We start from the raw sequence: 57,016 nt of genomic DNA, 5'->3' as shown, positions 1-57,016 counted from the left end.
AGAATAAGTACAATTAAAGTCCTGGTTCTTAGACAAAAATATCAGACTATAGATAATGAAAATAACTTTTAACTCCGCTCTAAGATTAGAGCGATCCACAAGAGAAATGGGGGAATGAAGGAAGTGCTTTTTACAAGGGTATAGGGAAAGTACAGCCAAGAGGGCAGGTCTGAGATATCTGCAGTTATGCACCTGGGCCCCAGCCCGGAGCCAAGGGCGGATAGTTCCCAGAAATAGACAAGTCAGTTAAAGTTTCAAGAGTGCCCCTCAGCTGTTTCAAGGACTCCCACTTGACCGAAGTTCACCCCTGGCTTGATTTAAACTAACCAATTAAACTTGCTTCTCGCTTCTGTACCCGCGCTTATTTGAACTGACCAATTAAACTTGCTTCTCGCTTCTGTACCCGCGCTTTTTGCTATAAAAAGGACCCAGGAGCTCTACTCGGCGCGCCAGTCTTTCAAAAGACTGAGTCGCCCGGGTACCTGTGTGTTCAATAAACCTCTTGTTTTTGCATCCGAAGCCGTGGTCTCGCTGTTCCTTGGGAGGGTCTCCCTGAACTGACTGACTACCCACTGCGGGAGTCTTTCAAAATCATCCGTATCCCTGGCAGTTTGTAAGACTGTGTGCATGCTGAAAGCCATACCTGCAGGAATAATCAGAGAACCTCCAAGTTACTAGTTCCTGGCTGAATGTGGGACAAAACTTTAAACTCCTGAACTGTGGTATCAGCCTCTGAGCCATACACACATCCAAAATCAAGGTAAAAATCTAACAGGCTAAGAGTACTTTTGCACAATAAATGACCAATAAGTGTCTTATGCCAACCCAGGAACAATTCCTAAGTAGCTAGGCTGAAAATAAAAATAGGGGGGGAAAACAACAGGGAAACACAAGGCTGCACACTACAAAGAAAACAGGCTTAACATAATTGGTGCAACCAAGTCACTAAACAAATAAAAAAACAAACAACAACAACCCCTACGTGGAAGAAGCAGGGAATCTTTATTCATACTTCCTACAATACATTACAAAAAACGTCCATTCTAAAAGAAAACAGTATGAGACATGCAAAGGTACAGGGAAGTATCAGTCTTCATATAAAGGAAAAATAACAAGCAACAGAAACTGCCTATGAAGGGGTCCAGATGATTGTCTTTAACAGACAAAAACTTCAAAACAGATATTATAGATGTAGAGCTAGGGCTGGGGTCTGGAGCTCACAGACCCCTCAAGCCCATTCACAAACCCTTCACATGCAGGTCTATGAGCTAGGTAACTGGCTAAAAGGTCCTTGGAGCCTTGGCTGAAGTAGGAATAGTCTTTATTCAGCACACACACATCTAATACCTAGGCAGTCCAAAGAGAAATTCAGAAACTCAACTGCTACTGGCAAAGTCCAAAGGAAAAAACTTAGCAGCTGCCAGCAGAGTAAACATGCTCTATTTTTAGACTCAAGCTGTAGCAGCCAGCTTCTGCTTCCCAAACTGAAGAACACACAATAGCAGAAAACTAAAAAGATACATTGGTGCACATGTGCACTAACTCCACCCACACAACTTGTTTACAAAGAATTAAGAATGTGCTCCTCGATCCCCCAACCAGACCTGAGCCAAGGGAGCCTGACTACTTTATCCTATTTTCCCCACAATAGATATGGTCAAAGAAACTTAAAAAAAAATACTTAAGAAGTCAAGAATTGGCTGGCAAGCTAACTCAATGGGCTAGAGTGCAGCCTTATAACACCAAGGTCATGAGTTTGGATCCCCTTATAGGCCAGCCACTACATCCCACCCCCGCAAAAAAACAAAGGGAGTCAAGAATGGTCTGATGACAATGTTCAAATAGAGAATATCAATAAAGAGATAGAAACTATTAAACAGAACTTAGTCAAAATTCTGAAGTTGAAAAAAACAATAACCAGAATGAAAAAAATCACAAGAGAACTAAAGAGTAGGTCTTTGGTTACAGCACAGTGTTGTAACACCAAGGACAAGGATTCAGATCCTTGTACCAGCCAACCACTAAAAAAAAGAGTAGGTCTTAACAGGTAAAATGGAGAATTAGAAAACTTGAAGGTAGATCAATAGAGATTATGCAATCTGAAAAAGATTTAAAACATTTTAAAAAGAGATAAAAAGAAAATGAACTCAGAAACATGGGAAGCTATTAAGCATGCCAACATATGCAAAATGGGAGTGCTAGAAGAGAGAAGAGACAGAAAGATATAGAAAAAATAAAGAAATAATGGCTGAGAATGTCTATTAATTGTTAAAAACATTAATGTATATAACCAAAAAGCTCAAGGAATGCCAACTGGAACAAAACAAAGAGATCTACATACATACACATGTGGGAAAGCAAAATATTTCAGCCCCCAAATATATTTCTTTGACATATTTCAAGATGGCTAATTCAGAGAGACTGGAAAAGAATACTGGCTAGAAGTCTGCTTCTTTGTGGAAAGAAATTTACATCTGTAAATGCAAACAGTCTAGCTTCCTCTGAGGTACCCTTCCTTTTGCTACTGTCTATTCTTTCTAAGGACAGCTATGAGATTACCTGAAGTATTTTCATTGGCATACAAGATGTCTCCACTTAATGTTAACTTCTGACTTCCTTCTTCCACTTGTGACAATACCTGCTCCCAGAACTACAAAGAAACTGGGTCTCAGGCCATTGTTCTGGGGCTTGTAACTCCCCCACCTTCTGTCTCTCGTGAGCAAGGGTATATAAGCTTCATACCCCCCCCCCTTGGAAATTGGAACATTTGGGACATTTCTCTCTTGTGATTCATCTGTGCTTTGTCTTCTCCCAGCACATCACATGATGCAATTTTTTATGCCTTTTTGTCAGTGATTTTTATTAATGAACATTTAGGGGTGAAGACGCTCTCCTTTGGTTCCTACACACATCATAGTCAAAATGTTGAGAGACAAAGACAAAGAAAAAATCTTGAAAGCAGAAATAGAAAAATGACTCAAGGGAAAAACATACAAGGGAACCCCAATAAAATTAACAGCAGATTTCTCATTATAAACAACAGAGACCAGGAGGCAGTAGGATAAAATTATCAAAGGGCTAAAAATAAAAATGTGTTAACCAAAAATTCCCAGAAAAACTATCTTTTATTTATTTATTTATTTTTTAAAGATGACCAGTAAGGGGATCTTAACCCTTGACTTGGTGTTGTGAGCACCACGCTCAGCCAGTGAGTGAACCGGCCATCCGTATATGGGATCTGAACCCGGGGCCTTGGTGTCCTCAGCACCGCACTCTCCCGAGTGAGCCACGGGCTGGCCCGAAAAACTATCTTTTAAAACTCTAGGCAAAATAAAGACATTTTAAGATAAACAAAAATAGGGAATTCCTCCCTAGCAGATCTGCTTTATGAGAATACAAAAAGTCCTTAAGGATGAAAGCAAGTGACATCAGAGTGTAATTGAAATCCGCACAAATAAATAAAGGGTTCCAGTAAAGGTAATTGTGTAAGTAATTTTTAAACATTAGTAGAGATAGACATTTCATAATGATAAAAGAATCAAGCCACCAAGAAGATATAACAATTATAAACATACATGTACCTAAACACAAAAGAAAAAACACACACATAGAAACTAAAACAGATAAAATTGAAGGGAGAAATATACAACTCAACAATAATAATTGGAGACTTCAAACCCCCTTTTCAATAATATATAGAACAACTAGGCAGAAGATTAATAAGGAAATAGAAGACCTGAATTACATGATAAATCAACTGGACCTAACACCTCTACTGAGCATTTTATCCAACAGCAGCTGAATACACATTTTTATTAAATATGCATGGAAAACTCTCCAAGATACACCATCTGCCAGGCCATAATAAAAGCCAGAGAAAATTTAAAAGTTTTAAAATAATACAAAATGTTTTAATGACCACAGTGGAATTAAATAAAAAAATGAAAAGCTGAAGAAAATTTGAGACATTCACAAATATGTGGAAATTAAACAACACACTCTTAAATAATCAATGCTTTTCAGATGAATGAAAGCAAAACCCAACATACCAAAACATATGGAATGCAGCTAAAGCATGCTCAGAGGGAATCATGTAGCTTTAAAAACCCATATTAAAAAAGAAAAAAAACTCAAGTTAATAACCTAATCTTCCATTTTGAAAAACTAGAAAAAAAGAAGCACAAACTAAACCTAAAGCAAGCAGAGGAAAAAAATAATAAAGACCAGAGAAGAAATAGATAAAATAAGAGATGGAAAAACAATAGAAAAAAATTAACAAAACCAAAAGTTGGTTCTTTAAAAATACTAATAAAATTGACAAGACTTTAGCTAAACTGGCCAAGGGGGTGGGAGGAAGACTTAAATTTCTTAAATCAGGAATAACAGAAAAGACATCACTACCATATTTACACAAAAAGGATTATAAGGGAATACTATAAACAATTGCATGCTAACAAATTAGATAAATTAAATGAAATGGAGAAATTTCTAGGAATACACAAAATATTAAAACTGACTCAAGGAAAAATGGAAAATATGACAAAGCCTATATAAAAGGTAGAGATCAAATTAGTAATTTAAAGATATTCACACAAAAAAGGCCCGGTCCAAATGGAATTACTGGTAAACTTTACTAAAAATTCAAAGAATTAATATCAATTCTTCACAAGTTGTTCTTTTTTTTTTTTTAATTTTATTTTGTCAATATACAATGTGGTTGATTATTGTGGCCCATTACCAAAACCTCCCTCCCTCCTCCCTCTCCTCCCTCCTCCCTCTCCCCCCTCACACCCAACAATGTCCTTTCTGTTTGCTTGTCGTATCAACTTCAAGGAATTGTAGTTGTTATGTCTTCTTCCCCCCCACCCCCGGTTTTTTTTGTGTGTGTGTGTGTGCTTCACAAGTTGTTCTAAAAAATAGAAGAGGAGTAGACATTTTCCAATCCATCCTATGAAGCCAGTATTGCCCTCCTATCAATCAGACAAAGGCAGCACAAGAAAAGAAACTACAGATCTATATTGCTTATGAATATAGATGCAAAAATTCTCAACAAATACTAGTAAAACAAATTCAGCAACATATACAAAAAATTATACACCATGACCAAGTGAAATTTATCCCAGGAATGCAAAGTTGGTTTAATATCTGAAAAGTGGTTAATGTAATACACAATAGCAATAGAATAAATGAATACAGAACCTGTATAATCATTTCAGTAAATTCAGAAAAAGCAGGAAACTTCCTCACCCTAGTAAGATACACCTACAAAAGTTTCACAGTCAACATCATACTTAATGGTGAACTATTGGATGCTTTCCCCCAAGATTAGGAACATGTAAGGATGTTTGCTCTAGCTGCTTCTATTTATCATTGTACTGGAGGTTCTGATCAAGGCAAGAAAAAGAAATAAAAGGCATCCAGATTTGAAAAGAAAGAAGTAAAACTAACTCTATTTGCAGGTGGTATAATCTTATACATATAAAACCCTAAGGAATGCACATACACATACAAATATTAGAAGTGATAAATGAGGGCTGGCCAGTTAGTTCACTCAGTAGAGTGTGGTGTTGATAAACCCAAAGTCAAGGGTTCAGATCCCTTTACTGGCCAGCTGCTAAAAACAAACAAACAAACAAAAAAATGATAAATGAGTTCAGCAAAGTCATAAAATACATGATTAATATTGAAAAGTAAATTAAATTTCTACACATTAGCAATGAACATCTTAAAAATTAAGTTAACAAAATAATTCCATTTATAACATCAAAAAATAACATGCCTAGGTAAAATTTTAACAAAAGAAGTCAAGACTTATATACTGAAAACTACCACACATTTTGGAAAAATATTAAATACCTAAATAAATGGACTGACATTTCATGTCATGAATCATAACGTGTAATGTTGTTAAGATAGCTATATCTACAAACTGACTTAAAGATTCAACATAATCTCTCTCTAAATCCTTACTGGCTTTTTTGCAGAAACTGACAAGCTGATCCTAAAGTCCATATGTAATGCAAGGGACCAGAATAGCCCAAACAATCTTGAAAAGGAAGAACAAAGTCAGAGGACTCATATATCACTATTTTTAAACTTACTACAAAGCTACAATAATCAAGAGAGTATGATACTGGTACGAGGCTAGACATAAGAGGGTACTTCAAAAAGTTCATGGAAACATTTGAATTATCTTTTAATTCTACTTTTCCATGAACTTTTCAAAGTACCCTCATATAAGTGAAAGGAATAGAAGTGAGAATCCAGAAACAAACACTCACAATGATGGTCAATTGATTTTTGACAATGATGACAAGACAATTCAATGGAGAAACAATAGTCTTTTCAAGAAATGGTGCTAGACAGCTGGATAATCACATGCAAAATTCGAAGTTGGGCCCCTCCTCATACCATATACAAAATTTAATGCAAAATGGATCAACATGTAAGAACAAAAACTATAAAACTCTTAGAAGAAAACAGGCATGAATCTTTATGACCTTGCTTTCTTAGATATAACACCAAAAGCAAAAGTCAAACACAAACAAAAATAAATTGGACTTCATCAAAATTTAAAACTTTTGTGCTTCAAAGGATAACATTGAGAAAGTGAAGACAACCCACAGAATGGTAGAAAATATTTGCAATCATTTGTCTGATAAAAGTCTAGTGTGTAGACATATAAAGAATTCTTAAAAATTAATAATAAAAATAACCCAATTTTTTAAATGGGCAGATGATCTGAATAGCATTTTTCTAAGGAAGACATGCAAATGGCCAATAAACACATGAAAAGATTCTGGACATCATTAGTCACCAGAAAAATACAAATCAAAACCACAATGAAATACCACTTCACATCACTAAGATGCTTACAATCAAAAAATCAGATAAAATAACAAGTGTTGGTGAGAATGTAAAGAAATTGGAACACTCATACACTGCTGGTGGGAATTTAAACTGGTGCAGCCACTTTGGGAAACAGTGTGGCTATTCTTCAAAATACTAAACATGGAGTAACCATAAGACCCAGCAATTCTACTCCTAGGTATATACCCAAGAGAACTGAAAATATATGCAGGTACTTCAAAAAGTTCATGGAAAGATTTGTATTATCTTTTAGTTCTATTTTTCCCCAAACTTTTGAAGTACCCGAATATGTTCACACAAAAACAAATACACAAATGTTTACAGCAGCACTATTCTTAATACGAAAAAGAAACAACCCAAATGTTCATCAACTGATGAAATAAAATGTGGTATACCCATACAAGGGAATATTCTTCAGCAATAAAAAGAAATGAAGTGCTGATACATGAAACAACATGGATGAACCTTAAAAATATTATGCTAAGTGAAAAAGGCCAGCCACAAAATGCTACATATTATATGATTTCATTTATATGAATTGTCCAGAATAGGCAAATCTGTAGGGTCAGAACACAGATTAGTAGTTGCTTAGGGCTGGGGGGATGCCAGGACAGGGAGGTAATAGCTAAAGGGCACAGGCTTTCTTTTTTGAGTTAAGATATTCTACAGTTGACTATGGTAGCTGGAGAGACTTGTTTTAGGGAGGATAAAAATGTTCCAAAATTAGGTGGTGGTAATGGTTACATATACTTGTGAATATACTAAAAAAATATCAAATTGTATACTCTAAGTGGGTGAGTTGAATAGCATGTAAATTATATATCAATAAAATTTTTAAAAATATTCAGAGCCATAATTTTTCAAATATTTTTTCTGTTCTGTGTCCCCTCCGAGATTCTAGTTACCTGTAAATTATGTCTCATAATGTTGTCCCACAGGTCACCAATGCTCTGTTGATTTTTTTTTTTCTGTCTTTTTTTCTCTTTCTTCCATTTGCAGAATTTCTTTTGTTATGTATTTAGGTCACTGGTCTTTTCTTCATCGGTATCTAAGCCTCAGTGAATTATACATATAAAATATTGCATTTTTCATTACTTGAAGTTCCACTTGGTTCTTCTTTTATTTCTTCAAGTTCTCTCTTCATTGTATTCATGTTTTTCTTTAAATATTTGAGCTTAAGTATAAAAATTGTTTGAAAATTTTTGTCTACTGATTCTATCATCTTTGTCATTTCTGCACGTTTTTTTGTTTGTTTGTTTTTGCAGCTGGCCAATAGAGGGATCCAAACCCTTGACTTCAGTGTTATAACACCATGCTCTAACCAAATGAGCTAACCAGCCAGCCCTGGATTGTTTTTCATTTATTGGTTTTTCTGCTGGTTATGGTTCACATTTCCTGTTTCTTCCTATGCCTGGTAATTTTTTACTGGATTAACACTGTAAATTCTACACTGAGGAGTGCTGAATTTTATTGTTTTCTTTAAAGGGTGTAAGATTGTTCTCTGAGGCAGTTAAGTTACTTTTGAATCATTTTGAGCCTTTCAAAATGAAAAAGAAGCTCTCGGTCCCATATTGAACTCGAGTTGGAAGAGGCGAATCCGGTCTCAAAATGGAGGGCCATGATCCAAAGGAACCAGAGCAGTTGAGAAAACTGTTTATTGGTGGACTGAGCTTTGAAACTACAGATGATAGTTTAAGAGAACATTTTGAGAAATGGGGCACACTCACAGACTGTGTGGTAATGAGAGACCCTCAGACAAAGCGTTCCAGGGGCTTTGGTTTTGTGACTTATTCTTGTGTTGAAAAGGTGGATGCAGCAATGTGTGCTCGATCTCACAAGGTTGATGGGCGTGTAGTGGAACCAAAGAGAGCTGTTTCTAGAGAGGATTTGGTAAAGCCTGGTGCCCATCTAACAGTGAAGAAAATTTTTGTTGGTGGTATTAAAGAAGATACAGAAGAATATAATTTGAGAGACTACTTTGAAAAATATGGCAAGATTGAAACCATAGAAGTTATGGAAGACAGGCAGAGTGGAAAAAAGAGGGGATTTGCTTTTGTAACTTTTGATGATCATGATACAGTTGATAAAATTGTTGTTCAGAAATACCACACTATTAATGGGCATAATTGTGAAGTGAAAAAAGCTTTCTAAACAAGAGATGCAGTCTGCTGGATCACAAAGAGGTCGTGGAGGTGGAGCTGGCAACTTTATGGGTCGTGGAGGAAATTTTGGAGGTGGTGGAGGTAATTTTGGCTGTGGTGGAAACTTTGGTGGAAGAGGAGGCTATGGTGGTGGAGGTGGTGGCAGCCGAGGTAGTTATGGAGGAGGTGATGGTGGATATAATGGATTTGGAGGTGAGGGTGGCAACTATGGAGGTGGTCCTGGTTATAGTAGTAGAGGGGGCTATGGTGGTGGTGGACCAGGATATGGAAAACAAGGTGGTGGATATGGTGGCGGTGGTGGAGGATATGACGGTTACAATGAAGGAGGAAATTTTGGCAGTGGTAACTATGGTGGTGGTGGGAACTATAATGATTTTGGAAATTATAGTGGACAACAGCAATCAAATTATGGACCCACGAAAGGGGGTAGTTTTGGTGGAAGAAGCTCGGGCAGTCCCTATGGTGGTGGTTATGGATCTGGTGGTGGAAGTGGTGGATATGGTAGCAGAAGGTTCTAAAAACAGCAGAAAAGGGCTACAGTTCTTAGCAGGAGAGAGAGCGAGGAGTTGTCAGGAAAGCTGCAGGTTACTTTGAGACAGTCGTCCCAAATGCATTAGAGGAACTGTAAAAATCTGCCACAGAAGGAACGATGATCCATAGTCAGAAAAGTTACTGCAGCTTAAACAGGAAACCCTTCTTGTTCAGGACTGTCATAGCCACAGTTTGCAAAAAGTGCAGCTATTGATTAATGCAATGTAGTGTCAATTAGATGTACATTTCTGAGGTCTTTTATCTGTTGTAGCTTTGTCTTTTTCTTTTTCTTTTCATTACATCAGGTATATTGCCCTGTAAATTGTGGTAGTGGTACCAGGAATAAAAAATTAAGGAATTTTTAACTTTTCAAAAAAAAAAAAAAATGAAAAAGAAAACTGTATAAGAAAACTGTTTCTCTACTCACACTATACTTCGGATACCAAATGTATGGGATTTTTTCCCCACACTGTGAGAAATGCCCTCACCCATTCAATGCCAAAAGATGGACATGGAGACACAAGGTACAGCAAAGCGAGACTTTAATAATGGCCTTGCAAGTCCGGGTGTCTGTGAATGGAACAGGAACCCCTGAAATGGTTACATAGAGCAATTTATTCCCTTGTGTGCAAGTCCCTCCCCCCAGTTCCTCACTGGCTGAGTACTATGGGGTGCACAATCTTCCTGAATGACACCTAAGATTTATTACCCCCTTGCAAGGAATTCCTTTGTCTGGGGGCTCAGGACAAGCCCACAAAAAAGGTCTGTGAAAGCCCAGTGAAGAGAGAAACACTAGGGAATGAGGAAAGTAAAAAGGGCTAGTAACTAATTACCATCTCAAGGAGAGACTTATCTGTTCAGCGACCCTCCAGGAAAATAAAGAAAACAAAAGGGGCTAGCAACTACTTACCATCTCAGTAAAACACCCTCAGATAACTCATTTCTGAAAATGAATCACTTAGATTATTTTCTTACAAAACCAACCAATTCTTTGACACCAGCTGGGTATCCTACAATTCAATTCATTTCTGACACTATCTACCTAGATTTAGTGCCAGATCCCACAAGTTAAGGGTTCAGTTGCACAAGACTGGCCCCACTTCAGACACCAGGTGCAAGTCCTAGACCACCCATACTTCTGACCAAACTGGTATAAATTAGGGGTTCCCATGACCCCCTCACAACTGAGAAAAACATTCACTCACATTTACTCGTTTATTACAAGTGATACTGTGGAGAATACTAACATTTATAAAGCAAATGTATTTCACAGGGCCTAGCTTCCAAAGCCTTGCAGTTTCAGGTATAGCCTAACTTTTTAAAATTACACATAGAAAAGTTAAGCTTGCAAAAGACAAAAAACTTTCCCCAGGCTAAAGTCTCTGTTGTAGATAAAGAATCGTAACACAGCAAAATTGCTGGCTCCAAGGGCAGATGTCCTTGGTGCAGCTAAACCTAATGACTGTTGCTATGACAATTATCTTACTGTTCTTTTGTAACCACCTATGTTCCTTTTCTGTAACTTGCCTGCCTAAGGAACAAATACAGACAGAAGACTGGAGTTCAGTGTTAATTTTCCAAGGAGGAATGCCTCTCTCTTGAGGGTTCCTAGAAATTAACCACTTTGGGGCTTCTCACTGCTCAGAGGAAATGGGCTTTGAATAATCCTTTGCATCTCCATCATCCTGGGGGAGAGGTGACAAATGGTGCCCTGTGTGAGGAATTCTGGCTCCATGGATTGGAGACCAACCTGCCAAGCCTTGGAAAGTAAAGGACGTCTGACATTTATATATGCACATCCTGGTAAGGGAATACTCATCTCAGTAAGGGAATGCCCATCCTGGTAAGGGGATCACAGGTGGTTCTCGATTAATGGCCCATGGCTGTGACAGGCCAAACTAGCTTCCAACCCGAAGGTTTTACTTCTTTTTCTTTCACTTTTAAAATATGGAAAATTCTTTAACAAAAAGGGAGACGCAACATATATTACCACTTCGGTTTCTCCTTAAAGCAGCTGGCTATGAAGTAACTAAATGGCAGGTTGTAAAACTGTTAGTGGCTATTAAACAAAACGTCCTTGGTATCACAAGGAAAAAGCTTTTACATAAAAATTTGGAAATGAATTGGTCACTGGTTAATTTATACAATGGGTATCATCAAGGCGTCCCATCTAACAGTTTGGAATCTATGTCAAGTCACTCTAAGACCTATTCTAGACCTTAACAAAAAACAAAGACATGTCCATGTCACCAGAAAAGGATGAAACTAGATCTTTGCCAGTAACTGAAAAAACTTTAAATTGGACAATCTAAAGTAAAAAAGGTTAATATTTCTTTGCAATGTAGGTTTTGTTTGAGCATGTTTTCCTTTCTTATCTGCACAATGCTTCTCTTCTCTCTTTAAAGCAGTGGTTCTTTTCTTATCTGCATATGCTTCTCTGCTTTGCCAAAGACTCTGAGGCTTTATGAGAAATGAAACCATGATGCCAACCAGACCTCCTTTTGGGTCTGCTGCTTTTCTCCTGAAAACCCCAAAAGTCAAATGGCTTCATCTATCTGTTTAATAGCTTAGCCCTTAAGCTCAGTAACCCATTTGAGATACAAAAACTAGACTAAAATCTATGTATTTTTGTTACCTTGCTTTCTCTAAAACAGGGTGAGGTCTCACATATAAGCTTTAACATTCTTTAGAAACAAAATTTAAACCTGACTGTCCTTTTACTAGTGGGTTTTCTATTTTATCTGTCTCATTATATTTTAAACAAAACCTATAAAATCCTTATTGTTTCTGTTTATGTCTACATATATATGTACATAAATGTATGTTATGTCTACATGTTCATGTCTATATGTGTTTGTATTGTCTGCATGGTACCAAATTAGCTTATAAATAATGCAAGCTAATTAAATAAATAAGTACACTTTTCAAGTTCATGTGACTTTAATTTTCTAAAATTGTTGATAAAATAGATGTGTTTTCAAAATTTGATTTAAGCCTTTTGCCTAAATTTGTTTTTGGTCAACATATTTTGTGGTATGTTTGATACTTGTTTAATTTGTTTGAGGACTAAATGCTGTAAGAAAACTGGCTTCTGGGCTTCTCCCAAAGCCCTGCACCTGTCTTATTGTTAGCTTGTGTTTGGCTTTAAGCCTCTAAATTCTGGGCACTAAACAGAGAGCCATGGTGAGATCATAATGTGTCCACAGAACATGGGCCATCAGCTACAGGACGAAACCCAATAGTCTCTTCCTTATCTCAGCTCTGCCTCCTGGCCATGCTGGGAGAAACAATATCTTTTAGACATGATCTTTGTGAATGCTGACTTCTGTCTTAAGCTCCACATGGCCTCTCTGGATTCCACATGGCCCTAAATGCCACATGGATACTTGGAACCCAGGTTGGCTAGTAAAAGGGGACCTATGTCCAATATCTCAAAGGTGCTAGTTAACATTAACTGATAAGGGTGTAGATTTTATTCACCAAGTTTTTGGCTGGGAAACTATATTTATTTGGTTAAAATAGCTGAGGCTCAAACTGGGCTTTGTGCAATCTGCTCTGACAAATGGACCCCCATTTACTAACCTGAATGTATAAAAATGTCCTTATCAGCACACATCTTTGCCTGGGTTTACTAATCGAACAGGATTACATTTGTCTTTGCTAGAGGTCTTTTAAGTTGTAAACCCTGCCAAAACCAAAAAAACCTTTCTATAATTTTTAGATAATTGAGGCCAATTTAACATTGATAGAGAGAAAACAAATATGTAAAAAAGAGGTGATTTTTTAAAAAAGACTATGGATATAAAGACATAGTTGTGGTTAGAAAGGCTGAAGGAAAGAAAATATTTTTATGTAAAAATGTCATCTGGTACAATGTATTCTTGTCCTAGAGTAAAATGACTGGCTATTTAGAAAGCAGGAATTAAAGGACAAAACCCAAAAAGTCTGAGTAAGTCGTGATCATGGTTTGTACGGGTTAATTTATAAAAGAAATTTTTTAAATTGGCTAAAATTGAAAGAAAATTATATATAAGTTTTTCTAAAAATTAAACATTAATATCAAAAGTATTCTGATACATATTTAGACTTTGTTCTCCTGTGTTGGAACAACCATATTTCCTAAAAGCACTTAACTGCTCTTAATAGAAAATTGTAAAAGGTTATCTTTTAGATAACTGGCCTAGGAAATTTATTTCATGTTTTATCATGATAATTTCTTGTGCTCTCTGCATTTGAAATCCTTTGTCACTTTGATTTTATTTTTGTATGATTTGTGATCTTATTTGACTAAGTGTTTTAAGCCTTTGTTATTTGACAAACTTTCCAAAACCAAATTCTAAAAACTTGGACTTAAAGTAACTTTGGGAGGTTCCAAGGGCCCTGGAGCTTCTCAAGGATATATAGAGATGTATCAAAACCAATTGGCTTATTTGATAAATTAGACTATATGGGAAAGCATTGTCAAGTACTGAGATGTTATGAATATGTGTTCTAAAATTATGTAAGGTTTTTAAAAATTTATGTCTTATAAAATGCTATCAATTATAATCTTGGTTAAATAATAATTTTAAAGTATTATATCCTAAACTAACAGATACAGTCTATTTTAATGAAAAAACTGAGGGGTTTGTGAAATTACTTTACCAAGGTCAAAACAACAAAAGTTAATTACATAAAACTAATGAACTGATCAAAAAGAATTATACCTTTTTACAATTTTTATTTTGAAACATTGCTCATTAATGTCTAGTTTTCCAGATTTAAGAAATCTCTCTCTTAAGCTATCTATACCTGATGGCAGTTTGGTAAAATATAATTTAAAACAGAGATAAAAGCATTTGTTTTCTCCCTATTTGATCCTCCCCAAATTTAAAAACTTTGAGTACCTTTATGATTATTATGGCAATGTGGCTATTTTCATAAGTTCAATAAAAATTGACTCTCTCTTTTTAACAGGATATAATGTGAAACTTTGGTTATAAAATAGCATGTCTCTTCTAAGTTCCTGACCCCTCTTCATGTTGCCCTAACTTGGCCTAACTGCTGCTTCATCTTGCTATTTCATCTTTCCCCCCTGATGTGGGGCATGACAACCTGGGAATGAGCCTTCCCAGCACCGAGGGATCTATACAAAGAAAAGTAAAACCTTTTCAATCAGAAAATTGATCATCAATGCTTTTATGAGGAATGCTTTGATTGTAAAAGGGGAAATATTATCTTGTCTACAAAGCAGTTCTCTAAAGTTCACAGCCCTAAAGGGGGTGCTCATGACTTGGATGAGACATCCTGTTCCTAAATAAAAGATTTGTAATTGATAAAAATTTTTACAGAGATTAGATGCTTTGGAAGCAGCAGTGGCCTGGATGAGTGAACATCTACAAACTCTCTGGACTCAAAATCAACTATTATGTGGAACAGAACCCCAATCCAGAGTTTCAACAACTGGCAATTACACCCCAATTCACACCACCGGGAATGATGCCGATGCAACAGCCCTTAGAGACGATGACATCATCAGTCCCCACCTGGGATAAATTACAAAGGACTTGCCATGCTAAATGATACTATCTTTGCTTTAACAAAATGTTTTTGTCTTAACTGTGAAACCTCGATCTATAGCTTTTGCTTTTTCTTTAAAAAAAAGGAATGGGGGGCAAATGCAGAGAATACTAACATTTATAAAGCAAATGCATTTCAAAGGGCCTAGCTTCCAAAGCCCTGCAGTTTCAGGTATAGCCTAACTTTGTAAAATTACACATAGAAATGTTAAGCTTGCAAAAGACAAAAAAAACTTTTCCCAGGCTAAAGTCTCTGTTGTAGATAAAGAATTGTAACACAGCAATCCAAGGGCAGATGTCCTTGGTGTAGCTAAACCTAATGACTGTTGCTATGACAATTATCTTACTGTTCTTTTGTAACCACCTATGTTCCTTTTCTGTAATTTGCCTGCCTAAAGAATAAATACGGAGAGAAGACCAGAGTTCAGTGTTAATTTTCCAAAAAGGAATGCCTCTCTCTTGAGGGTTCCTAGAAATTAACCACTTTGGGGCTTCTCACTGCTCAGAAGAAATGGGCTTTGAGTAATCCTTTGCATCTCCGTCACCCTAGGGGAGAGGTGACAGGATACAACTCAGAAACAGACGGATGGAAGAGATGCATAGAGCAAGGTATTATGTATTGCTCATGCCCATGCATAGAGCTTCCACACCCTCTCTAGGTAGCTGCCTTCCCAGCACTCAATGTGCTCACCAATCTAGAAATTCATCAGATGTTTTTGTTTGGTTTTTTGCAGCTTGCTGGTATGGGGATCCAAACCTGTGATCTTGGTGTTATAAGGCTGCTCTCTAACCAACTGAGCTAACCAGCCAGCCTCAGAAGTTCATTAAACCTTATTCAAGAATTTTTATAGAGCTAAATCTCTGGGTCCTCTCTCCCCTTCCTGGAGGTTGTTTGGTGGAGCTGAAAGTTCCAACTCTCTAATCACTTGATCTTTCTGGTTACAAACTCCATCCTGAGACTATCTAAGGACCCCACCCTCAGTTACCTTATTAGCATAAACTTAGGTGTGATCAAAAAAGGATCTTTATGAATAGCAAAAGATACTCCTGTCACTCAGAAAATTCCAAGAGGTTTAGGAGCTCTGTGCCAGGAACCCAGGACAAAGACCAAATATGTTTCTATTAAGACACACTTGTTTTTTTGTGTTTGTTTATTTTGTTTGGGGTTTTTTTTGGGGGGGGGTGCTGCTGTCCCATGCAGGGATTCAAACCCTTGACCTTGTGTTACAAGGCAGCACTCTAGCGAACTAAGCTAATCGACCAGCCCACCACATTTGTTTTTAAACTTCTTGATGTGAGTTTAGGGTAGTCTTTACTCTGGGCTAGTTTGGCCCTACTGCCAAGGTGTGACCCTTCTGGGGTTTCTACTGAATGCTCCAAATGTGTAACCCTCCACTCTGGCAGCTCAGAACACAAATGCTTCCCAGCCCTTTTAAGAGTTCGGGAACTGTTCAGCAAACAACTCCCTGTTCTTGCTTAGCCTCATGGGGTTTCAGCAATACACTCAAGGGAACTCCTATGCAGACTTCTGGGATTCTTTCCCTGCATAGCTCCCTCAGCTATGGTGGTTTGCCCTGGGAATTCCAGCCACCTCCTTGAACTCAATCTGCCTCCTCAAATCAGTGAGATGACTGTGCTCTGCTTGGGATCCCTGTCTTTGTACTTTAGTCTGAAAGTGCCTCTGTTATAAACTGAACTGTGTTCTCCCAAGATTCATATGTTGAACCCCTAAAACACAATGTGTATTTGGACATAGGGTTTTTAGGGAGGTAATTAAGGTTAAATAAGGTCCTATGGGTGGGGCCCTGATTCTATAGGACTGGTATTCTTATAAGAGGAGAGACACCAGAGCTCTCTCTCTCCCACCCCTGTGTGCACAGAGGAAAGGCAATGCACTGACGCAGCAATGCAGCTGGCAGAAGGCAGCTAGCAGTCTACAAGTTAGAGAGGGCTTGACAGAACCAACTCCGATGGCACCTTGATCTTGGACTTCTTTAAAAAATAAATTAGCCTGTTGTTTAAGCCATCCAACTGGTGATATTTTGGTATGGCAGCCCTAGCAGACTAACACAGCCTCCAAAGAGAAAGCCTGGATCATTTATGTAGTTCCTTGCTGTTTCCCTTTCTCTTGGGGATCAAGGTCCTGCACTACCCTATTGTCCAATTTCTGAGAGCAGTTTCACACATTTTGTCTACTTCTAGTCATTTATATCAAGAATGGGAATTGGATCCCAGTTACTCCATCATGGCCAGCAGTATAAGTTCCTTTGCAACACTTTTTTTTTTTTTTTGGTTTTGGTGGCTGGCCATAAGGAGATCCAAACTCCTTGACCTTGGTGTTATCAGCACCACACTCTAATCAAGTGACCTAACCAGCCAGCCAAACATGCTTTTTTATATTGTAACTAACTTTGGATTTCAGATTTCAGCAAGATAATTCTAGGTCCTACACGTGTTTGTATTGAATGAGAACATGAAGGTTCTCATTCAATTCAAGAGGGTAATCAGTTTAATTTCCATCATACAATTTTCCTTAGAAATAATAAGGAAAATTAGTCCTTTAAGTGAATATTTAGGATCAGTGTCCTTCCTGAAATAAATACTCACAGGACAGACATTCTATTGTACCTAGAGATTAAAGTCTGGTTTGACAGAGCCACAGAGGGCAAGAACGACCTCTCAGAAAAACAAAAAATAATAATCACACTAAACCTCTAGGCACTTTAATTACAGCGAATTGCATGTTCTCAGTCAGTGCAAGAAGGGAGGCTCCTTAGCCAATGAGCAGAAAATATACCAAGAGAATTAAAATGATACCCAGAGGTTAAAAGTTAAGTAGTAAACATGAGACTTTAGATTTAAGGAGGATAACTTAAGGGAGTATAAATTTAAAGAAAACTCAAAGAGAATACAAAAGGAATGTGAGTGGCCACAAGAGCTGACACTGATAATTTTTTAAATTGGATATATTACTTTAATTCTCTGCACTGCCCACCCCTTCCCCCCCAACCCCCATCCTCGCTGCTGCCAGAATCGCCTCTTACAACCCAGATCCGATCTTATGGCTCATCCACTCAGAAATTTTCCTTGGCTATTACTGTCAGGCTGGGGCTCACAGACCCTGCAAACCCATTGTACAGACTGGGTCACCAGACCCCTCACACATAGGTCCTGAGTTAGGTAATTGGGGAAGATTGACAGACGACAATCTGGGAGCCGCTGGCAGAGTTGACAGTTTCATTCCAACACGAGCTGTTCCCAGCTTCAGCAGCAGCAGCCACAGCTTACAGCAGCCTCCAGCAGCAGCGGCGGTGGCCTCCCAGAGGGTCCTGGGGACACTGGCACAACAACTTGTAGAAACAGCCTCCAGTAGCAGTAGCGACCCCCTCATCCCCGCCCTGTGGCCCCAGTGTAGATCAGAGCCGCTCCCTCCTTTATACTTAAGTCAGACAACCCAGGAACACCTGGGTGCACGTGCACAGTGATATTTACATCAAATGCACGGCAAGATTCCAAAGCCCTGAGGGCGCCTGACCATTTACTTTCACTTTCCCTACAATTACCCACACAATGCAGCCCAGTTCCTCACCTCTCGGCTCACAGTGCCCTAAACCATCTTGCTCCAACCTACCTTTCCAGCCTATTTCTCAGTGCATCACTCATGCCTCTACCCCCACCCCATATATGCTGTAATCCAGCCCCTTCCCCTACAGAGATCATCCCAAAGGTCCTGGGCCTCTGTGCTTCCTCATCTCTAAAATGCTGTTACACCTGTGCGCCTGGCCCCATTTATTGAAAACCATATCTTCAAGGATCTGGATCCAATGCCCCCTCCTTCTGCCCCTCTTAGCCTTGTTAGGTTTATCAGGACTTAGCATGTTTTGCTCTGTGTAATATTTTTTGTGTGGCTGTCTCCTCCCCTTGAATGCAGGAACTATTACAAATCTTCACAACTGTTACCATCAATAGTACTTAGCACATAGAAACCTTCCCCCTAAAAATTGCTTTTAAGAAGCTAAATGGAAATGTTACTGTGGATTGAAGAAGCTTTTAAGAAGCTAAATGGTAATGTTACAATTCCAATAGAATCTGGCTTTCAAGTTGTGGATTTGCCTGGCCTTTAGTGCAGATTCCAAAGCTATTCCTACCCTGCCCCCGCCTCTCAGTTGGCCTAAGAAAAAGTGGAAGCCCAGAGGATTAACACAAGTTATTTCCACTGAAGACATTTCTAAACTCTACTGGCCTGGAATGTTAATCGCCATCCAACTCAATAGAAATGCTTTGAAGAAAAAAGTAAAACTACACCAAAGCCAGTCTTTTTTCTAAGCCGTATTTCAAAGCTGCTTCTGATCACAGCTCCACATTCCCACACAAGTTCTAAGGAAGCAGGAATGTCTCTAGAAAATACTGTGAACCCTCTTCTTTCTACACCCCTTTCTGCCCTCTGGGGTGGCCCACTACCAACTTCAAGACCCAAAAGTTCCTCTCTGGCTCTTTTCTCCAATCAAAAAGAAAAAGGATCTAATAAGGGCCGTTTCCCTTCGTTGGCTTGTTATCCTTATCGGTCTGTCCCACTAACTAAAATGTTTGTCACCTTCAATTTGGCCTTTTTTCTCATTATTGGAACGAAAGGTTTCCACTGTAAAAATTTAAAGCATAAATATGGAAAAACTACTCCAGGAAGCAAAAGAGACCCCCCGAAACCACACTAGCCATCCTTAATACCTTTCGGGTTGGCTAGGAAGGAAGAGTTGCCCTCTCCCACCCCACCCGAGAACTGATCAGGCTAAGGCTCTTCCACCCCAGGCCCCAGCTATGGTTGTGGTTAAAAAGAGGATCCATTACAAAACCGAGAGAGGACATTCTGCATGAGCACGTGTCTGTTAACTGGTCTCTGTCTCCATATTTTTCTTCTCCTTTCCAAACCCCTTTCTCCTGCTCTACCTAACTGTAACACATGGATTCTCAACAGCCCCACCGACATTTTGGACTGGATAACTCTGTTGTGGAAAGCTGTCTTGGGCACTGTAAGATGTCCAGCAGTATCTCTGCTCTGCTCACTAGGAGCCGGGAGCAACGCACCCCTTCCTCCCAGTCCTGACAATCAAAAATACTCCAGTCATTGCCAATGTCCCTTGGAGAGTAAAATCCAGTTGGGAACCACTGCTTTAACCAAATCCATTCACTTATTCATTCATTCACAGACATTTATAGAACCACCATTTTAGATTTCCTCAAAACTCTCACAGGAATATTTTCAGCATATTTGCCACCAATTCACTTTGTACAGTACTTAATTACTTTTTGGCATTGTAACTTTATGTAATATTTTGAAACTCATATCTGTTTCCCATATTATCTTCCTACATGCATCTTCTGGATACAAAGTTCCTTGAATATAACCTTGTCAGTCACTGCAATAATTCTTTAAGCATGGTGTCGTACTGTAGATTATATAGAAAGTCTATATATATTTAAAGGAAATTATAATGTAGATCACCTTGTTTCTTAAGACGGTGTACCCATACACACACAGCCAGGGGAAGGAGATGCAGTAGAGCAGGGTTACACACAGCCTCGAGGGAAACACATTTCCTGGAGTATCAATTTTGCTTAAAGATTTAGGGAGTTAAGAACAATAAAACAAAATTTTTATGTTAAAACCAATAATGAACAATTTGGAATGGAGTGATTTTTACATGACTTTTAAAATAAGAGACATCAACAAAATTGTGTTTTGCAATGGGCTACATCAGGCCATGGTCTCAGGCAGGCCAGTGCTTCAGCAGAAATGTTGAGAAGATCTAGTTGAATGCAGCATCTTCACTGAGTTAAAACTGCAAGAACTTTGAGAGAACTTATGATCCAAACTCCAGCTCAGAGGCAGGTATGGTGTTTTTAAACCTACCTTGTGTGTGAAGTAACCATACTGCCGAGGAGACATAATTGGTAAACTGTATATACTTGCAACTCACCATGTAAGAGTGAAAAGGGTAAGTGGTCTGAAAAAACTGCAATTTGTAAGTCCACTTTAGGGGGTCCTTCTAGGCGGTGAAACAGGCCCTGTCAAGCTTGAATTTAGTTTTGTTGGGATAAGAAACTGTCATGTAAACCTGCCTTTTCTTCCTCTGATATCTGCTGCGCGCGCGCACACACACACACACACACACACACACACACACACACACACACACACTTTTCTTTAGTTAATTTGAAAAATTCCAGCCTTTCTTAGCTAAAGAGTAAATGTGAAGTGAAAGTGAGATTAAATTTTTAAGATTTTTTTTTTACTGTTTCTTCTCTTCCCACATGGAGTATTTTATGACAAAGTCCTCTTTGCTTTTTACTCCACCTTTCCCAAGTCCAACCAAGGGTGTGGGTTTCTAGTTCCATAAGCTACATAATCAGGGTGAGATACTTAACCCTTCTTGGTCTTTTCTTTATTTGAAAATTGGAATATTGAAGTAGACTTTAAAATCCGTTACACCACCAAATTTCTCTGTATCTATATAATACAGAATTTTACTGAATCACATTCATAAATAACCTATTGCTCATATATCTTACGTATTTTAATATCTTAAAAACAGTCACTTATCGCTATATTTTATGGGCTATTAAAGATAAAATTCAGCAGCATTTTCTAATACTTTTTTTAAACGTTTAGGGGAAAATGTCATCAGCACACTCTCCTGCAAACAGACCTGTCTTAGCAACTCAAGAGTGATAAACTGTGAGGCACTAAGTAGCAAGTTGACAGAGTCCTTGTTATTTTGGGAATTATGCCAGCAAAAAACTGGCTTCCCATTTGCCTGTCTTCCCCTTCTCCCTCCCCTTGAGATCTGACCTTTGAATGAACCCGGGATCCTGAGAACTTTGTAAAGGAGGAATTTATGCTTTTACTTTGCTGATAAGTAATTAGCCCTGAACTTTCAAAGCGCCATGACAACAGAAAGTGTTTTATAAACAGCTTTGTACTAGACATAACTGGCTTAATCAGTATGTTATTTTTACTGGCTTATAAAAAGAACCTAAAATAAACTAAGGTGCTTCACAGGTCAGCAGCCTGGGAAGTCACTTTTAACCTCATGAACGTGACTCCTCATCAATTCCTTACTGTCTCCCGTCCAGTACCGCTGGTCCTCAACAATAAACAAAGGAGATGTAATTGGTGTTTTTTACAATAGAGTTGCTAGTACACAGAGCAGATTGCCCAAGGGAGTGTTGGTAGCAACCTGCCTCCAGGCTCTAATACTTTTCTTTCTTAACCAAGCAACCAAGTGCTGGCTCCATCCATTCTAGACAACTCTCAAACAGGTTTGTAACCACAAAGCCATACACTTGTCAATTATGATCCTGAATGAAGAGAAGGTTGGGTTCAGGCAGAGTCAATAATTAGAGGACAAGAAGGGTTAACAGAAGACAAAATGATCAGGGAGTGTATATCAAGTGAGAAAATGAAAGAATCCAAAAGATAGGAAATGTGACACAATTTAGACCAGAGTATTTTTCTGGGACTTTATCCATGCTCTCATTTCGCCCTTGCCCTCCTCACCCCCATACCCTCTCTTCCCCAGTTATGGTGGAAGCTCATGGAGAGAATGAGGCCAACTTGGAGGAGAGTTCCAATAATCTCATTTCAATCCCTGAGGCCAGTTCTATATTGGACTTTTCAGTTACAGGAACCTATTAATCCTTTTCTTTTTGGGGGTTGTAAACTAGTTTAGATTGGCTTTCCCTAGCAATCTAAAGAGTTCTGTCATAATTAATTACTCTAATAAACTAAAAGTACGCATTTTTCTCTATTAGATCTAGAAGAAATTGTTTTTTTGGGGGGTTTTGTGGCTGGCCGGTGGGGATCCAAACCCTTGACCTTAGTGTTACAACACGGCGCTCTAACCAACTGAGTTAACTGGCTAGCCCCAGAACTAGAATTTAAATAGATTTTTGTTTAATGTGAAAATCAAGATCAGTTGTCATCATAAAATGAACATAATGTATGATGTCTTATAAGGCATGATGTCTGAGAAAATATAATTCAGACCAGTTATTTTAAATTATACTCAAAGACTTAATATTTCCTTTGAAAAGACATCCATCCAAGAAGTTTTAAAATACTAACCCAACAAGAAAAGATAATATATTGCATGATAAAGGATTCGTTGGGACAATTAAGTCAACTTGTTTTTTTAGAAACATAATCTGCCTCTCATCTCATTGTTTATCTCCTGAATTTCCATTTTACCGAATTGGTGTTCTTATTAAGTCATTCAGTAAACATGTAGTAGTTGTGTGAAATTTTCTTCTAGGATGAGTCATGAGTCTTTTGCATTCTGCAGTAGTACAGTGCTGTTCAGTGTAGACCACAGAGAATGAGCATTATCTTGAAGCTATTCGAAATGCAAATTATGGGGCCCACATTTCAGACCAACGGAATCAGAATCTGCAGGACTGGAATCCAGGATTTGTTCCAGTGATTCTCAGGCACGCTAAAATGTTAAAAGCATTGCTATAGTATGTTTGCATAGTTACCATGTTGTTTATTTTGCTCATGCTTAACATATGCATCAGAAAACATTCCATTAGCATTGATATAGAATGGATACTTAACAGTTTTCCCACTGTATCTGAAGCCAGTTTATATTTTTCTTCAAGACACAGTTTGGATGTAGGTCTATTTTTTCTAAATGCTTTTCTAAAGCATAAGAGGAAAGGAGCCAGGAATCATAAAGGGAAAGGCTCAGCTGAATTTAAAAAAATATATCTGATCTTTGCTCTCTCTTCTGAGTTTGTTAACTTGTCAATACTGGTTAACAGAGGAAAAGGGCTCATTTTGTTTCTCTCCAGATTTGGTGATGACCGTGTACATTTCTTAGGAATTCTGGAAGTTGGGCATAAAGATGGGCAGTGATATAAACTGTTCCTCTCTGCTCCACTCCAGTACAGAATACATCACAGAGCTGCTGACAGTGCAACAACACTGAAGCACAAGTAGACCACGAGGCTTGAGAAGTAGTTTAAGGTCCGGGAATGAAAAGAATGAGTGCCAGACTGAGGGAGGGAATGGTGAACACTGGTTGGGTTAAGAAGCCATTAGAAAGTAAACATATTATTTGATGGTGACAAATTTTACAATGCAAAATTTCCTAAATACAGTTACCATTTAAAGTATTCCAGCATAGATTTAATTCTACAAGGTGGAGGTTCTTTCCACGTCAACTAAATAAAAGTTTATTTTCACAACAATACAGAGGTAGGCCTCTAGACTTTATAATTCCTCATTTGTTCTTTCAAGAGATTTTCTTTAAAAAAAAAAAAAGCTTTAGAATTAAATATCAAATCATGTTTAAAAATCCTGTAGGCTATTTTTAAAATCTGAATTGCAACAATGATAAAATATTTGCTAGCCAATCAAGGTCCCAAACTAATTAATGTTCAAAGAAAGAAGGAACCATCACTGGGATTCTGTTATATTTTGATAACTGTAAAGGCTGATCAACTGCTGTCGTCAGTAATGTTGGTGCCATAAGCAAATAATGCCATTTATACTCTGAAAGCATATTTGTCCTCCACATCTTACACATTGAGGTATAAAGCCATGTTTTACCAACTTTTTTTTATTAATGTAATAAATAATTTCTTCCACAATGGCAACTGTGGTAAAAACCCCAATAACATTAGCCAACCCACTGTCATGTTCTATGGTCTTCTAATTCATATGATGCATAGACATTTAAAAACTACACAGCCACACCAATAATAAGCCTAATAAATTTTGAAATGTTAAGAATATAATAAAATTATATTCTAAGTAGTTTACTTTTCCTTATATAATTCTTTTTTTTTTTTTTTTTGGCAGCTGGCTGGTATGGGGATCCGAACCCTTGACAATGGCGTTATCAGCACCACACTCCAAGCCAGCCCCTTATATTATTCTTTTTATATTCAAGCTTCCCACTAATTTTTTCACTATACTCTATTAAATTCTAGATTTAAGTATGGCTAAACATAAAACAAACTAGAGACGGGTGTCAACAAAATAGCTGAGTTTTATCAGCATCTAAGCCACTTAAAGCTATTCTCCAAAAGATAAGTAATTCAATCCAAGGCAAATATGGAGAAATTTAGATTTGAATCTTAGGTTCTTCGTAGTTTGACCTGTTAGGTCTATAGGAGCATTCAAGGCCCACGTTTTGAATGTCTATATGCCATAAAGTTAACTGTCACTAGTGGAATGTCCATTAGCTGAAGACCGACCCCTAAACACATACAGTAATGTGCTCAATTTGCAGAAGATGGGGACTTTGGAGTGGTACACAATCTGATTAACAAGGTTTTAAGCCCTTGCCAAAAATAAAATATTACACCTGAATACAATCTCTAACAAAACGTTCAGCTTAAATTGTATTGACTCTTGTCACTATATGAAGAACTTAGGCTAACAGTTCTGTACTCTTTTTTTTTTTTTTTTGGCAGTTGACCAGTACAAAGATCCAAACCTTTGACCTTGGATCCAAGTGAGCTAACTGGTCAGCCCTCACTGCTCTCCTAATTAAAAAAATAATCATCTAATCAATTATCTGCAGTGAATTATTAGTCTAATTTCCTGTCATCTGGAGACTACAGTATGTTCCACCTTGCAGCTATAATAATCAGGATCATTACCTGATATGCATTCAACAAATACTCAATGACAAACAAAGTATAAAGTTAGGTGTTATAAGTGGACCCAAGGTTGAATTATCTCATAACTTTTCCTTAAATCCCTTCATTTCCAATAACAAATCTAGGTCTACTTTTGGCTCTAGCACTCCTATTCCTGTATCAAAGCTGAAGTATGTTATGACTGCTATTACATGACTATTTTTCCATATCATGGTCCTATTTCTGCTAAATTATTATTATTTTTATTATCACTTTTTTTTTTTTTTTTTTTGGTGGCTGGCTGGTACAGGGATTCAAACCCTTGAGCTAAGCAGCCAGCCCCTTATTTCTGCTAAATTATTTTTACAGTCTTTATCAACTTAAGTTTTAAAAGACTGCCTTTTTAGAATTCTGGAATGATAATTAAAATTAAATTTAAAATTTTTTCCATTTTGTCCCTCAAATACAATAAAATTCAGATATAGGATGTTAGACATATTCAGTTATTAGACAAGTGATCTCTGTTCACCTAACATCAATGCTGTAAAGAGGTTCAACTGAACATTCTTTAGTGAGGTAAGTTTCAATTATCCTAAAAATGATAAATGAACTTATTATTTGTGTGAAATTATCTGTAAGTCAAAAACAAAAAATTTAGGCAGACAATTGTTAAATATAACGTTAACAGGTACATTGAGCAATAAGTTGAAAACTTTTTATTTAACTCACATCTGCTTAGTTTTTTATATAGTTAAATATAAAGGCCCAGTTAATCAACTCATTATTAGATCAGTCAAGGCAAGACACTTGAACTACACAACAGAATTTAAAAAGCAACTGGTTTTTTAGTAGTTCTCTAGTAATCACACACGCATACATACATACACACACCCACAAACACACACACACTAATTGGTAGAGTACTCTGGATATCTGGATATAAGATTTCCCCCCATAATATTATATAATGCACTGTTCACAATCTGCAGTATTTTGAAACTACATAAATTGGACATGGCCAAATTAGAGATGTCTGATAAACTCTTATAAAGTATTTGGGAACTTCAGCTGTATTACCAAAAATCAATTTTAAACTATAAAAAACAAAAATTCATATAAAAGTACAACAGATTTAACAGATACCTTTGCAAAAAAAATCAAATTGTAACTCGTTCTACTTTTTAAAATATGACTAAGAAAAAAGTTATAAGTAGCAATGTCTACATTAAAAAAAAACAAAAAAACTATTAACTGGCTGAATTTGGGGGGTGGGGGGAAGCTATACAGTATTATTGCACTCCACGAATGTGCAGAATTCCAAAATGTGCCAGCACTGAAAAACTATCTTCATTGAGGTTTTCCAAGAGGTACAACGAGACTGCCAAGAAAGCTTCTGGTCTGTACTAACAGCTTGCTGTCTTCAGTACAGGCCTTCATAATGTCAGTCACGCTGCTCCTGCAGAAATCCCTTAATGTCTGAAAGATACATAGAAAAAAGAATATTTTATTTCAAAAATCGCTCTTATAAAAACTCTTTCACAAAGTCATCTCATTGCCAGCTGTCAAAAAAAAGAAAGAAAAGTCATCTCATGAATCAGAAAAGAGCTGAGTACAATTCTGCCAAGCAAAAGTTAAATAATACTCGCCCCTCCATGTTCACACATTTGCTTACAAATTTCCTATCTTCAGCATGTTAAAATAATTGCATACCCTTAGGAACAAATTATTTGAAGGTAAAGAGAGGATATGTATATATACCCTACAGCATAATATAACAACTCTGGCCTTTACAAGTTCAGAGTAAAAAGAAATGTTATAGACCCAGTTACTAAGCATTGAAGATAAAATTACTAACACAACCGTACTTTATTTTGGCAGATTCAAATTCTCATAATACACTTATACATTTCAATGAAGAACACATCCACCTGTTTAAACTTAAGTTGGAAGCTCAAGTGATAATATATGTAATATCTACTACCTTGCTGATTCGTGATGAGAATTAATAGAAACCTATACAGAGTTATTATATTTGTAAACTACTTACAAAATAGTTTTCAGTGCTGATAGGTGGGGCTATGATCGATGATGTGGGATTGAGTCCATATGCACATTGAGCTTCATTTCATTGTCAAGAATTTGAACAAGTTGTTGCATGGATGGAAGGTGACCAGATTCCAGCTTAGACCATACAGGTACATCTATAAAAATAAATAGACCCCACCCCCCAAATTAAGGATCATTCTATAAGAGATATTCATTCCACAAATACTTATTGAGTGTCTATGTACACGACTGGGGATACAAACGTGAGCAAGAGTATAGCTTCTTGATCTCAGAAAATGGACATTCTCATAGGGGAAATGCCAAAATAACTACACAAATAACTACAAAATTAAAATCATGTACTAAGAATTAAAACTAGAAGGTGCTAAGGTGCTGTGAGAGGTGCACACACAAGCCTCCATCGCTGACTAGTTGGAGAAGTAATATCATTTAAATTGAGATCTAAAAGATAAAAAAATATGAAGACAGAGTGGGTTTTCATGGGAGTAAAACACCTTCAAAGCAGAGAGAACAGAAGTGTAAAGGTTGGAAAGGAGAGAGAAAATCAACGTAGCAGAAATATAGGAGAGGAGTGGTATAAGGAAGGCTGGAGAGGTAGAAAGGACTAGATTGGAGGTCAACAAACTGTAAGGGGTCAGAAAGTAAACATTTTCGACTAAGGAAGACATATATAGTCTCTGTCACAACTATTCAAATCTCACTGTAGCCTGAAAGCAGATATATGCAATATATAAACTAATGGGCATCACTGTACTCCAATAAAATCTTATTTACAAAACAAATATGGTCCACAGGACCATAGTTTGCTGACCCCTAGACTAGATCATGCAGGGCCTTTTGGCCCCCATTAAATGTTCTGGTCTTTAACTTGAGAAAACAGGAAAGTCATTTAATGATTTTGAGATACTCAGGCAACAAGATGAAATTTGCATTTCAAAAACAAATCACTCCACTGTTTACAGCAGATATTGGCAAATTTTTCTCTAAGAAGCCAGATAGTAAAGATTTTATGTTTTACAGACAAGAGACAAAAATCAAGGATATTATATAGGCACTTATATAACTAGAGAGATAACAAATTTCCATGAATTTTTCATTGATGAAACTCAAAACTTTAGTTATAAACACAGAAATCTGAATCTCATATAATTTCCATGTGTCACAAAATATTCTTTTGATTTTTTAAAACGATTTAAAAATGTTAAAATCATTCTTAGCTCATGGGCGATATTTGCCCCTGATTTAATGAATGGATAAGAAAGTAACAAGGTAATTGTGGCCTGGACTAGGGTGGTGGCAATGAAGATGAACAGAAGTAGATTTTTAAGAAATTTAGGAGGTAGAATTGAGAAGAGTTGGTGATCCCCCAAATATAGGAGTAAGGGAGAAAGTGATGTTATCCTAGGTTTCTGACATAGGCAACAGGGTAGACAAATGATGATGGCATTAAATAAATGAGAAATGCCAGAAGAGCAAATTAAGAGTGTAGAGAGCTGGCCAGTTGGCTCAGGTGGTTAGAGTGCAGCCTTGTAACACCAAGCTCAAGGGTTCAGATCCCCATCCTGGCCAGCTGCCAAAAAACAAACAAATAAATAAACAAAACGTGTACAAAAATTAGAGGAAGGAGAAATAATTGAGAGTTTATGTTTAAAGATTCCTGGGTATGGCACTTAGAAGAGAGGTCCAGAGCTCTCTAGAGCTACATACATTCAGGAATCATCATTCAGATGTTATTTTAAAGCCATGGGAGTAGATAAGGACCACAGAAACAATCTGACATAAGAAGAAGGCTAATTCTTCAAGTAATTCCAAAACACAGTGTTTAAGTACAGATAAAGACAGAGTAAGTTGAAATCTTCCAAATTCTTCTATCTCCTGGCATTTTCCATTTCTTTCACATAAATTTCTGTTTTACATGAACATTAACGTTTTTTATTATGAAAAAAGAAAAGCCTGATACTCATTATAAATTATAAATAATTTAAATTTATTACAAAACGCAAACTATTCAAAACCTACCATTTAAAGTTATCTCAAATGCACCTGTTGACATACATTGGTTCTCAATCATGTTGCTCAAGAAGAAAACCATCATACATGCATAGACCTAAAAGAAAATATAATTAAGCACAACAGGCAAAGTCATTTTGAAGTCAAAACAACATGACAACTTAAGACATAGTCATCTTTTTAATTATAGTCTCATTCCTTATTTGGTAATAATCTATAAGTTTCCATACAAGCTATTACTTCTATTCCATATGTTCAGATAACATACACAGAGTAAGAAACATACAATATCAATTCACAGCCCTACACATCCTGAGAACTTATATATGATATATATAATGTACATACAATTTCTAAGGGATCTTCTAATAGCCTTAAGTTAAACAAAAAAACACCTGCTTAAGAAGGTTTCGTTTTACCATTTTTATAATATAAGAATTCACAAGAGAATAGTGATGCAATAATCAGCAACTCCATGTATTCAATACAACCTGTTTATGTTTCAAACAAATCATTTCAAGTCAAACTAGAGAGAAGTAGGTTAGCACTGGCATTAGTACATTAGTACATTCATTCACCCTACAAAGGCAAATCTATACCTTACCAAAAGAGACTGGAAGCTCCTCGTTGAACAGAAAAGTTTTAATTTAACAAAATCACCAGACTAAAAGTAGGATGTAGTGAGGATGCTAATTTATGGCAAGCTGTTTCAGAAAAATAAATCAAATGTCCATAACCAATGAGAAAGAGCTTTCCCTCCTACCCCACCTGAGCTAGGTGGGGTTTGATTTCATAGGGGTTACTTTAGCACTTGAGAACACAAGTCTACTTTCATGGGAACAATACACAAGGAACAGTCATGAAAGCGACAGCTTTCTAGCACATTCCTCTTCCACAGTAGATCAACAATGGTACATATGACTATAGAGGCTGCAGTGGATTGAATGTCCCCCTCCCAAACTCAGTGAAGCTTGAACTGTGTCCCCCAAGTTTTGTGTATTAGTAACTTGGCCCCTACTGTGACTTTTGGGAGGGTGGGAAATCCTATTATAGTAATCAAAAGGTGGGGCCTTGAAGAGGTGATTACATTGTAGGACTATGTCATAGTAAATAGATTATTAATGGTGGTCAGGGACATGGTTCTGAGGGCTTTAAAAGGAGGGCATGTGAGAGGTTAGTCTCTCTCTGCTCCATTTTCTGCAACATGAGACCCCTGGGTCACTGTCATCACCACCAAGATCCTCACCAGATGTGTTCCCTGGACTTTAGACTTCCCAGCCTCAAAAAATGTAAGCAATAAATTTCATTTTCTTCATAAATCACCCTGTTTCAAGTATTTTGTTATAAGCAGCAGAAATGGACTAATACAGAGGTAAAATGCACTAAAGACAATCTAGAATCAAGTAATAAATATAGCACAAAACATTATCAGTAAGTACTCAACTTTCAATTCCTAATCCTTTGCAAAACAACATTTTGTTAATAACAGGATAGAGACATTTCAGTTAGAGATATCTAATTAAAACACTGAGGATGTTTAAGAAGTCTTATCTCTTATTGGAAATAAAAGGTTCCCTAAGAAAAAGTACAGCTACGTAGGAATCTGCTATTCAGCCTTGAACTAAAGGACAAGACCAGATATTAAACTCCAAAGAGAATACTTCATAGAAGAAAACCTAAGCAAAACCATCATGAAAGAAATAAAAATTAGACCTATTTCTGATAGAATAGTAGACCCTCCAGAAAAAAGGATTTTATATAAAACAGATGAAAATAAGAGTGATTTAGAAAGAATGCATGCTGGAGCAAGACACTACAAAGGAAAACGAAATAGCACAAGATTCTTAAGTATATTTATACTGATTCTTTCAGGCAATCTGACAAACAGATCCCCATGAACAGAAGAGTCAAAGTACAAAAAATTAATAGAGGAAGACAGAGAAGTTTTGATAAGTACAAATTAACCCCTCTTTAAATGTGAATCAACCCACTAATAACACATTAGTTGGTATAAAAGGACCATATTACATATATATTGCGTTTTGCTGGATCTGATTTGACCTAAATTATACAATCAAAATCAGGTGACAAATTATTTTGTGCCCAGATTCTACTCCCTATCTCTCAAAAATAAGAACATAAGACCTAATCATTCTTATTACATAAATATGGAAACTGAGGCCAAGGGAGATTGAGTGACTTGCCTAGACATAAAAAGTGATATAAATTGAAATCACATAATGTTAACAGGTGAGTTAGTAACAAGTACTCAAAAAAACCAAAATCCATTAAAATCTTTTCATTGACAATCTTAAAGCCTGCAGTTACCAAAGCTATTAAGTTACATACCTTATTTTCTTGGCCCCACTGCCAAATGCTAGGAGCTTGCATGCCAAAGAAAGCAAAAGGATCCTTGCCAACAATTATTAAGCCTATTAATACTAGTTTGAAGACCGACAGGAAAGATGCTATGTGTCTGTCAAAAGAAACAAATTCATCAGAAGTCAAAATTTCTCATCTGATTATTAAATAATTCAAGTGTATATGTACAAACATTTTCTAGATGCCAAATCTAAAAGTTACTAGTTATATAAAAAGACAGCAACTAAAGTTAGTTGTGTGGTTTTAAAAAAAAGAAGTTTAATATCTTTTAAATCAAAAAATTCATTTACAAAATTGTATAGAATTGGCCTTTAAAAATACTATTATTTTAAGACAGCACAGAATTTAATACAACTGACTTTCTATAAAAGTTTGGGGGCTGGCCAGTTAGCTCACTTGGTTAGAGCATGGGGCTGATAACACCAAAGTCAAGGGTTCAGATCCCCATACCAGCCATCCGCCAAAAATAAACAAATAAATAAATAAATAAATAAAAATTGGGAAGTTCTTGGTGTATCTCCACAATAAAAACAATATGAGAAAATGTATATTTAGAAGGGTTGCCATCTCTGAAATGACCCTATTCCTTCTTACAGAAAAAGCCTTCTATATTTGTGTCAAACAAACTTGCTATTTGTAATGCAGCTATTATAATGCAAACTTGCTATTATACATATGCATAATACATAACTAAGAAATTATAATAACCAAGAAAAGTTAATTAAACCAATTCACAAAAGTTTATGAAGTCAAATAAGTTGTTTTCCCCTTAAGTTACTGAAATTTACTTACCTATATATTGGTTGAGGGAGGTAATTCTCTCCTTCAATGCGGATGTCTGGGTACCGCTGGCTAATAACCCGCATGTACTCTTCAAACACCCGCCTATAACCTCAGGAAACACTGCAGAAAAACAAAAGTGTTTGCATTAAGTGATCTGAATACACCTAGATTTATTTTGTAGTTACACAACGCCTAAAAATTACTACCAAAATTAAAAATTTTTCTCAAGATTAGTCACAAATTAATAATGAATGAACCTGAATAATAAATATATGGAAGTTTTTTTCTTTTACAAATTTCATATCCCCTCAAATAAATCCTTCCACTAGAACATTAACTTTATAGATTTGGGTTAATGTTGGTCAACAGCAAACACCTATTCATATATATTAGCATATCCAGCTCTCACACTGATTTGACCAGCTCTCACACTTTTTTTATTTTTATTTTTTGGTATCAATGGCTTGTATAAACAGTGAAATGAAAACAAGTCTTCTTTTTCACCTGAAATAGGGACTTTCAAATTTGGGGCACAGAAAGCTTAAAAAAATACCAAAGCATGAAACATGAGACTCTGGTTCTTATTCCCACTGTGCCCCTAACTGGGCAAACTTGTTTGCTCAATCACAATAAGAGGAACTTACACTAACCTCTTAGATACTTTCTGACTTTCTGACCTGATTCTACATTGCAGAGAAAAACAAATATTGGGAAGATAATTTTCAGCAATATGTCAGAAAATCCTAATCATTACTCTGGAAATTAAGTCAAGAGCATCCAATCTTCTCCATCAGTCTCTGAACAACTCACTTTCTGATATACATTGTCCCAGCCAAGAAAAGGAAAATAGGCCACTAAAGTAGATATATAGAGAAAAAGGGAGGTGGTACCACTATATCAACAGAAGAGCTTACAAATTCAATTAAGACTGTTAAGCACTTAAGTTCACTAAGTTCTACAATAAGGAACACATAAATACCATAAAGCAAATGAAGGTGCCAGTTGGTACAGAGGAAGCAGGGTCAGTAAGTAAGCTATAGTAGAGTAAAACCTGAGCTACCAGCTTCATCAATCAAGGGAAAAACAATACCAACCGCCACCACCAACCCCAGGGAACAGCATGGAGTTTATATCTGAAGGGTGAAACAGTCCAATTACCAGTAGATCTCAATTTAAGAAAATCTGATTTTCAAAAAATAAAAAAGAATGAGAAACTCACCTGTTTTTCTTCACAGTGAATATTCCCTTTGTATTTAAAATGAAATTTTAACCAAAGATAAGTCCCTGAAAAGTATGATGTTTTTACAAAGAGAAGCTAATCTTTATAGTTAAATACTTTAAATGAACTTATGACTCTCCAGATACCTTATCTTTACTTAACATCCAACTTATCTAATATTTCACTATTACCATTATTATATTTTTTATTATTTCTAATTAGCCATGCTGGACTTTTCTGAGTTCATGTTACTAATTTGATATAATTTCAAATTCATAGAAAAGTTGCAAGAATAGTATAAAGATCTTACATACCATTTGCCTAGATTCATCAAGTATTAGTATTCTGCCACAACTGCTTTCTCTATAAATTTTTAATCTTGCTTTTGTTTTGAAGATATTACCAAAATAATATAACCTATAAGCCTAACTACCTTAAAACCAAGAAGTGCCACCTGATTTCAATACGTGAGTTTGTACTGGTGTTTACAATGGAGTTGATTATCTAAAATAGTATCTGATTTTTAATACAATAATTTGGAAACTAGAGACTTGGTTAATTTAGCCAAAACTCCTTTCTTATAGATGAAGGGGAAAAACATGAAACCCAAAGAGATCAAGTGACTTTACCAAGGTTATACACATCCACATAGTATTTCATTCACTCAATATTTACTGAATGCCTATTACATGATGTATTTGAGTTTCCCAGAGAGACAGACCAATAGGATATGTTTCCAAATATATGAGAGGGGATTTATGAGGAGAACTGGTTCACACGATTATGAAAGCTGAGGAGTCACGCAACAGGCCATCTGCAAACTGGACGCCAGTAGTGTGGCTCAGTTCAAGTTCAGAAGCTTCAGAACCTGGGAAGCCAATGGTGAGACCAAAGGCCTCAGAGCTGGGGTGCTGCTGGTTTAAGTCCTAGAACCCAAAAGCTGAGGAGTCTCAAGTTTGGATGTACATGGACAGGAGAGAAGTGTGTATCCCAGCTCCCGTGGAAATAGAGCGAGAGATTTGCCTTTTCAACTCTGTTTTTGCTCTCTCTGGGCCCCAATGGATTGGATAGTGTCCATCCATATTGAGGGTGGATCTTCCCCATCCAGTCTACTCAGGCTTACATGCTAATCTCTTCTGGAAACACTCTCATAGACACATCCAAAAATAATGTTTTACCAGGTTTCTAGGTATTCCTTAACTTAGTCAAGTTGACACCTAAAATTAACCACCGTACATGGCAAGTACTGTATTAGTCAGTGGGTAAGTAGTGGTAAGTAACACAGATATTGTCCTGCCTTTACTGCCAGGGCTGGTACTAGTACATAGACTCTGTGATTTAGGATCCTAGGCCCTTTCCACTAGACCGCCAATATAACAGCTAGATGATACAAGAATTAGCCTTCCCTGTGTCCAGGAAGTAAGTTCCTACTGCCCACGATGACACCATCTGGTACCCATGAAGTTGGTCTCCTCACTGCAGAGATCTCTGAGGTTCTTCTATGATGAAGATAAGAGATTCTTCCTCTGGGAGAACCAAGCTTGTGAGGTATGTAATTGCTCAACTGAAAATCCTTTTTACACAAAAATACTCCCCCACTTATCTGCAGGGGATATGATGCAAGACCCCAAGTTGATGCCTGAAACTGTAGACAGTGTATATGTATATGTACACACGTACACACACACACACACACACACACACACACACACACACACGATACAAAAGACAAAGGGATGATTCACGTTCTGGGTGGGATGGTGCAGGACAGCGTGAGATTTCATCATACTGCTCAGAACAACTCAGTTTAAAACTTATGAATTGTTTATTTCTGGAATTTTCCATTTAATATTTTTGGACCTCAGTTGTCCATGGGTAATTGAAACCACAAAAAGCAAACTATGGATAAAAGAAAAATCTTCTTTTTTCTTGGCAGCTGGCTGTTTTTCTTCTTTTTTCATGGGCATCTCAACCCTTGACCTCGGTGTTACAACATTGTGCTCTAACCAACTGAGCAAACTGGCCAGCCCTCCTGAACTTTTCTCTTTTTTTTGACCTCTCATAGCCCTAATTTTATTGTTATTTTTTATTTGTATTTGTTTGTTTATTTTTTAATTGAATCATAATTGATTATACATATTCTGGGGGTTCAATGTTGATGTATTTTGATCAAATCAATTATTATCATACATATTATTACAAATTGTACTTATTCTTTAGGCCCCTTATCCAATCTGTCCCCATCCCCCTCTCCCTCCCCACTCCCATCTCTGATAACCCTAGATATCTTCTGCCCATCTGAAAGAGTAACAGTTGCTCTGTTGATTTGTTGCCTAGATGATCTGTCCAGTGCTGAGAGAGAGGCGTGTTCAAGTCCCCCACTACTATCGTAGAGCAGATGTTTCTATCACTCTGGAATGGGCTTTGTGGAGAGAGACATCCTCTTCTTTTCTTTTGTCTCTGCTGGTGACTCTTCTTGTGTCAATGCACTCAAGGGCCGGTGGGCCATTTGCATGGTGGTTGTGGCGTCTAGCCACTTTTGCTGCAGCCATTGCTATTGTGGTGGCTGTGGTGGGCCACCCACATGGAATTGGTGTTTTTGGAGTGCTCCTTGCCTGGTTGCAGGAGGAGGGGTCGGTTCCTGACGCCATACCTCGGGATCCTGGATGGGCCCTGTGGCAACACCCTGGTTGCCTGGTTGCAGGAACTTTTCCAAAAGTACTTTTCAAACAGTACTTTCCTAAAAGAAGGTCTTGCTTACATAGGAGATAATCTATGTGTAATAAATAGAAAGGAAGTTTAGGAAATACAGGATAATCTCTTCAAATAGATTCTGTGCTTTTTAAAGTCCATAAAGTGTTCAGTCTCCTAATTTATAGTGCCAACCATTCCATTTTTCCCTTCTCTACTAAATCTGCTGCTAATTGTGGTCAGATGTTTACTTATATCAAACCTGAGCCTGACACAAATCTCAACCTCTCACACACTTCTTATTAAAAGATAACATGAACAAAATATTAGATCTTTACTGTTATGAAATAAATACTGATGATTTTCAATTTTCATCATCTCACCAACCTGGCTTCCCCTTTTATACACAATGACCCATCCATACACAGGATGGGGTCCTATTCACACAAGACTCAATCCCTTACCATAGCTGATATTTCAGAAATGTGAACCTGTCACAGGAAGGCCCAGAGTGCCTTTTCCAGAAATGAAGAATTGGGACTTTAAAGAGTGACTATCTGTGTTGAACATTTTACACCAGAGCTGCTGAGGGGAGAAGAGTCATCATCTTTCAACAGGACTGAGAAGAGGAGATAAGCCAAACTTCAGAGAAAGAGAAAAACAAAGTACATTTTGCTGAGAAAGGTACAGATACGAATCGGAGGAAGTGAATGAAACCTTCTCGGGCTTTTCAGTTCCATATTTCAGCCCCTCATGAGGCCCAGCTGCATCTTTGCCTTTGGGTTCCAAGACTATCTTTTTAGGAATCTTTAAATGCATTTCCATATGCATTGTTTAAACCAATTCAAATGGGTTTCTGCTACTTATACCCCAATATTTTCAACTGTTTCCCCTACCTCTAACAAAGAAAATCAGGAAGATATTTTATAAATACTGGTTTCTATTTGCCAAAGCACTAATCAGCTCCAAAAGCTCTCACTGATACTGAAAACTGACAATTACATTTTTAGATGTAATCTTTATTTCTCTCTGTTCTGTTTAGTAGATGAAATAGTAGCCACTGTCTGGTGCATTGCCTGCTCTAAGTGTTTGTTTATGTTTTTGTTTTTTTAAAGATGACCGGTAAGGGGATCTCAACTCTTGGCTTGGTGTTGTCAGCACCACGCTCAGCCAGTGAGCTAACCAGCCACCCTACATAGGATCCGAACCCATGGTCTTGGTGTTATCAGTATCCGAACCCATGGTCTTCGTGTTATCAGCACCGCACTCTCCCAAGTGAGCCACGGGCCGGCCCAGCTCTAAGTGTTTTAAGCAATGAAATCTGACCAACATGCTTTATTAGCCTCACAAGAAACAAGATATTCAGGGAGCAGATAATAAACTAATCTGAAAAATGTTTTTTTTTTAAAAAGTTGCAAGCAGGAGTGCTCATACACTTTGAACAAAAATAAAAAATGTGGACAGAACTTGCTCAGTTATTTAAAAAGTTACAAAAACAGCACTAAAGTGGTGGCAGTTTATCAGGTTAAGGAACTATCTTATATAAAGTCAGGTGATTTCTCTTCACCTCACTCTTAGAGCACTACAGTGCCCACCACTGTAAAAACACATAAAATGACCCTAAAGTGACTTCTAAGAGGTTCAGTGTCCTGACTTCCTTACTCAGTTTATTCAAATGTCACCTAAAATCAGCCTACAACCAGTAGGTTGTACAAGATAAACAGGAAAGCAATAAACAAAGCATTGAAGAGATCTTTCCAGTCTGGCCAATGAATTAGCATAGAACACAATATATATATATTTTTTATTAGTCTAACAAGCACTGAGGGTGAGTAAAAAAAGCACTGAGGGTGAGTCTTATGTTTATGGCACATGAATTATAACTCAAATTTTAAAAATATACTGAAAAGAATAAAAACATTAAGTAATATATGAAGGATTTTGACAAGAGACAATTCCTTCACAATGCAGGTGAGTCACCATTTAAGGAATACCTTTATCAAGTCACCTTTATTGACTGTCTACATATCATATAAATCTGTTAATAAAAAAATACTTTCTAAAGTAAAGAGATAAAATTCCTTCCCTAGGAAAAACTGAGTAACTTAAACAATTTATAAATTCTTGGTGGAACAGTCTGTAGTAAAATATTTCCTGAAATGTTATACTAAAGGTATAGCAAAATCAGAAGCTAGTGACCTCAAGAATAAGACACTAAGAATGAAGAAAATAAAAACAGACTAATCTAACATCAGGTTTATCAAATCTTTAAAAGTATCAGAATCACACAAAATTAGTAAATCACTTCAGGGGGGAAAATCTTATCAAAATGAAATAATGAAGGCAAGAATTAGGAGAAATTTTCGAATACCAATTATGAGTCAAAAGAGCATTAATAATTAAGTAAATTTGTTTATTAAATCATAAATGAGAGAAGAGTTAAAACTAGTTATTATAGGGGTGACTTTTTAGCTCAGTTGGTTAGACTCAGTGTTAGAACATAAGGCCAGTCACAAAAACAAAACAAACAAACAAACAAAAAAGACCAGTTGCTGTAAGGAATACAGACTGAGAAAAATAAATACACTCTGAATGTAATATTCCCTACTTATCCAGCCTGCTTCTCTCATAACAGTTCTTCAACTCAGCTCCATTTTGATGTTCCACTAATTCCTCAAACAATATATTATCCCACTTCTCAGGTCCAAAACTACCTTTTGAACCCACATTCATTCATTTATTTGCTTTTTCTATTACACCTGAGCTTATCACCTCATGCCTATAGCTGCCTTTTAACTATATCCTTCCCTCAATCAATTCAGCTGCCACAGTGTAGTTTCCATGATATTATTCATATGTATAAAAACTTTCTCACTTCCACATTCCTTAAAGCACCAAGTTTGAACTTCTAGCCTGATATTCAAAATTTTCTACTATTCAGTACCGACCTGCCTTTCTAATTACTACCTTGAGTCTTCCAGTATAAGTGGATTATTCAACTTCCTATCTCCCATTATGTCTTACATATTTCTGACTCCATATCTTTGCTCACACTGTCACCATCCCTAAAATACTGTCCAATTTCCTATTACCTAATTCTTCTTCATCCCATCAGAAGAATTCTCTCCTTTTAAATTCCCTTAACATATACTTCCAGTACCATCGGTAGGGTGCTTACCGCACACTATCTAACACAGGTTACTGTTATATTTTGGGGTATATATGTAATCTCCCCAAATATACTGTATTCCTTGATGACTGAAATCATCTTTTATTCTACTTTAGATATCCCACAGTGCCTCGTACAAAGCAGATGTTCAAATAGCATTTGATTAACGTTGACACAGGCCCATTTCATTCAAATCACAGTGAATTACAGAATCAGTTATTAACAGATGTTTTATACAAGTATTTATATGGTCTATTAATTCCAATTATTTTCCTACATCAAGCCTACTATGAAACATTTCATAAATTCTAAATTAATAATATCTACTTCTTATAAAAAATAATTTTTTAATTCTTTCATCTTTTTACCTACTGATTGATTGTTCTCCCAACTCTTTCTACACTGACCAAGGTTCATCTAAATAACCCTGGCTTCTCTTAATATTCCTCCTAGCTGAAGTAACCATGAAAGAGAAAACCTGAATCTTCTTTCTAGCTCTGCCACTAAACAAATACCTGCAAAATCTTAAAGAAACCTTCAAAGTTTGCTTTTTATGTCTTCAGATATTAATAAGATCATTTCCAACTCTAAATTCTACACTCTTTCCTTCTCCCTAAAATCCTGCATTTTAAAAAACAAAAACAAAAAAACTCCATTTCTAGTCACATCTTACCTGTTTTCCAAGTAAGAAACCTCAGGTTTAACTCTTTTCACTGAATCCTCCATTGTCACAAAAGCGAACCTTTTCTCATACGAAACTGTTCTAGTTTTTCTTTCCTGGCCCAAGCGGCGTATTTTCTGCTCACCTATTCCTTTGGTTCAGGCTGACTGCGACTGTGAAGCTGACCTTCTAATCCAGAGCTTCTGAGTCCCTCACAGGCAGCACGCGCTCACTTGCGCTTCCTCTCGCTGCTCTCCCCAGCCTCCTCCCCATTCACACCTCCTCAGAATAGCCGGCTAACTCTAAAACTCTAATATATGTTCTTTGCATGTATTAGTCCGTTTTGCGTCGCTTATAACAAAATACACGGAACTGGGTAATTATAAAAAAAAAACAAAATTTATTGCTTACAGTTTCTAAGGCTGGGAAGTCCAAAGTCCATCTGGTGGTGGTGACAGTGACCCAAGGGTCTCACATTGCAAGACTGTGGAAGCAGAAAGCAAAAAGAGCAAAAGACAGACTTTCCTCTTCTTTTAAAGCCCTCAGAACCACGCCCCTGACCTCCATTTTTAATCAATTCACTACTGCACGGGTCCTACAATCCACTCACCACTTCAAGGCTCCACCTTTCAATTACCATAATAGGATTTCCCACCCTCTTAACAGTCACAGTGGGGGCTAAGCTTCTAATACATAAAACTTGGGAGACAATTCAAGCTTCAATAGTTTTGGGGGGACATAATTCAATCCACTACACGGCACTTGTTAGTATTCTCACTTTACATTGTTCATTCTTTTTTTTTTCTTCAGCCGCCGGTATGGGGATCCAAACCCGTGACTTCAAGGTTATGAGGCTGTGCTCTAACCAGCTGAGCCAGCTAGCCCTCTACACTGTTCATTCTAACAGTAGTTCTTATAAGCCCAAGCTATCTTGTTATCTTTTTCTGGCACTACTGTGCTACCACTCAAAACTGTTGAATAGCTTTTTACCTTTTCTTGATCCCAAAGCCTTCAAGGTCTTTGGATTCTTTTTTTTTTTTTTTTTTTTTGTAAGCCTAAAATATCCTATCTCTTGATGAGTAACCACTTGTGCTTTCTCCTCTGGCCAAAGTGGCCTCATTACCATTCCTCTTTTGCATCTTGCACAAAACCAGTAAAATTTCTAACCTGTAGTTACATCTATACCTCTACTTCCAGAGCACTCAAGAGTACAAGAGCCATCTTGTAAAGATCATCTCTCCAGAAAACCCATGAATCAATCAAGTGGCCAACTTTTGTGTTGAGGATCTTAGGTTCCCTAATGAGACAAATGCACCATCACGTTAATTACTCTATACCTTGTATTTATCTCTGGGTCTTTTTCTCTAAAAAAATCTCCCCACCTTCTATGTAATTTAGTTAGGAGAATATCCCTAGAATATTTAAGCTTTGCTGCATGAAATTTTACAATTACTTCCCATTATCAGCCTTGTGCAACTGCCATTTACATCACATGACGCTCCATAAAGCAAAGCAGAAAATTTATAAAGACTTTCACCCATTCCTTACATTTTTCTTCAGAAAATTACCTTAAGACTTTATTAAATTATTACTATCCAATGTTTCCCATATGTAACACAGAAACATGCTGTAGCAGTGACTTAAAATTTTAACTAGTAGGGGCCAGCCCGTGGCTCACTCGGGAGAGTGTGGTGCTGACAACACCAAGTTAAGGGTTAAGATCCCCTTACTGGTCATCTTTTAAAAAAAGAAAAAAAAAATTAAACTAGTATGTTTGTGCTATGGTTTGAATGTATCCCCCCAAAAGTATGTGTTGAAACTTAATCCCCACAGCAACAGTGTTGGGTGGTAGGGCCTAATGGGACATGTTTAGGTCATGATGTCTCCACCCTCTTGAATAGACTAATGCTGATCATAAAAGGGTTTGAGGCCGAGTTCAATGTCTTGCTCTCTCTTGGCCCTTCTGCCATGCAATGATGCAGCAAGAAGGCCCTCACCAGATGCCAGCACCTTGATATTAGACTTCTCAGCCTCCAGAACTGTAAGAAATAAATTTCTTTTCTTTATAAATTACTCAGTCTGTGGTATTCTTTTATAGCAACACAAAACAGACTAAGATAGTTTGTTATGTCTAATTCTGTTCAAAAACTCTTAAATCTTCACTTTTTTGGACTATTTCATCTCGAAGAAGGTACAGAAAGAATAAGAATAATTGACACCAAGAACTCTAACTTATGTCTTGAAAAACAGTAAGCTAGAGTTGTTGGGGAATTCTGTCTAGAGTTGCAAACAATCATAATGAGAAAGAAAAAGTAAAGTATCTTTAAAAAAATCTATTTCTAAAACAAATGACTTTCTGGGTTCAGATAATTTTTCTAAAGGATAAGCAGAAGAGATGCACATAACCAAAAACAAGATGAGCTGATTAAAAGAATAAAAGCTAAAGCAAAATAAACTTTCAGGATTAATGCAGAATTAACAAAAGTGGCTTAATTTTAACTATGGGCAAAACAAATAGATGGACAACATAGACTTACCACTTCTAATTCTTATTTCTCTTCTGACGTATCCAGTGGGGGGAAAAATGAAAATGTATCTAATGCCTATGTCCTAGAACAAACTATTTAGCTAGCTAGCTATACTCTTATTTAACCCTTAAGATAACCCCTGAAGTTTTACCATTCGTACTTTATAAATGAGCAAACAGATTGAGAAAGGTTAGCTTGCTTACGGTCATATAGCTCAGAGGTGGGAGATACAGAATTGGAAGCCAAATCATGTGAGACCACCCAAATTATATGAGACTCCAAAGTCCAATTCTTCTCCAAGGAGAATAAGTCCAAGGGTCTTCAGATTAAAAAGAACGACCAGTGTAAAAAAGATTATGATTCATGATGCAATAGTAGTGTGCCAAGACCACTAAACAGAGAGTCAGGAAATCGGCTCTCTCCTGACCAATAAGACAATGGTCAAGTCCATTAACCTTTCTTTGTCACAGTATCCATTCTTGTATAATGAGTAGGATAATACCTGCAATATCGACTGTACTCAAGAAATACGGCATGTAAAAGTGACACATGTATGTAGTAGGTTATTATCATCATTATTAGAAAAATGCTAACACTATTTAGATACTTGAAATGAGTAAAACATTTCTTAGTCTCCTTTCCTAAAGGAGTTCACAATCTAATTTCAGAGAGACAAATACACAACAAACCCTAGGGAACAATTATAAGGTAACATATAAGAAAGCCCATAGAGCAGTGCACAAATTACAAACACACATGGTTTAGTAAAAGGGCAAGGAGAGATTGAACTGTAATTTCACTGGTATATATTTCTATCATACTTCTCTTAATAATCTCTAGCCTTTCTTTCTCTCTTCCAGTAAAACTGAAAATAATAAAGCATGGACCCAGTCTACTAGATTTATTAAACATTAAGACTGTACCTAGTAACCAAGATGCAAACTTTGAAGATATCCCAAATACAAGGTGACATTTTGAATTGGTAGTGCTAAGATAACCAAGTCAAATCAACCATAAGTAGTTCTGGTCAATGACAAAACTACTTCCCAAGGCTGTCCCATTGTCTCAGTTGGTTAGAGCATCGTGATAACACCAAGATCCAGGAATTGATCCCTGTACAGGCCAGCACTCCAAAAATAAAGAAAAAATAAATAAATAAAAACAAAACAACTTCCCAAATGAACCCCTAGTCAAAATGAAAAAGCAAGTAACTTATACCTAAAGAAAAGCTTGTTTTGCTTGTCATATAAATGCTAGGTTTCATAATGCCAGACTATAACAAAATTAGTCAAGCCACCTTCAAAAGCAAGCACTGTAATGTCAGAAAAGAGACCAATCATAATTAAAAGTTGAGTTCCATTTTCATTCTTATAAGAACTACTACAGGAATCTTTGATACACCTTACTGTGTTTCTCAGATTTTTCTATCAGTTAAAATTACCTTTCTAAAACATTAAACTACTGAAAATCTTTAATGTACCTCTTGGTTCATAGTCTCTATCAAATTCTTATTCAAATTCTGAAATCACAGAAATTCACAAAAATATATCACACCAAACATGACACTAACCAACAGTTTACAGACAAAATCTAGGAGAAAATGATATTATGAAGGAGACAGAAAAGGCAGAATTAAGAAAATTACCTAAACTACGCTTCAGGAAAATTCCTATCTGAAAACTCACAGATTTAAAGCTTATCCCAAAGGGAGAACTCCATAGTCTTCTTCACCCTCAGTGAAGGGGGAAGATACTATACATGCTCCCATCCCCACCTTTCTATATCCTGGCAGAGGATGTTTTATCTTTGATTTTCAGCAGTTTGATTATGACATTTCTGGGCATGAGTTTCTTTTTTTTTTCTGGCAGCTGGCTGGTATAGAGGATGTTTTTAAAAGAACCACCAACAGGATAAGTAGTAAGGATGTGTCAGGGTAGCAGGAAAAGAACTAGCAGTAGCACAATGAATTCTGGAGGTTTAGCCCCACGTGTAGAGGCACGGAGGCTAGGCCAACATTACTGATAACACAGTGTGTTCAAAATTGAAGTTTTATGTGTATCATATCCTATGCATAACAACACCAAGCTGAAGCAGAGGCAATCAGCTAAAAACCTACCAGAAAGCAACCATATTGGAAACTATTAATCTATAATCCAGTTAGGAATTTAATGATAGGAGGGAACGAAGATGATAGGCTATCACAGGGCCAACCAGAGTGAACTACGACAGGGTGTAGTCATTTTTTTAACAAATATTGACTGATGATAGGTACTCTTCTAGGCTTTAGAGATAAAACAACACAGAGCAAAACAGCAAAAATCTATGCCTTTTTGGCACTGGCAACATTCTAATGGAGAAGATACAATTTATTAGTTGATAGTATCTGAAGCTATTTCTCTAGTCTTGCTTGAGAAAGGAGAACAAGAAAAACAGCCTGAGGGACTATGAAAAAAATGTCACAAAAGAGCAAAAACAGTAACCAAAATACTCAAAATATGAGCCTAAATCCAAAAATATTCTGCAACAGGCAGAGGAAAAGGATGATAACAATTTATTAGTTGATAGTATCTGAAGCTATTTCTCTAGTCTTGCTTGAGAAAGGAGAACAAGAAAAACAACCTGAGGGACTATGAAAAAAATGTCACAAAAGAGCAAAAACAGTAACCAAAATACTCAAAATATGAGCCTAAATCCAAAAATATTCTGCAACAGGCAGAGGAAAAGGATGATAAAAGAGATATGGAAGAACTGAAAGAAAACTCAAAGCCAAAAAGCAGAAGTAAAACATAATTTGAGACCCTATCAAATCAAAACAATGACTTACGACCTCACATCCATTAGATGGCTACTATCAAAAAAGGAAAAATAAGTGTTGGTGGGATTGAGAACACAGGTGCACTGTTGGTGGGAATGTAAAATTGTGCAGCCATTATGAAAACAGTTTGGAAGTTCCTCAAAAATTAAAAATAGAATTACAATATGATCCAGAAATCCCATTTCTGGGTATTGTATATCCAAAAGAATTCAAAGCAGGATCTTGAAGATACCTGTACATCCATGCTGATCACATCATTATTCACAATAGCCAAGAGGTGAAAGTTACCCAAATATCCATCAACTGATGAATGGATAAAGAAACTGTAATATATACTTGTACATACCGTGGAATCTTCTGCTGCCTTTAAAAAAGAAAATCCTGCTATTTGCTAAAACATGGATAAACTTGAGGACCTTATACTAAGTAAAATGAGCCAGCTGCAAAAGGACAAATACTGTATGATTCCACTCATGAAACAGCTGAAGTGAGCAAAATTATACAAGGGAAAGCAGAAAGGTGGCTGCCAAGGGCTGGGGAAAGGAGAGAGGAGGAATTAGTGTTTAGTAGGCATAGTCTAAGCGTAGCAAGATGAAAGAGTTCTAGAAACGTGGTGCACAATAAGAACATACATGACACTAATGAACTGTGCACTTACAAAAGGTTAAGACGGTAAATTTAATGTTAGGTATAATTTACCACAATTTTTAAAAAGTACATATCTCTCAATATATATATATATTTATATCTATATATAAATATATCTACAGATATATATAAATTCATATATATCTATATAGATAGCTATATATCTAAATTTATATATAAATATTGTATATAATCTACATATAGATATCTATATATCTATATCTAATTTTATCTAAATATATCTATATAAACATATCTATACATCTCCCTCTATACTGAGAGAGAAAGAGATATATAGATATGTATTTTGAGGCCCCGAGAAAAAAAAGTGATGTGGTGAAAACTGAATCAGTGACAGAAGATGAATACACAAAAATTACAGATGATCTGGAGAGTACTGTTAACAGATGTACCACAGGAGATAGACCAGATTTCTTTCCTACAGAAAATACCTTTTTTCTGAGAGCCCACAAAACATTTACAAAAATTGACCATCTATGTTAGGTCATAAGGAAAACCCAATAGAAACAGCAAATGTCATTCTCTGATTACAGTGAAACAGAACAGAAATTAAAAAAAACCCCCAACCCATTCTATAATCTTCCAGTAGAAGTATTAATTGATTCAAATACACTGAAATTTAAAACGTAGTACCCCCTTTGACATAATCATGACATTTTACTTCTATGATTTCATAGAAATAATTGAATAAGTACACAAAAGTATTTGAGGATAATCATCTTAGCAAAGTAATTTTGAGAAAAATTTAGGCCAACGTAAATATTAACTAATAAGGCACTGATTAAATAAAGGCACTGATTAAACAGTATTCCTATCATATGGAACACTATACCTGTTGATGCAGATCTGTATTTACTGACATGAAAAGATAAGTGTGTGTGTGGGGGGGGATTTTTAAAAAGTATACATCTGTGAACTTATTTATGTAAAATTACATCTTATACAGTATGTATCTGTATAAAGAGACATCTTGAAGGACTCTTTATACAGACACATGGTATACATTACAGCATACAGGATTTTTTACTTTCTTCCTTATACTACTTTATTCTTTTTAGAACAAAAATGTATTATTTTTATAACCAGAAAGTTATTTTTCATTTTTTTAAGCCGAAAGTCAAACAGAAAAGCTTTCAAAGATTTTACCTAAGTTCTCATCACAGCATTAAAGACAATAATGAAAATATCAAATAACAATAACAAGCACTTGATAAAGGGTGGCACATACACTGTGCTGTTTTAAACTGATTATCTGACTTCAGCTTTCCTCATTTCCTGTCTCTTCCCCTCCTATACTAAGTCATGCTTCCTTTCCATATGTTCTTCCCTTAGCTTGTAACTCCTGATGGAGTTCACCATACCCTTCAAGATTTCATTTCCTCCTCTGCAAAGCCTTCCAATGCCCCCTGAATAAGGAATCCTTCTTTCCTTTGGGTTTCTATAGCCATCTATCACAATCTCTTTTAGAACACTTGCTTTGTTTTACCCTAAATATTTTTTATGTCTCTCTTTCCTACCAGACAAGTGGTCTTCAAACCTTATTATAATGAATAAATAAATAAATAAATATACCTTCCTAAAAACTGGACAAAAAAGGGGGGAAATATGTGGCATTAAAAAAAAAAAAAAAAAAAAAAAAAAAAGCATAGGGCCGGCCCGTGGCTCACTCGGGAGAGTGCGGTGCTGATAACACCAAGGCCCCGGGTTCGGATCCCATATACGGATGGCCGGTTCGCTGGCTGAGCGTGGTGCTGACAACACCAAGTCAAGGGTTAAGATCCCCTTACCGGTCATCTTTAAAAAAAAAAAAGCATAAACAAAAATTTAGAATATGTTACCATCACTACAGGACTTGATTATCAGCAATTCATCCTAAACCTACATAGCAAGATTTCTTCCTCACCAGTCTCAGGCTGCAACCCAGTCACGGCAAGGTATATGAAAATACGATTGCCCTTTTTTGGAAAGCAGGGAAGGATGACCATCGGAGGAACCAGAAGGTTCCAACTACACTCTTAAGCGACAAAGAAAAGAAGATAAATACATATGAATGCTTTCACTTTTTTCCTGTAAGCCTCCTAAGAGTACAAAATAAAATAATAGAATATTGGAAGTAAATGGAATGCAACCAACTTCCTCATTTTACAGATGAACAAGTTGAGAACTAAAGAGATGAAAAAATTTACCCAATGACATTCAGAGGCAAAAGGCAGATCAAATAAGAACCAGGGCCTCCCAACTGCTAGTCCAGTATATGAAAAGTTACCAGTAACTATACTGGTAAAAATCTATAAGGTTATCTTGGTATTTCTAAATAATATATTCAACTTGATTTTCTACCATGTACTTTAGTGGGAAATTATAAAGCAATAATGTTTCAATTTCCTGTAAGAGGATACTTTATCCTTCAAATCTCAGTACAAAGTTCATTTCCTCATGGAAACCTTCCCTGATCCCCGACAAGGTCTCTCTCATACAACCATACGATCTTCCTTCACAGCACTTAACACAATTGTAATTTTACATGTATGTGGTTCACAGATTAACGGTTGTCTCCACTCTCACCTGTGAAGTCCATAAGAGCACTGAATTGAATTCTCTGCATCAAGCAACTTGCCTTTGCAGAATAGGTGCTCAAATATTCATTGAATATGCAATATCAAGTCTATAGTAACTACCGTGATCTCCATATTACTCACAATTTCTCCAATTCAGCATTTTATTTATTTTTTAAAACAGAATTGCATTTTAATCATCAAGCTAAAGACACAGCAAGAAAACAATGACATTACCACTTAAAGGTTGTCTCAGACTACTGTTCACCATCTAATCAGACATTTTTAAATCAATTCCAGCAGAAAGTCAAAGATATTCATGGATCAACCTCGAAAGCACAATAGGGAAAATGCTAATACATTGGACAGTTAGAACCACAATGGCATTGCTGTGCTGTTAAGTGGCAGTAGAACATCTTATTGAAACTTTTGAGATAGTAAAACAATACAGAACTGGGAACCTTTGTGAATTTTTTGTTTTGGTAACACAATATACTTTAAAAACTTTATACTTGTGGCATACTGTAAGGTCTGAAGAATGAAATAAGCAGGAGAACTCCATATAAACTCGAAATAAGGAACACTGCATTATAACTTTTACAGACATGAAGTTTCTTAAGTTTTAAGCAAGTTTAGTCAACTCATTATTCTTTAAGACTACTTCAAGTAGGCCAGCTTACAAACAAGCAGCACCCTATAAATGACTCTTACTACACAGTCCTTAGGATAAATGGGTTTATATTTTGAAAAGTCACGTGGATATTATAAAGATGGTGATTGTACATGACTACTTGGTGAAATTTCTTGTCTGCCTTCATAATTTCTTCAGTCTTTTTTTCAGTAGACAAAAGTGTCTGAATCTCCCAAGTACAGCTCATCTCCTGGTAAAAGCTGGAGCACGCATCAGTGGTTAATAATGTGATGGGCAGCCATCCTTCCGTCCCTTTTAACGCACAATCCAAACAAAATTTGTGCAAGCTGGAGAGAGAGAGGCAGTGTTTAAGTCTCCTTATTGTGCAAGTGCCAACCAAATTTCTTTTGATAGGAAACTTTCAGTTGCCTCTGACGGAGATGACCGCTGGGAGCCTGCCACCCGGGCCAGGCCGTGGCAGACGGTGGCGCCCAGCAGTGGCATGGGGAAAAGGCCGGTCACAAGTCGAGTGAGCAGCCGAGGCATGCACATGGGCGCAGGAAGGCCAATTCAGCATTTCACTAATCTTGACTAGTATCAGCACCCAAATCACTACAGGTCTTTATTTTCCAGCCAACATACTATGAAAGCAAAGGCTGGGTTGCTATAAATTTAAATAAAAATCTGTTTTTTGTAATAGTTGCTTCATTTACCTCATAAAACTCCATTTAGAAGTTGGCTGTCTGAAAGTTACAGGAGTGGATCCTGAAATTAACAAAAATTTGAAAATTCTGCTATATTCTGATTATGTTTCGAAATATTAACTTCATTTAGTCTACTATTCTCAGTAATTCGATTGTCAAATGTTCTAGTAAGAATTAACTATGAAGAGTTGTAGCCAGTAATTTCCTTAAACTGCAACAACTGATTAAATGCTGTAGATTTGATTACATATTAAATCACATATATGGAGAAAATAAAGCAAGCATGGCTGCAAAACGTCATGCCTAACAGTAGCTATCAAAATACATCTACACATAAAAATCAAAAAAAGAGAAAATGTAACAAGGGAATTTTAAGTTCTAAGTAGAGGACTTACTTTTTTTAATATTCAATTACATCCAAATAACCAGGATAAATTTTTTCCAAAATATGTAATCAATTCTATTGCTCAATCAATTGACATCATAAACCAAAGACAGATACACACAGTAATACAGTGCCATTCTTGTATGCTTCAAGGTGTTCATATTTGTCTTGTTCGCCATGATATCTTTAGCTTTTGGCACAGCAGGTATTAAATGAACATTTATTGAAAAAACACATGAAGGTAGAATAGGAAACTTTGTCTTAAGCTATTCTGCACGCCTGATCTCTCTCCACTTCAATTTCATTGTGCATTGTGTTGCTATTTTGTTTTACTAGCAATTACAAAAGTGGTACTATTACCATAGGATATGTTGAGCTATAGTTAAGAAAAAGTACTCATCATAAATATGAGAAAAATCAATTGAAATGAAGGTAAAAAACAATTCCCTTGTAATGAATGAAAAACTGCATTTTATGGTACTGAGATTTCAAATGGAATTAAAAATTTTTTCACATGTTTATCCTCAATTGTATTAGCTTCTTTTTCCCCCAAACTTAAAAATGAATGTCTAAAAGATTCTACCAAAACCAGAAACCTAATATTCACTTAACAGATTAATATCTGTGAGAAAAAGCAACAAACAACATGCTAATTTTATCTGTTTGGGTAGGACACAATATAAAGTTATTTCCCATCTACAGATAAAAAAAAAAAAAAAATGGAAGCACTTTGTTATGTAATATGCCCAGGGTGACTGCAAAATAAAATTCTTATTAGACTTTTGGGACAAACGTGTACTTAAAGCAAAAACAAAAACTAAGTATCCAAAGTTCAACTGAACTACTTTTTAAAAAAGTTTAACTAGTAGGATTCCCTTCCCTCCATTTGTTTACACATTTTGAAAACCTTGTTATGGATATCCTCAGTAGAAGATATACCTGGTAAATTACTGTGACAAGTACAGTCCTGTGTCATTTTGATCAACAACATATACAACAGTAGTCCCATAAGGTAATAATGGAGCTGAAAAATTCCTATCCGGCCTTCGTAATGATGTAGCACAGTTACTTTATTTGTTAAAATAAATTTAGCGTAGCCTAAGTGTACAGGGTTTATAAAGTCTACAGTAGTGTATAGTAATGTCCTAGGCCTTCACATTCACTCAGCACTCACTCACTGACTCATCCAGAGCAGACTGCAGTCCGGTCCAAGCTCCATTCATGCTAAGTGCCCTATATATGTGTACCATTTTTTATCCTTTACAGACAACGTATTTTCACTGTACCTTTTTAATGTTTAGATACACAAATACCATTGTGTTACTACTGCCTACAGTATTCAGTACAATACATGCTGTACAGGTGTGTAGCCTAGGAGCAACAGGGTACACCATACAGCCTAAGTGTAAAGTAGGCTATAGCACCTAGGTTTGTGTGAATACACTTTATGATGTCTGCACAATGATGAAACTGCCTCACAACACATTTCTTAGAATATATCCAAGTGACACATAACTGTATTCCAATACAAGCAAATGTAAGAGAAGTGTATGTTGGAAAAGCAAAAGTGCAACCAAGAGACAGGAAAGTAGGACATCGAAAAATTATATAACTTGAAAACTGCAGTCTTTTTTTTAACTACTTACATCCAAAAGTATCACACTTAATCCTTAACAGTTTATATAGCTAGGTAAAATAATTACCACTTTCCAATAAAAAAATTATTAAAAAGCTGAGTTTAAATGAATTATAGCCAACACCAATAATCCAGTGTCAGGACTCTGAAGATTTACTAATCTGACCGTCCTATCTTGAGAAAACGTCATCATTTGGGGTGTAAGATTTTAATTTCTGCAATTTTACAATTTGGGTGTTTTGTGGCTTTTTAAAATCTTCTGGGCCTTTCAAACCTTCCCCATCCCCACTTACCTTATAAACCCTGCTTCTAACACTTAACTATTAGGTAGCAACAAAACCATTTCCAAAAAATGCGGGTTCTTTCCTATTTCTCCGAATGCACAAGACTTTGAAAGTCAGACAGAGATGCCAGAGGAGGCAACTCCTGGAAGGCCGGTGTAGGGGGAATAGGACAGGACCCGCTGGTTTGGGAGCAAACCGCCAAAATTTAGAAGAGCAACGCGCTCCTTTTCTGACACTTTGGAAATCGCAGACCTCCTCACCGCGGCCTCCAGCTGTCAGAAGCCCCGCCCGTTCATTCAACAGTCACCCCGGCAGATGCAGCAGAAAAAGGCGTCTGTCACTGCCGGGTCCCCTCTAAAGACCCAAATGAAGCTTCACCTGGGTGGGTAGCGAGGCCGCCTAGCGTAACCCCGGGAAGGGAACAAGAAAACTGAACTGAGTGACAAACGCTTTGAGCTCATCCGCCGACGCTGTGCCTACTCATCCCAATCACCGCGGGCAGCCCAAGCAGCTACGGCGTGACGCCGCCGATCGGTCCTTCGTACCGATAAATGTCCCCTCATCCTCGCCTTTCGGCATTTAACCTTCTCGCGCCCTCCTTCCCCACTCCGACCATTCTAGGAGGCAAAAAAAGAAGTGATGGGTTGTACGTGAAAGAAGGGAGGACGGCCTGACCGTACCGCGGAGGGCCCCAGAGAAGGCAGGATGCGCAAGGGCGCCGGCGCCGTTCTTGGAAGCCAGGGAGGAGGTAGCCAGCTAGGCCGCGAAGCCGGAGCCTCGCGAAGCCGGAGCCTCGCGTAGCTAACAGCGCCGAGCAGAGGCGCGGCGTGGGGGCCGGGGCCTGGCGCACATACTTACCAAATCTGGAACTTGAGCAGCGGCCCCGTGGCGTACTGCATCTTTAATCTCTTGCTGGGCACCCCGCCCAGGTTGGCCGAGGCCTCGCTCCGGACCATCGCCGACGCAGCTACCAGGAGAAGCAGCAGAAGCCTCATCTTAATTGAGCCAGCCGCCTCGACCGCCCTCACACTGAGACTTCAGCCAGCCCAAAGCCGAGCCGGAGCTCCTCCCCAGTGCGCAGGCGCGATCCACCAAGGTCGGCAGGAAAGCAGGAATGCGCCTGCGCAGATCCGCGCCTGCGCACACTCTGGGAAGAAGAGCTGACCTGTTTTCCTGTCCTGACCCACCCTCATCTTGGATGTGTGCAGAGGCTCGGGGTGGAAATGAGAGAGATGGAGAGGGAGTAAAGGAGCTGCTGGGATGTCAGAGAAGCCTGTACATTGTCGACCCCGGCAAATTTGCGTTAAACGTCAAATTTTATGAATTCATGCAATTATCTGCCAGAGACACTTAGAAACACCTTTTGCTCAACAACCCTGATCCCGCTGTGGGATTCAGAAGAAAAGCCTCTGCCCTCCTAACGGCAAAGCTCAGCTCTTGCCTTGTGGCCAACTGTGGGTGCCCTGCTGTGGCTTTTTCTTCTATCTTACAATATTGCTCTCCCTTAAGAAAATATTAAAAATAAATTTTAAAAATGCTTCGGAAAATTTCAAACATGCACAAGAATAAGATATTACCTGACTTATCAACGCTTTTACAATTGTTGGCATTTTTGACAATCTTGATTTGTATGTAGCTCTAAGTACTTCTTCCCTCCCCAGAGATATTTGGAAGCAAATCTCAGACATCATGTCATTTTTCATTTCCAATTATTTAAGCACGTATCTACTATCCTTCGAGGAAAAAAAAAAAAAAAAGACCACAGTACCGTTATCCCACCTTTAAAAAAGCAGTAATTAAAAAAATTTTTTTTGGTTCAGATCCCTATATAGGGATGGCCGGTTAGCTCATTTGGAGAGTGTGGTGCTGACAACACCAAGTAAAGGGTTAAGATCCCCTAACCGGTCATCTTTTAAAATAAATAAATTAATTAATTAAATAAAATGAAAAAATTTTAAATAAATTAAAAAAATAAAATAAAACAATAGTTGCTTGGAATCAGATACCCAGCTAGTGTTCAAAGTCCTACTGTTGTCTTAACTATTTTTCTTTCTTCCTTTCTTTTTTTTGTCAGCTGACAAGTGTGGGGATCTGAAACCTTGACCTTGGTCACTGACACCTTGACTTCGGTCACTGGCTCTAACCATCTGAGCTAACTGGCCAGCACAACTGTTTTTTACTGTTCATTTGTTCAAATCAGAATCAAAATAAAGTTCATACATTGTTATTGGTTGATGTGTCTTTTAGGTCCTGTCAGAGCCTTTAAAACTAGTAACACACCAATAATTGAACAATTTTGTTTATTATTCCTTGCAGCAAAGGGGAATGCTATGGTTTGAATATTTCTCTTAAAAGACATGTGTTGGAAACTTAGTCCCCAAAGCCACACTGTTGGGGGGTGGGGCCTAATGGGAGGTGTTCAGGTCTTGAGGGATCCTTTCTCATGAATGGATCGATGCTGATTATAAGAGCGCTTGAGGCCCAGTGGTCCATCTCTCTCTCTTTCTCTCCCTTCCACCTTCTGCCCTGGGATGACACAGCCCTAAAGGCCCTCACCAGATATGGCCCCCAGTTCTTGCATTTCCTAACCTCCAGAACTGTGAGAAATAAGTCTCTGTTCTTTATAAATTACCCAGTCTCCGGTATTCTGTTATAGCAGCACAAAATGGATTAAGACAGGGAACACACATTAAGGGGAACCATGGGAAGTCTCAGTAAGGGTGTGTTAGAAAGACTCTGTTATAGGATCTGGGCTTTGATTGGGTGATTTGGGGAAGGGTGCTAGGTTGCCAGGCAGTTCTATGACTAGGTATCTCAATAAATCTTATATTTAGGGAGAGGAGACTAGATAAAAGCCTAATTGGTAAAGAAGCAGCAGTCCCGCATTGTAGCCAAGATAAGGGATATTTGGTGTTTTGTAGGTAGTACAGTGATTTGTTTTTGTCTGTACTTAGACAAAATTAAATGTTTGTCTTTCTTTCTCAGTCTCTTTTATTTATATGACACCCCCCACCCCACTTGCCCTCCCTCTCTGTATCATTTTCACTTGCAACTTATTTGCTGAAGAGACCATGTGTTTTTGTCCTGTAGAATTTCCTACAGCTTGGGTTTTGCTTATTACAAACTCATGTCCTTTATTATGTACCTGTCCTGTGTTTCTCCTGTAAATTGGTAGTTAGATCTAGAGAACTGAACACTTAAGTTCAAGTCTTTTGTCAAGACTATAAGAAAGGTTGGTTAGAGTACAGCCTTATAACACCGAGGTCACAGGTTCAGATCACCATACCGGCCAGCAGCCAAAATAATAATAATAATCAGAAAAAAACAGTCCAAATTTATGTAAAAAAAAAAAAAAAAAAGACTATAAAAAGGTGTCTTAACTTCATAGCTCACTAAAAAATTAAAAAGAACAAAAAGATTATTGCCATTTGACATAATCCTTACAAATAATACACAAAAAGTTACTTTAGGTGGTAAATTGGCACCAACAGGATTATAAATATAAAGCAAAACTCTAGCACTAAGATGGCATGGTATCATATCATGTCCTCATTCAGGTGTTCCAGAATATGCTGCAGTTAATTTTTTCTTAAATTATCACGGAATTTAAATACATAAAAATTCTGACATAGAAATTGAAGTCCTTTGAGACTGTCTAGTGTCTACTGATTGATTATAATAGCCTTTGTTATTCCAACATACTATGCTATTTTTAGGTACCAAAATACTGTAAATGGACTCGTTGGTTAGCTCTGTTGATTAGAGCGCAACCTTTTAACACCAAGGTCAAAGGTTCGGATCCCCATGCTGGCCGGCTAATAAAGTATATGTATACATATAACCTAATTTTTTTCTTGGCAGCTGGCCAGTGGCAGGATCCAGCCCCTGCCCCCGCCCCTCCCATCTTGGTGTTATAAGGCTGCACTAACCAACTGAGCTCACCAGCCAGCTCCCTATGACCTATTGTAAACACTTCCCTATTTTAAACTGTCTTGTATCTGTTTTTTTTATCAGTAAAAGTCTAAATTTTATATGTTCAAATGAACATATCTTGTCTGAAGA

The 57,016-nt window shown here is 37.1% G+C and overlaps 1 protein-coding gene and 1 pseudogene across 1 annotated transcript; one reads left to right on the top strand and one right to left on the bottom strand.

Annotated features, from left to right (window-relative positions):
• Positions 1 to 8,474: 8,474 nt before the first annotated feature.
• On the top strand, positions 8,475 to 9,914 carry LOC134385864 (heterogeneous nuclear ribonucleoprotein A3-like; annotated as a pseudogene).
• Positions 9,915 to 23,254: 13,340 nt separating this feature from the next.
• Positions 23,255 to 54,011, bottom strand: SELENOT (selenoprotein T). Its single transcript, XM_063094831.1, has 6 exons — positions 53,813 to 54,011; positions 33,017 to 33,127; positions 32,192 to 32,318; positions 29,852 to 29,939; positions 27,813 to 27,966; positions 23,255 to 27,241 (listed from the first exon to the last, which is right to left on the bottom strand). Exons 1-5 carry the CDS (start codon positions 53,947 to 53,949, stop codon positions 27,842 to 27,844), a joined length of 588 nt encoding a protein of 195 aa, XP_062950901.1. The 5' UTR covers positions 53,950 to 54,011; the 3' UTR covers positions 23,255 to 27,241; positions 27,813 to 27,841.
• Between the last annotated feature and the right edge of the window lie 3,005 nt (positions 54,012 to 57,016).

This window comes from Cynocephalus volans, chromosome 1 (assembly GCF_027409185.1).
Source record: "Cynocephalus volans isolate mCynVol1 chromosome 1, mCynVol1.pri, whole genome shotgun sequence".
Lineage (NCBI taxonomy): Eukaryota > Metazoa > Chordata > Mammalia > Dermoptera > Cynocephalidae > Cynocephalus > Cynocephalus volans.
Note: the sequence above shows the minus strand (reverse complement) of the source record. Positions and strands in the feature narration are given on the sequence as shown.